Source organism: Tetrao urogallus, assembly GCF_951394365.1.
Source record: "Tetrao urogallus genome assembly, chromosome: 18".
Classification (NCBI taxonomy): Eukaryota; Metazoa; Chordata; class Aves; order Galliformes; family Phasianidae; genus Tetrao; species Tetrao urogallus.
Genome location: NC_136831.1, coordinates 550,955 through 619,432, shown reverse-complemented (window position 1 = coordinate 619,432; position 68,478 = coordinate 550,955). Strand labels below are relative to the sequence as shown.

The 68,478-nt window shown below is 55.7% G+C and overlaps 6 protein-coding genes across 6 annotated transcripts; 2 read left to right on the top strand and 4 right to left on the bottom strand.

The window, feature by feature from the left end:
• Positions 1-588: 588 nt before the first annotated feature.
• Positions 589-5,455, bottom strand: EPN3 (epsin 3; the record flags this gene model as incomplete). The annotated part of the gene is made up of 9 exons (XM_079544228.1): positions 589-950; positions 1,025-1,246; positions 1,463-1,573; positions 2,258-2,551; positions 2,760-2,844; positions 2,958-3,065; positions 3,353-3,436; positions 4,515-4,633; positions 4,885-5,455. 9 exons carry the CDS (start codon positions 5,453-5,455, stop codon positions 643-645), a joined length of 1,902 nt encoding a protein of 633 aa, XP_079400354.1. The 3' UTR covers positions 589-642.
• A 5,650-nt stretch (positions 5,456-11,105) lies between these two features.
• MYCBPAP (MYCBP associated protein) lies at positions 11,106-21,545 on the bottom strand (the record flags this gene model as incomplete). The annotated part of the gene is given in 23 exon segments (XM_079544246.1): positions 11,106-11,150; positions 11,153-11,212; positions 11,373-11,458; positions 11,461-11,500; positions 11,503-11,535; positions 11,697-11,876; positions 12,052-12,185; positions 12,688-12,803; positions 13,523-13,644; positions 14,394-14,669; positions 14,832-14,978; positions 15,412-15,599; positions 16,080-16,269; positions 16,580-16,691; positions 17,313-17,413; positions 17,978-18,093; positions 18,339-18,489; positions 19,219-19,334; positions 19,649-19,823; positions 20,250-20,353; positions 20,446-20,605; positions 21,240-21,349; positions 21,443-21,545. Coding segments are annotated over 23 exon segments (2,865 nt in total).
• A 485-nt stretch (positions 21,546-22,030) lies between these two features.
• RSAD1 (radical S-adenosyl methionine domain containing 1) lies at positions 22,031-24,156 on the bottom strand (the record flags this gene model as incomplete). The annotated part of the gene is made up of 9 exons (XM_079544356.1): positions 22,031-22,160; positions 22,223-22,326; positions 22,391-22,445; positions 22,515-22,662; positions 22,744-22,807; positions 22,879-23,244; positions 23,315-23,519; positions 23,599-23,732; positions 24,013-24,156. 9 exons carry the CDS (start codon positions 24,154-24,156, stop codon positions 22,031-22,033), a joined length of 1,350 nt encoding a protein of 449 aa, XP_079400482.1.
• Positions 24,157-26,753: 2,597 nt separating this feature from the next.
• On the bottom strand, positions 26,754-61,793 carry ACSF2 (acyl-CoA synthetase family member 2; the record flags this gene model as incomplete). The annotated part of the gene is made up of 17 exons (XM_079544245.1): positions 26,754-26,804; positions 26,881-26,949; positions 27,158-27,268; positions 28,561-28,702; positions 29,194-29,345; positions 29,456-29,563; positions 47,061-47,137; positions 48,211-48,302; positions 48,813-48,961; positions 50,001-50,096; positions 50,512-50,674; positions 51,297-51,415; positions 52,538-52,591; positions 53,566-53,694; positions 54,542-54,737; positions 60,712-60,868; positions 61,769-61,793. 17 exons carry the CDS (start codon positions 61,791-61,793, stop codon positions 26,754-26,756), a joined length of 1,890 nt encoding a protein of 629 aa, XP_079400371.1.
• On the top strand, positions 38,205-42,796 carry CHAD (chondroadherin; the record flags this gene model as incomplete). The annotated part of the gene is made up of 3 exons (XM_079544165.1): positions 38,205-39,049; positions 42,327-42,490; positions 42,655-42,796. Exons 1-3 carry the CDS (start codon positions 38,270-38,272, stop codon positions 42,794-42,796), a joined length of 1,086 nt encoding a protein of 361 aa, XP_079400291.1. The 5' UTR covers positions 38,205-38,269.
• A 1,492-nt stretch (positions 61,794-63,285) lies between the features above and the next one.
• Positions 63,286-67,127, top strand: LRRC59 (leucine rich repeat containing 59; the record flags this gene model as incomplete). Its single annotated transcript, XM_079544326.1, has 8 exons — positions 63,286-63,390; positions 63,708-63,767; positions 64,279-64,437; positions 64,560-64,655; positions 64,756-64,860; positions 65,493-65,565; positions 66,130-66,303; positions 66,883-67,127. 8 exons carry the CDS (start codon positions 63,286-63,288, stop codon positions 67,125-67,127), a joined length of 1,017 nt encoding a protein of 338 aa, XP_079400452.1.
• Positions 67,128-68,478: the final 1,351 nt, after the last annotated feature.

Sequence of the window (68,478 nt, the reverse complement as noted above, 5' to 3'; positions counted from 1 at the left end):
GCGGCAAGCGGTGTCCGTTCCGGTACTTTATTGCGGCGGTCAGCTCACGGTTCCCGAATGCCGGGGCGGCCGCGGCGGTTCCGGACGCGGAGTCACCCCGCGTGGAGCAGCGCTGCCGGCTGCACGCGCTGAAGCACGACGCAACGCCCGCCCCCCCGAGCAGCGCTGCCCGCGGTACCGAGCGCTGCTCCCGGTGCTCCCCGTAGGGCGGAGCGCCCGGCCCGGGCTCTGCGCGGGATCCGGGGGCACGGAGCACTGCGAAGGGCTCGCAGCCGGGGCTGACCCGGGCTGGAGAGCGGGGACACGGTGCCCAAGCGGAATAACATCCAGAGCGGGGAGAGCGCGAACCGGCCGAGAGCCGCGGGGAGAGGGCAGCACGTTAAGAGGAACGGGGCGTTTCCAGGGCAGAAGAGCGAAGAGGAGGCACCGTCCGTCCGCCCCGGGGCCTCCCCCCGCCCCGCCGAGCCGTTCCCGGCCGCGCACCGCGGCGCTGCGCGCAGAGCGGACAGTCCCGGAGCCCGCCGACGCTCCGGGCGCGGTTCCTGCGGGCGGCTCGCGCTGCTTGCCGTCCCCGGCGGTGGGAGCGGCGAGGGAACGGCCGGGAAGGAGCGAGAGCCCGCCCGCGGTGCCGGCCCGCAGCCCTCAGAGGAAGGGGTTGAGCCCTCCCTGGGGGGCCGGGGGGCCGCTCAGCGGCAGCAGAGGCTGCGGCAAAGCGCCGGGCAGCTCGGGGAACGGCCCGGCCCCCGCCTGCGGGAAGGCACTGGCAGAGGCGGGCAGGGCGGCGGGGACGCTGCTGAGCGGCAGCGGCAGAGACGCGCTGTAGGTCATGGCGTTGGCGGGCAGGGCGGCGGGCAGGCCGGGCACCGGGGAGCCGGTCCGCATCTGGTTGAGCGTGGGCTTGGGCTGCTCGGCCAGGCTGAAGGGGTTGGTGGGCGACGGCGTGCTGAGACCTGCGGGAAGATACGGGGGGCGTCAGGCGGCCGCCGCGCCCCGATCCCGCCCCGCGGCTCAGCCCGGCACCCACCCGACAGGAAGGGGTTGCGCGTCTTGGCGGCCTGCGGCGGTGCCACCAGCGAGTCCAGGTTGACCAGCGAGGAGGCGGCGGGGCCGAGGAAAGCCTCGGGGGTTTTACAGTCCTTCCGCTCCTTGCAGGATTCTGGCAGCGAGTCGGCCAGGTTCGCGAGGTCAAAGCTCTTGGCCGGGTCCTGCTTGGTGCCGGGGAACAGGTCGCCAAAAGGGTCCAGCTCTGCGGCGGGGGAGAGGGCTGTCAGTGGGCTGCCTGGGCGCCGACCGCAGGCAACCCCGACACCCCCCCGACTGCGGGGTGCACACGGGACAGCCTTTGGCCACACCGCAAGGAGCCATGCACAAATGTGGGAGCAGCTCCAGGCTGGCTGTGGAAGCAGGGACGGGGATGGAGGAACGTCACCCCCTGCCCACGCCGCCCCGTGTCTCCGCTTACCGGCGGGGCTGCTGGACTTCACCGAGGAGGGCGGCTGCGAATGCTCCATATCCGGCTGCTCAGCTGCCTCGGGTTGCTTTGCAAACAGGTCGAAAGCATCCCCCCCTGAAGCTGGGGGGAAGAGGTGAGACTCAAGGAGGGGAGCAAAGGCTGGGAGGCCTGCAGGGCTGCGGTCAGCGCACGCACCAGCCCAGAGACCAGGATGGGCCAGAGCGGGAGCCCGGCCTTGGGTGGAAAACACCCCCAGGCAGCACAGCCAGGAGGAAAAAAGCACGAGGTGATGGTTTGAAGACCAGCGCTTACATCCAGCTCTGGTTATGCTCTTGCCTCTTGGGACCAAAAGTCTGGGCAACTCCCCATGTGTTGTGGGCAGTGGACACAGGACTGCCACAAGGTGGGAGGAAGCAGCCAAGGAGGAAGTGAGAGCAGCACCAAGCTCAGAAACACAGATTTCTCCTATAAACAGCCCCCATCTGCAGCACCGCACCTGCAGACACCAACCGTCCTGTCGCGGGCTGTTTTATGAGGGGCAAAGCCAGTAGGTATCAACAGGGGAACATCACCCCACTGCAAGAGCACTCCTCTGGGAGGGCTTCATTAGCTGCCACGGTAATTACAACAGGCCTGACTAGCTTGCACTAGAACAAAAAGTTCCCTGAAGTCTTCAGCACGCCGAGGAGGTCCTGCAGGATGGCAGAGCTGGCTACAGGAGAAGGGGGGGCACCCGAGCTGTCAGGGACAGCCAGCACAATGCATGGTCCCTAGCAAAACCCCATCACCACCCAAGCTGCTTACCAGGGTTAGGGTTAGGCTCAGCCACAGCAGCCCAGGGGTCAGTGGCTGGCGTAGCGCCGGAGCCCTGGGCCGGTGGGGACGTGGCTGTCCAAGGGTCTGCAGGGGTGAAGCCAGACGAGGCGGCCACCTTCCCCCATGGATCAGCAGAGGCAGGGGGGAAATCCCAGGGCCCAGCAGCTGTTTGCTGGGATGTAGTGCCTGCCTGGGGCATGGGCTCCCCACTGCTGGATAGCACTGGCACCCAGGGGTCTGCTGTGCCAGTCCAGGCTGCTGGCTCTGCTTTGGGTTTCATATCTGAAAAGGGAAAACAAAGATAAGAGAATGCCGCGTATCAGGGATGCACTCGGACTGTGGATTCCCATCAGCACCACCACCCAGATGTACAAAGGACAGGGCAGGGGAGGGAGGAGAAGCCAAAGGTCATTGTGGAACATTTGGAATTGCACAGGGACAGAGGAGGGGAGAGGAGTGTGCTGCCACCCCAAGCTTCAGCAGCCCCCACCTGGCATATCCCATGGGTCAGCAGACGTGTGGCTGGAAGGAGCTGGTGCTGGCCCGAATATATCTGCCAGCTCCAGGATAGAGGACTGCAAACAGAAAGGGAATAAAGAAGTGAGGGGAGCCCAGGGCTGACCTGAGAGCCCAGCCCAGGGCCACAGCATCACTTAAGAGGCTGCATGTGCGGCCCCTGGTGCTTCACCTGGCTTTTCTTCATCTTATCCTCTTCCTGCTCTTCCTCCCCACCTTGGGCAGTCTCCTCCAAGGCTCTCTGCAGCAGGGAGTTCTCCCCTTGCCATGCCCTCACCTCCTGCGGGAGGGAACAAGGAACGGGGCCATGAGCCCCAGCAGTCCCGCAGCAAGAGCCTTCTCCAGGAGACAGACCCAGCGCAGGAGCTGCCACCGCATCCCCCAAAAGTCCCAGCGTCTGAGCAGAGGGCTCCACCAGGCTGAGCGCCAGGAGAGCGCACAGCGAGCGGCCCCACGGCAGGGAAAGCAAAGCGAGTGCGAGTGCTGCCAGCAGCGGGGCTGCTGCGCGAGGCAGAGAGAAGCCCAAGTGCGAGAGACGGAGCGCCCAGGGCTGCAGGGCACGGGTACCTTCTCATGCTCCTCTTTGCTCAGCGCGAGCGCTAGCTGCAATTGCCTTTCTTCATCTGTACTGGAAATTGGAGGAAGTGGCTTCTGCCAACAGAGGAAATCGGGTGAAATTTCAGCTGGACCTCAGTCTGCCGAGCGGCTCGGTGGTCGCCATCCTCACCGCCAGCACCCTGCGGCCCCTCGCCGCTGAGCCCAGCACTGGGAGCCCCAAAGGGCCCGGGCTCAGGGTCTGCCCCATACAGAAGCTCACAGCCAAGGCAGCTCTTGGGGGGGTTCATCCCCGTGCCACCGTGGCAGCCCTGATGCGGGGTGTCTGTGTGTGTGTGCGCGGCTGTACACGCGTGCAGGAATGTGCACAGCCCAGGTGGTCTCCAACAGGCAGTGCTTTCAAGAGCATGTTCCTACAGCACTCGTCACGGCAGAATGTGGAAGCTATAAATACTGCATTTCCAGGACAGAAATAGGGATACACACATGCTGTTCAGTCTCCACCAGGCAGGGGAAGCGGGCAGTGCTAAGTGCTGTGCCAGAAGTATGTCTCCTAGTCCGGCAGGTCTGAGGACACGGTGCTGTCTGCCCAAGGACACTGCCCACGTGTGGGGACGCCCGCTGGCAACCGCGTCCTTTGTGTGCCTGGCCGTCTCTGTGTGCTCCACACACACCGTGCCAGCCAGCGACAATCTCAGCCGGCGTGCAAATAATCTGTCCCCAAGGAAACGGGGCCGTGGAGCAGATAGGAGAGGGGACGGGCCTGGAGGAGGCACTGCAGTTGAGGCCACAGCTTGTTGGCTGCCCACATCCCTGCACAGCTCCTCCTGCTCAAAAGGAGCAGCCATGGGCAGAGGCAGATCGTCCTCTGCACAAATGGCCTCTGACAAAAGTGACAGAAATGAGTGTCAGGACCAGAAGCCCTCGGTGGAAGTCAGCCAGGTTTGGTGAATGAAGGAGGGCCCCCCCGCCATCCCAGGGTCCAGGAGAAGCGCACGTGCCTGTGTCTCATCCATGGTGCTGCCTCCACGCTGCTGTGACTGGGAGGCGGGCGCAGCGCGAGCAGCCCGATGCAGTTGCGGGTCAGTGCACAGGCGTCGGGCAGCCCCAAGCCACCCCTTCTCCATAATGGCCAAAGCCCTGGGTACAGGGCAGCCCCGCCGCACCGCCCTACCTTCTCAGCCTCCTCCCGACTCATTGCCAGGGCGAGCTGCAGCTGCAGCTCCTCCTCACCCGTTGTCTGGGGACGCGCTTGCTCCAGGTCAGAGGCGAACCGTGGGGATGAGGAAGATGCTAGGAGAGAAAAGAAGAACAGGTGAAGAAGTGGTGCTGGGACTCCGGGGAGATCAGCCACCTGTCAGCCTCCTCCCAACCCCATCCACATCTGCAGCTCCAGAGTGTGGTCTCCCAAAGGGACGTACCCCGCATAAATGCTTACAACCTCAAATGAGCCACGGGTTCAGGGCAGCTGAGCATCGCCTCCCAGAAAGAGGGAGCGCACCCGGCACAGCGTCCTCCCCACCGGCCCCCAGGGCAGGACTCACAGTTGAAGGAGGAGGGTGAGCCCCGCGTCCGGCCATAGTCGTCCCCGTAGGGCGATGCGCGGCGGCCGTAGGTGGACTGATGGCTGCCGCTGCCCATCCCCTCCAGAGCCATGCGCTCCTTCGTCTGCAGCGCGTGCGCCCGCTCCTGCTTCAGCCGCTCCTCGTCCTTCAGCAGCGCCATCACCTGCTTCACCTTCTCCCGGATGTTGATGCCCTGGTCCTTGCCGTCACGATCCACGTACTGGAAGTCCTTCAGCGTCTGGATGGTGTAAAGGTTCTCCCGGCACTGGTGGGTCACCTTCTCGGAGCCGGTTTTGATGAGGTAGTCCAGCAGGGTGAGGGCTTTGTACACGTGCCGCCAGTTCTTGCCACTGTCGTTCAGCCGTCGCCAGATCATCCCCATGACCTCGGCAAAGGCCACCGTGTTGAAGGTGAGGTCCGCGATCTCCGACATCAGGGAGCTGGGGGGTCCCCAGGGGTCATTGGAGGTGGCCTCTCGCACCTTGATCTCCGCCTCTGAATAGTTATGCACGATGTTCTTCACCTGCCGGCGCAGGGCCGAGGTGGTCATCTTTGCGTGGTGCCCAGGACCCGCTGACAGCGGGCGCGCACAGCAGGGATGGAACGGGTGCTCACAGCCTCACCAGTGCCTGCAGTGAGGAATGGAGACAGCTCAGCACCACCCCAGGCACCAGAGCCCCATCCCGTAGCACCTCGGGCACTTCTCAAGGTGGAACTGCCCATTGCCATGGTGTGAGCTGCTCTCACTCACCAGAAGCAGGCGGGATGCCGGATGGGAAAGAATCGTACAGAAAACCAATAGCTAGCAATGCAGAGCTGCCAAGAGATTTGGCTTCAGATTCAGCAACATTTGGATGAGCTTTTACCAGGCGCTTCTGCTGTGAGAAGCACCCACCTGAAAATGGCAGCTCCCTCCTCCAGCCCCTAGCTGCCTCCAGGCCTCAGCCCCACCAGCCCCAGCACACTGCCTGCAGCCCCGCTGTGGCTTCCAGGCTCCCAGTGCCACCAGAATGCACCACACAAAGACCAACCCCAGTGTGACTCCGAATCTGCCCTGACCTACTGGCACCTGCAGCTATTCGGGTCATTTCTCCCAGCAAACATGGATATTTTACTCCTGGGGAGGAACCACGGGGTCACTGAGTCAGAGCGCTATTCTCCAGCAATCAGCAGGTAACGCAAAGCCTTCTCAAAGCCCCAGATTGTGCCTGAGCCTCCCGTGCACCGGGGAGGCTGCTGCTGCAACGTGGTGGCAATGCTCCTGGCAACCCATGCCGGTATCACTATCAGCAGGGCCCCCAAAGGCAGCCTGTCCTGCAGGCTGTCACCGTGCAGCCCTGCCATGCCAGTACCAGGAGCTGCCCCATCCCTTCCTGCCTGTAAGTGCCCGTCCTTCATGGGCCACGCAGGGAGGTTGCAAAACCACACGGCTGCACTGCGCCTGTTCCTCATGACCCCATTACAGCTCCGTTCCCTGACCCCTCAGCCGCCAGCTGGGAAAGCGCCGCGATCCCCATCTGATCCCTGGGATCAGCAAAGCCGGCAGGCAGGGGCTGCTGTCACCGGGTGGAGCCCCGCACGCTCCCGCACCAGAACTCACCGGCAGTTCTGCGATAAGCCGGCGGGCCCGGGCCTATCTCGGCAGCACAGCGCACAGACAGCAGCGACCGGCAGCCGACAGCCGCCTCGGCTCCCAGCACCTCCCCGCACCGCAGCCCCGGCACGCGGCTCTCCCGGCTGCCGACACCGCGGAGCCGACGGGCAGAGCCCGCGAGCCTCGCAGCCGGTCCGGCACCTCCGGCACCGCAGCTCGGCCGTCCCCGTGAGTCACGCAGCCGGCTCTGCCGCTCGCGGCCGGCTGAAGTTTCTCACCCGACACTTCCCTGTCCCGATTCCCCTCCGCAGTGCTGCCGGCGCCGCGGCCTTTGGATCCGTCTCGCCTGGCACGGGAATGCTTTGGGATGAGGGCGGCGGTGCGGCAAAGTCCTCCAGGACTCTGACCCGCACCGTGCCTGCTGCCAGCACTCGGGGACAGATAAAGCCGCGCCGCCGGCCCAGCGAAGCCCGGTGCTGCGGAGCAGGACGTCCCTCCTGCCGCCAACAGCTCCCAGAGCCGGGCACGGCCCCAGCGCAGCGATACGGGACCGGGCTGGGAAGCCGGTCCAGGTGGACCTGCGCGGCCTTCCTGGGAATGCTGCGTGCGGAGAGATGGAGAAGGGGCTGGGATGGGGGGAGGAGCGCGGCCCGGGCTGAAGCGCTGCAGAGAAGAGAAGGTTTTGTCCGGCACAGCGTTCCCCAGAATATAAAGGCGGTGAAATAGAAGCTGTGCGGGAGATAAGGCGGCAGCCGTATGGAATTACTGCAGTGACCTTGAGCTCGGGGCTGCCCGGTGGGAGAAGGGCGGCGGGACGGGTCCTCATCGCTGCGTCCCGGTACGGGGACCGCGGAGGTGAAGCGGAGGTGGGGGAACGCGGCCGGGAGCGCGCAGGAAAGGGGAAAGAGGGAACCGAGGGGAGGACGGGGAAAAGGCAGAGCGGGAAGCGAGCCGGGGAGGCCGGGGAACATGGCAGGGAGGAAGGGAAGGCTCGCTTCATCTTTAATCAGGTGCGGGGCTGGGAGGAGCGGCGCACGAAATGGAGGGAGCGGCGAGGAGCGGCCCGGCCCCGAGCACCGGAACCCTTCGGGGACCGCAGCCGCCCCGGTGCCGGCGGGACTCGGGCAGCCGCGGGCCCTGCCCGGAGCAGCGGCACCGCACCGCCGGCCCTCCGCAACCCGCGGCGCTCCCGCGTCCAGAACCTTCCTCCGTCCGTCCGCCCTCCCTCCTCCCGCTTACCTACGCGGAGCGCGGCCCCGCCGATCCGCCGCCGATCCCCCGGTGCCGGTGGAAGCGCTGGAGGCGGCCGTTGCCCGCCCGCCGTCCGCCGCGCTCCGCCGACCCGCCGGGCTGGCTGGGCAGGTCCGGCCGCGCGCCTTAACCCCTTCGGGGCCGCCCGAGCCCCGGCACGGCCCCCCCGGCCCCGGGCAGCCGCGCTCAGCCCCCCCGGTGCGCTGCGGGCCGCGGGGATGCGGCGCCGAGCCCCAACCCGCCGCATGCGGGAGGCGGGGATGCTGGAATGCTCCGTCACTGCCCCCCATGGCAGACAGCCAGGCGCTGCTCGCTGCAAGCTTTTTTTTTTTTTTTTTTTTTTTTTTTTTTTGCTTTTTTTTTTTTCCTCCCATTATTTTTAGACAGAAAGCAGCCATCAGCCATCAGCCATCAGCCATCCCCGCGCTCGGATGTGCTCTGAACGATGCTGCCCGTCCTCCCCCCACCCCGCCCAGCAATGCAGCTCCCTCGCTGGTACCCGAGGCTGCCGCGGCGATCCGAGTTCATTGCAATGTCTGCCCGGGTCTAAATTTGGAGCAGATTCTTCCCCTGCCCCGAGCAGCTCCCGCAGCCCGGCTGGGGGCAGAGGAGGCATCGGATGACATTATAAAATAAGTCTCTCGATCATTTTGGTGCCACCCCCGCTCCCCCGGCCTCTGCCTTCCATTTTAATCAGCGACAGGCTTTCTAACATTATGGATATATATAATCTTTTTAATAGCGCTGGCATTTTCCATAATAGAAAGCTTTCCTGGGTGCTGAGGCATTCTGGAGGTCTGCCTTCCTCGCGCCGCACAGCCGAGATGCAGCTCTGGGCTGAGGCCGCTGCTTTGGGTCACGCAGGGAGGAAAGCAGAGCCACGCACCGCACATCTGGCAGCTGAACCTCCCACGGGGTTTGGCCGCACGAGCTGAACGCACACCGAGCATCACAGCCCTGCCAGCACCCAAACCCTCCTCCAGGTCAGCCCGGCCAAGTCAGTCCCAGCAGACAGGCCCAGCTTGCAGCCCTCCAGGCGCTGTGCCGGCACAGGGTTTGCTGGGTGGGCTGCAGCCCGGCTGTAGGCAGCGGTGAGCCCTGGGCAGGCGGGCTGCTCTGCAGCTGCAGCCTCTGGGTTTCCCAGAACCCTTTCCCAGTCCCTCTCACAGTTACGGCGTCTCCTGGCCCCACACGTGCGTGGTTTTCGGTTGGCAGCTCACAGGGCAGGAAGGTCGCTCACCTCAGCGAGGCAGCAAACAGTAGCAATGATTAACAGACACAAACAGTGTGGGCTGAGCCCGGTGTTGGGCCTGGCACTGCAGGGGACTGCCCCCCCTTTCTGTCCAAAGGCAGACAGGAGGCTCAGCAGGCTGTAAACAGGGGTACGTGTTTCTAAGAGTGCCCTTTGGAAACCAGCTCTGATTTCACCCCGTATCCAGGCACAGAACTTGCACAAAGCAGTGCAAAAGGCAAGAAGGGAGCTGCTGCATGCTGCCCTCTGCCCGGCCCTCCCCTGCCCCGCTGTGTGTCGGCTCTGGGAAAGTCCTGGTGCGGCCGCAGGAGCACCAGCACCACTCATTGCATGTCTGTTCTTCTCCTTTGCAGAAATGTCAGGGCAGCAGCCCTGTGCCACCTGGCTTCTCCCGTGGAAGGGAAAGAGAGAACGGCACGTGATGTTCTGCCCTGCTATGGGATCCAAAGGAAACTCCCCTCTGTTTATTGACAAGCTTTGCGGTGAGCAGAGGTGGAGGTGAGCCTGGTTTCTCCAGGCTGGACTGGAGCTGCAGGTCCTTGGGATGGGCTTTCCCATCTTTTGGGGTGAGACCACCCAACACAAGCACTGTGAGGCGACCACGCCATCCTGTTACGTGCAGTCTCTCTCCTGCCTTGAGAACAGATGGCTGGAGCTGTGTGAGCTGGGCACACTTGCAGGCTGATAAGGATCTCCAGGAAGGCAGGAGCTATTGTCAGAGCCTGTGCGACACACCCCAACTTCGGGCCTTTTCCCCCTCTCATTCTCAAACTGTTGCTGAAATCCTCACTGCAGTAATGCTGAGCACAGACATTCCCTCTGTGGTTCAGTGCCCACTAAGCCAGAAGGGGTTCCTCCTTTCCACAGAAGCCAAAGTGCTTCTGCCCCTGTAAGGTCTCAGAACACGAAGGGCTGCACGCAGCAGCCAGGCTGCATTCAACACAGCGCTGCCAGGAACAGAGGGGAAGAACAGCAGATCCCCCCGAGATGCGAGTTACAAGGAGAAACAAAAAGCAAACACCTCAGCACAGGGAAGAGTTCTGCACTACGTGAGGCTCTGAGACACATGGCAGCATGGTTCTCCAAGTAAACCAGCAGGTGCCCGAGGCACACAAGCCTGGAGTAACCGCACAGCGATGTGCAGAATCTGGAACAGTCATGCTTAGCATGGATACGCATCTGCTGTCTAAGAACCTCAAAGGTATCATGAACCTAAATTAATGATCTGCTCTGATGTCATTTCTTCACGGAGCCAAAGCCTCCCTGGGGAATGCCGCCTGGCTGCTCCAGCAGGAAGATGGCCCTGCAGTGGCACGTGGCCATGGGACACCCACAGCTCCGCCTCGGAAACCTGCACAGCCCCGCTGTGCTTCCAGGGAACGCTCCAGCCCAGCTGTGATGCACAAGGAAGCCCGGTCAGAAGGAGGTGACAGGCTCATGTGGGCTGGCAGAGGCAGGAAGGGTGGCTCCAGCACAGAGCCAGCCCTGCTGTCTGTAGCTGGAGCACAGATTTCCTCATTTCTATTCAAGAGTAATGAGTCTCGGAGTAAGAATTAACTCTGAATTGGGCACGGATACATTAAGTGCATGGCAAGAGATAGCAAGATCAGCATACGAAATAGGCACGTGTGCAAGGAAAGGTGAGGTGGAAATGTGCACTCTCACAGAGATGCTGACAGCCCAAAGCTCCTGCTGTCAGGGAGACCTGCGAGGAGACTGGATGAGCAGCCAGGAACACGATCAGAAATAAGAGGGACTTCCCTAAGTCCTGGTACTTGGGCCCACGAGTAACATGGGACAGCCTCTGCTCGCTTGTTAGACAGCACAGATTGAAACACAGAGAATAACACAACTCTTCAGCTGACTGGCATCTTTAAGTTTGCCTTCCCCAGCAGGAACACCAGCATTTTCTTGATGCTATGGTTTCTGAGGCTACAACGCTCCCTGACCACTTGCAGAACCAACAGATGATTTCATGGCAGGCTCACATCACAGCATGTCAGGAAAGAGGCACTCCAGCATTTGTGACCGCTTCATCCCTTCAGAAAGAACAACATCCACCTGTCTTGTGCAAGCATGGCCATTTATTTACTAAGTCTATTTCTACTTACAAAAGGCTTCACTCTCCCGCTTCAAAGCGCTGTGTTTTGTTCTAGCTCTTCAAATAAAGAAGCCATCTTGCTCACCATGGATTCCAGCAGCGCATAAACCTGCAGCAGAAGTTAACGGAAGATGCATGCAATGAAAATGAGCAATGAAATCCTGATGACCAGATGGACAGAGCAGAGATGGTTTCCAACACAGGAGTGCAGCAGTGTATGGGCACGGACACAGGCACAGAGAAGCAGCTGCCTACTTCCAGTAATAGCTTTCCTGGCTATGAAGTGTGTTTAACATTGTCTGAGATACAATTAACGCTGCTGCTCCCTCAAGAGTCCCTAAGTGTGCAAAAGGCATCCAGACAGAAATCCCGCGCGTGGCGATGCGGTGGCCGCTTTTATGTTAATGGGTTCCAGCCTGGAATCAAGGCCATCTGGCTTCACGTCACATTTACCTTGCCACAGAATTACAGACACACAGCTGTCAGTTCTTTAGTTGAACGGAACGCTTCAGCTCTCCAGCTGCAGCCCAGGGTCGGTTTATGAGCAAAGAACAGAAAGCAGAAGGGAAGGTACAAACTTTGGCCAGACTCACTTGGACATAAAGTTTCTCCTGGTACAGCCCCCAAACAACGGGGTCCGTCTGCTCCCGAGGAGCTGTGACAGTGCCTGCAGCTGCAGCTCCTGTGGGCTGTGCCATCTCTTTTTCGGACGAGCTGGAAGATTTCAGCTTCTTCTTCTCTTTTACTTTCGACTTTCTGCTGTTTGGGCGTTCCTATTCAAGGGACGGGGGGAAAAAAGCAGTGGCACAGATCAGAACACCTTTCAGACACCTTTCAGCACGTGTCACAGGTTGGAGATCAGCTCCAACTCGGGCACACAGCCTCACAGGGTACCACGCTGTCTTCAGAACACGATGCTCTGTTTTCCACAGGCATCCCAACACAAACCTCCTTCTCTTTTCCAGCAGCCTTCGTTGTTCTTCTTTTGTCTTCTTTATCCTTACCACCAACTGATGTTTTCTCTTCTCTTCTCCTGGTTAATTTGCTGTCTTCTCCTCCTTCTATAGGCTGCTTTACTTCCCCTAGGAAAGAACTGACTCCAGTTACCTAAAAGCAACACTTACATCCAGAAAGACACCCCCAATGCACTCAGGGAATGTAAACATAGTATTTCTGCAATGTATTTTCCTCTTGTTATTGATCTGAGCTACGCTGCACTGAAAAACTCCTCCTGCTTGGAGGAGTACTTTGTTTAAATAAGAAACAAACAGATCTCAAACATTCATCAGAACAAAGTCTATAAAGCAGCTGAAAATGAGATAATTTTTCGGTCTCGTCAGTGCAACAATCAGCACTAAAAGGCAGTGAAATTAAAATACTTACTTGCGGTATTTTCTCTGTGTGCATTTTTTACCAGCCAAGCTCACAACACAATTCTTATCTCACACTCTGCTGTTTTCTCTGGTGCATTTTCTTATAAAAGCTTTGGGGAGAAACTGATGAAGCTGCCATTCCAGTTGAAATTCAGGAAGTTTTTCGGGGATGCCAACAGTCCCCTCCTGCTGTGCTGAAGCCACCACTCACCTCTTCCCTCTGGAAGAACATCCACATCGGCGTCCCTCTCAGGCAACCCAAGCTGGGACCTCAGCTTCAGGGAGTGACCCACCAGCGCATCCACTGCTTCACGCCACAGCTGGAGACTGAGAAGAGCACCAGAAACAGAAGGGAGACAGCACAGCAGGTGGGCATTTTGGGGTGGAAAGGGCCGCTGTGTCCTACCCTACGGCCAGGCCTGAAGGCACCTTGCAGCCAGGAGCTGCCCTGTGCAACTGCACCAACGGTGCCCAACGTTGAGAAACCCACACAGAGGGAAACGATGTTCCTTTCCTTGGCTTAGACCTCCTGAGGTCTCAATGGCTTGCAAATCTCACACGGACCCATAAATACTACTGTGAAATTAGGCCTCCTGCTCCTCAACACAACATGTGGTAAATCCACCCTGATCCACACTCTGTTCAGGAGGAATCTGCCTCCTTCTGATCTAGAAGCAGCTGTTAATATGGCACAGTCTGCATGACAGCACAGAATGGAGAAGCTGTGTGAGGGAGAATAAAGTTATTTGGTAAAAGGGTACAGAACATTACCCCAAAATTTCATAAATATATCCTAGAATAATCTCACCAGAAATAACCCCGCATACTCCCCAAAATTGCATGAATATTCTAAACTTATCTCCAGAAAGAAAAGGCATTTGGATTAGATAGCTGCTACAATTAGCCTGTAAGAAAGCAGGGCACAAAAAAAGACTTCTCGATTTCGCATAATTACATGCACTCTGAATCACAACACTGCAACAGAGCTTGCTATGCTGCTGATCACTCAAGACATCTGCAAGCTCTATCCTGCGGAGGCAACGCACCACGTTTGATACAGAAGGTCTGACTGAGTTGGTCTCTGCTCAGCACAAAGCTCCAGCACTGCCTTGTTGAGCTGGGACAGCGCTGCTTCTCGCTGCTCCTCCTGGGGGATGGACTTCAGAACCTGAGGTGAGAGAAAACGCAGCTTCTCAGTGCTCCTTCCCAGCCCTCTGCACCCCAGGCTCACCACAGCACGCTGCAGCTCCCTTCCTGGAAGCCAGTCTGAAACCAATTGGCACCAGGAATTCCACACCCAGGCACAGCCTGAGATTTGTTCAAGGCGCAGGGGTGAGCCGTGCTGCCCCGAGCTCCCGCTTACATCCACCCGCAGTACATCCCTCTGCAACTGGGGCACAGGACTGCACCAGGTCAGAAGGCCTCCTGACAGCAGAACAGCAGCTGACAGGTTTCCAAGAGAGCAGCGCGGAAAAACGGCTGACAGAACCCCAGCCACTCCTGCTTCAATCTGGGGAGGTCTGTATTCTCTGCACAGGCTGTGTGACGGCCCCTCACTGCTCTGGTGAACAGGACTCCCCACAGAGAAGAGCCCTCCGGGAAGCCACAGGGGGCTGTGGGGTTGGCCTGCCTCCCCGTTCAGCTCCGGGATGACAGAAAGCTAATTGGGCAAGAGCTTAAAATATCTCCCACATTGTCTGGTTCTGTTTCCTTCTGCACCCAGCGGCCCTCTCGGTCTCTCTGGGGGATTTCTTTACAAGAGCACCGAGGGTGCGGTCAGCAGCGCTTCTCTGTGACACACACCATAAATCAGCCCTAACTCGGAGACGGCTGGAAGCAGAGCCCTGGGTGGGCTCACATGGGGCATCCAGGCTGCAAGGGAAACGGAACCACGCTGGAGGGAAGCGCAGCGACCACCTGCTGCAGGTCCTCGAGTGAGAAGTTCCACGACGGGGGGCCGGGTTCCTGCTGCCCCACATTTGCCACTCGACTCGGAGTCGCTTCAAGCGCGGGCTTCCAGCCTGAGCCCTCTGCAGCGCTCCTCCGCGCAGGGAGAGCCTCGGGGACGCCGTGCTCGGCCTCCGCCTCCTCCGCCGGCTCTGCAGGCACCTCCTCCCCGAGGGCAGGCGGAGCAGCCACGCGCTGTCTCCATAGGCCGTGCAGCTGCTCTACCTCTCGATGCCGGTAATGCAACTGCGATAACAAAGAAAAGGTAAATAGCAAAATGAGTTCGCCCGTCCTCCACAGACTGTTACAGCTGCTGCGGCAGGCAGCGGGAGCCTCCCGAGTGCACAGCCCCACTGCCTTCCCTTCCCTGCTACGGCAGCTGTGCAGCCGCTGAACCACACACCTCACCTTGGGATTCTTCCTGTGGAATAACTCCTCCTCTGTGATGCACAGACCCACGGGAGGTGGGGGGCGCTCCGGGGTCCGAATTCGGACCAGAAGGTCCTTCAGAGTCTCTTCTACAACAGCTGCACCCTCCCGAGCAGCCAGGTCAGCCTGCAGCACAGTTGACACCCACACTGACTACGTGTGTTAAGCAGGATTACAAGGACAAAGATAACAGCAAACCCCGCTCAACTAAGCAGGGCAATTTTCAATTATTATCTAACATCATTCTGTGTGATACCCAACGCTATTCCCACTAACTAATGGAGTTCACTACAAATAGAAAATTCATTTTTAAAAGCGCCGCTGCATGCAGTTTAGCTGCACAACCACATCTTTATTATCACGACGACAATGCGCTGCAGGATTCTTCCATTTTATTTAGCAAACCTGCTTAAGTAGGTACAGATGTTCAGAAAATAATACCTCACCCTCAGCCTTAATTGCATAGCAATAAAAACGCCCCGTCCTCCACTCCTTTCCTCGTCCTCTATTTGCATGTTAAGTTCAAAGCTCACATTTACTCAGTTACACGCCTGGTTACCTCCAGTTCTCCTCTGAGGTCAGCCAATGTATCCTCACACACAGCAATTCCCCAAAGGGTCACCTGCAGCAGAGCTCCTCCTAATAGCAGAGGATGTGTCCTGAACTCCCAGGACTCACTGAAAACACCTGCTCTCTCAGACTTGAAAAGAAAAAAAAACTTCCTGGTTTCTCCAGGCAGAATTACACCTGAAATGAGAGAAAATGCATCGCTCTGTAAGAAACCACCTGGTTCACCTGGCCCTTTTCCAACCCCCAGTGAGCGTCCTCAGCTCTCCAGGAGGCTCCCTTTGGCCTTGCTGGCTATCACACCCCATCCAACTGTTTTCAATTCCAGATGTACTCCAGCCACTGTGTTACTGAGCTGGTGTTGCTCCTGCTGCACGCTTCCTTGACAGCGAACTCAGCACCCTCTGGTCGATGATGCCCCGTTTGCTATCAGAAGTGTTTCACTTCTCAGTATTCTACCCATTTACATTCAGAGCAGGAGCAACCTTCTTTCCTTACAGTCCCACGGAAGGGATCTGCCCCACACTCCCAGTTTGCTGTGAGTCAGCCTGCTGAGAACCACCCAGGGCTCGCTCTGCTGTGAGTCACAGCATCGCAGATAACTGGCTGTTTGCTCCATGCTCTGTGCACAAAGGTCTCAGCGACCAGCAGTTCTCATACCTGGTCTGGCATCAAAGTAAAAACGCCGCATGCTCATCCTCGCGGTTTCTCTGGAAGGGATCTGCTGGAGGAGCCTCCTCCACTCATAGCAGACAGCAGCTGTGCCATCACTGCTCACTGTTAGGAAGCTCTCGGCTTTCTCACCAACCACAGCCTCAAAAGTGAGCCTGGCAGCAATGCCAACTTCATGCTGAAAGGAAGAAGCGAAGGACAAAGGTAACGATTCCTCCGCACCACAAACAAGGGGCTGAGCCTTGACTGGAGAGCTGTTAAGGCAGGTCCAAAGAACGGCCATTATACAAAGGGCTTCTGGGAGTCTGAGCTCCATACCACAAAGCAATCATTCCTGTTTCTAGAACTTTCAGGAGCAGACATGGGGACACTGCTATGTTCAGAACAAATCCCCCATTCTCCATCCTGAGCGTGACACCCATTGTACAGCCCTGACTTGGGAACTCAAGCAAGCTCAGTCCAACTAAACAATAAGAACACACAATTACCCTGCAAGAAGCGATGCAGTTGATCCAACGTGCCGGCTGGCCACAGAAGTCTAAAGATGGACCCAGCACTGCTTCTGAAACCACACTGCCATGGTCCTTTAAGGAGTCGCTGCTAAAAAAATGACAGTGTTTCTGTGGAGTGAAACTCATTTTCAGAGGTGGGAGAACCTGCGGTGATTTGTGAAACCCCATAAGAAATAATCCCCAAAAATGCTTTTCTGCACAGCTCTCTTTTTACAGAGCTCTGCAGCTGTGGTTAACAAACTCCAGCTAGGGACCTGTCACCATCAGAGAAGACAGGACAATAAAGAGAAGCCTAAGGAAGGCCGAGGGTATGTGAGTGAAGCAGGAGAAAAGCTCCCAAGGTGCCTGTACAGATGAACAGGGCAGGGAAAAAAGGCAGATTAACGATGGAAGGCTGCAATCCTTATAGACAACCTTATGGAGATCATTCCAAGCAGCGCCCACCCTGAGTGCTGAGAGCTCTGGAGCCACACAGAGAAGATGGCAGGAAAGGCCTCAAAATACTGTTCTGATTCTTGCTCCCTGGTCATTAGGCCCCCAGGGAGAAAGGAACCACCCGATCCCCACATCTGGCGACTTTAATATCAGAACATTTTTACTGAGTGCTTTGGAGACTCCTCTCTGCTCTGGATGAGAACAGCTCAGGAGACGCCTACAGACTGATGGTGTGCACCCCAAATTCTTACTACTACCATCAGATGAAACTTACGAGGTCTCAGAATCTTCAAAAGCAGTGGAACATGGAAGAGACTGCGCTGAGACAGACGTGAACGGCCGCCCTTTGCCGATCACCTCCAGGCCATCCAGATCCTGCACACACAGAGCAGTGACCAACTCTTACCTTCCCTTCCCTTTTTGTATGGAAAATAAGCCAAATTCCAGACAAACGCAGCAAGCGAATCAGGTAAAGTTCAGCTATCTCGCTCCTGCAACAGCTTCTAGACCTATCAAAAAACGTGTGAGAGAGTAAGGAATTACTCTGAGCCTCTGCACAGCCCCAGGATGGGCTAACTGCCTTCAGAGCTTGGACACAAACCTTCCACAGGGGCAGCTGTCTTCCTTTTGCTGTAAGGCACAAAACAGAAGTCCTACCAGTATTTGGTCTTTTTGTTGCCAAGGCCTTAGTAGCTGTAAGCTGCTGCTCAGCTGCTCTGAAGCCCCTAGGGCAGCCCATGAGTCACAGAGAGGCCAAGCATCTCCTTCATGGCTGCCGCCCTTTGGGAACGCAGGAACCTCCAAGACAAGAACTGCAGAGCTAAGCCTTATAGGGTTCCTAATGCCTCTCCAGATTCAGTCTTTAGCTATGTTGTGTTACCCGACAGCACTTTACAAGAGGTGAGGGACGTAAAGAATATCCTCACTCCTGAGACTTACTAGCTTATAAAAATCCAGCTCCTCTAGGATAGATTTTAGCTCCTGCCGTCGCTGTTTCAGGAAAAGACTCTTGTCCCAGGTCAGACGGAAAGGGATCCTCTGTGGAGGCTTCACGCCTGTGCGAACACCCACAAGAGCTCACCATCTACTCACCCTCTTGCCTCCTTATTTCACTCAGCCCTGCACACAGGAGCATCCCTGCACCCAGGCTGCGCCACAGCACTTACAGCAACGCAGCGCTCGTGCAGCAGCCTGCACCACCCCTGTGCTCACTGCAGCCCAACCAAAGGCCACTGGGAAGCAGCCTCTGTACTGCTGGGAGCGACTGCCTCGTCCCGCCGCTCCCTCCGCACTTCCTTACCCGTTTCCATCTGAACAGTGTGGGGCTTCCCCACATGAGTGACTGGCTGTGGGCAGCCCCGTTCTCTCCGTGTCAGTGTCACCGTCAGGCCGCTCAGCTCATCCCCGATGCGCTCAGGCTGGCTCCAGAATTCGCTTCCTGCTCGGTAGCCCTGTGGGGAAACCAGGCTCCAACCAACACCCTTGGAGACGTGCAGCTGCTTGCTATTTGCACAGGGACTGGCAGCTGAAAAGAAGGTGGTATCTCACTCTGCCTGTGTGGGTATTTTAGAAGACTATAAATAATCGCTTTCTGCAGGGTAAGCCAAATTTCTACAGGCTGTTGTCAAAGACAAAAGATGACTTTCTTCTACCTGGCGCTACATGCAAGTTGAATGATATTTATGTATCACATAAATGCAGGTCCTTCGATCTTCCTCTTACAGCACCTTATAGCGAGTGCTACAACACTTTACAGTGCTATGAAAAGCAACAAAAACACAACAAAAAAACTCCAAAGGATACTGTCATAACTGTCCTCACTTACCTGTACCCCTCTCTCCTCTAAACTCCCTAAAACTCGAGCTATCAGATCTTTTTGCCCTTGGAACAACATGTGTGGCACATCCCCAGTGCCACGCACGCGGCCAACCCAATTTCAGCAGCTTGTAAGGAGGAGCCACGCAGCCACTGCTTTCCCCTGCGTAGCCCAGGCAGCACAGATCATGTTTTCGTTTTGAGAATCGCTGAGAGCTCTGCTCACAGTAGGTTGAAGGACTCAGCTGGAAGGGCTTTGACAACTACCTGAAGACAGCTCTGCGCAGGTATTATTCGCGGCAGCAGTGCCTAAGCTCTTTCACAAGAACAGAGCAATTAGGATGCAAAGGAAGTGGGGCTCTCACCTTTCCAGGAAACAGGGCAGGGAGACTACGGTCAATGAGGTCACGTTCCTCCTGGATTTGCCTGTAATCCTCCGAGATGCTCATCAGCAGCTCATTCTCTGGCCTCTGAAGAATTTCTATAAAGGAATATGAAAGGCACTGCGCTTCTCCTGCCCTTTACTAAAAGTCCTTTACTAAAAATCCTTTACTATTTTCAATGTGCAATCCCCTCATACCATCCTCATCAAATCCACTGTGCTTCCCGCAGCCAGAATCAGCAGCTCACCCTGCAGGGACACCCACAGCATGGGGAGCCCCGACAACACTGAGGTGGGAGGCAGCAGCAGCAGGACTAACCCTGGTTGGCTCCGGCCTTTGCTGTGTGTTGTGGAGCCATCAAACAGCCCCAGGTGCACACAGAATCTCAAAAAAGGGTCTCAAATCCTCTCACCTCCCAGATACCTCTCCTGCTTCTTCCTGATTGCCATGTTATGGTGCCAGTTCTGCAGAGCTTTATGTTCTGATGCTGGGGTTTGATGAAATTTTCTCTTTGTTTCTCCTCCACGTTTCTCTTTTAAAACTGCTGCAGCAACGTGCTGATGAGGAACCTGAATGGAATCTGCTATCTGAAAAGGAACGAAACAGTAGAATTGACCTCACAATGCATGCACTGCCACCACAACAAAAAATGGAAGATGAGAGGAGAAGGGAATCCTTCAGACTGCAGTACCTTTACTTGATCAGAGAGGTACAAAGATGGGGCACCAAGCACACACTCAAAACAATGGATTTAGCCAAGTAACTGAACTCAAGCAATGATGTTACTGCAGCCCCAGCTCCTCCCACGGTAGCCTGATGCCATCAGCATCAGTGTTCCCTCACAGAGCCTCCACCTGCACACAGGACCTCAAAACCTGCTGGTGCAGTTTCTCTGGAGGCAAACCCTCCCCCACAGAGCACAATGACAAGGAACGCCACACCTCAAGCCTGCTGAAATAAATCACATCACATCACATCACATCCCCCTCTAGAAAAGCAATTTTATAATCGACCTGAGCATTTCCTCTGGCCAAGGCTTCCATCTTCAACTCCTGGAGACTTCCCAAAACATGATGAGGAAGAATTTCTTCACAGCCTTCACCGAACAGTGCCGGTCCTGCAACAAAAACACCAGACCCCAGGGCAGGTCACTAAATCTAGGCCTGCCACAACCAAAAATCAAAGGTAAACTCTGAAGCTTAGCCCTACCAGAGAAACACAGCGGCTCCCTGGCTGTCCTCGGGAAAGCCGGCCGTGCTACCAGGAGGCGCGGGGCTGCTTTGGCCTCTCTGGGTTGGTATTTCCGAACCAGGAATTTCCTCCTGACTGGAATCCTCCCAGCATCGTGGGGCAGGCGTGGAGCGTGGAGCTGCAGGAAAGAAACAATCACAGCACAATCAGCTACAAACTGACTTTCCTTTGTTCCTTCTGACCCATCTGGTACACGCAGGGAAGTCCTATCAGCACACACCGCTTCTCATCACATGCTGCACAGAGCCACAAACCGTCCGGGTTGGAAGAGCCCTCTACGGCCATCCACCCCACAGCCCTCACTGCCACATCCCAGCGATGCTCAGCACCCCGGGTCTCACCGTGCCACCGCATCTGGGAGAAGGAACTGTTCCCACTGCCCGATCCGAACCTGGCAGGCGCAGCCCGAGGCCGCCGCTCTCTGCCTTATCTGACTGCGGAGACACCCGCTCAGTTCCCACCCCGCTCCTCTGGACTCCACGTTAGAACACGGGCAGGGACAGGAGTTCCCGATCGTTTCCCGTGTCGGTGGATGCCAGACGCTGCCCCGTCCAGCCCATCGGGAGCAGAGGCGGCTGACGAGAGCCGAGCCGCGGGACGGTGGCGGGCCGGGAACCGACGGACAGCGGGGGCAGGAGGAGCTCGGGCTGAGCTCAGACAGCAGGTGGGTGCTCAACGGCGGGGCCGGGAGCTCTGAGCACCGGGAGACCCGTGCAGGGAAGGCAGCTTTTTGCGCCGGGACAAACACGCACTTTTTCCAGGTCCTCCAGCCGAACGGCGAGCGCTCGGACATCGCCGCTCCGCAGCGGGCACAGCGCGGGCCGCGGCTCTGCGGGGAGCGCCGGGCTCCGCTCCTTTGGCTCTGAAACGCACAAGGACGGAGCGCCTCAGCACCGGGAGCCGCACCGCACCGGGATGCGGCCCCGGGTTCACAGGAGGGGAGCGGGTCGCGCACCCGACGGAGATGGGGACGGGGACGGGGACGCGGCCCGGCCCTTCCCGCGGCCCTCCCGCCTCCGCAGCGCGCGGCCCGCCGGCATCCCTCGGCCCGGCGCCATGGCAACGCGGCGGCACCACCGAGAGGCGCGCCTAGAGCGGCCCGCGCCGCCGCCGCTCTATGGTGCCGCCACGTGAGCCGTGCGCACGCGCCGAGCGGAAGCGCACCGAGCCGCGAGCGCCGCCTGCCGGACCCGCCCGGCGCTCCGTCGCACACAGAGTCACGCAGATCATCCCGTCCAGCCGCTGGACTTACTGACAGACAGACAGACAGCAGAGGCTTTGTGGACGGTTACATCGTTGTAGCCTTCATTGCTATTTTATGCCCTACGTGTTCAACGAGGCAAGTTGCTCTGTGACCCTCGGCTCGCTTTTGGTGTCTGTCCGAACCCGATGAGGTGGTGCTGAGATTATCTGACTCTTCAGCAGCTACGACGGCAACATCCGGCACCCGGGCCGCGCCGCGCGCTCCGCCGTTCCCTCGGCCCCACAATCGGCGTTTCACGGCGTTTATTGCCCGCAGCCGCAACGAGGCCGCAGCGAGGCCTCAGCGCGATCCCCGTCCCCCGCCGTCCTCCTCCTCCTCCACCGCGTTCCAGCGGCGCCGCAGTTGGCACAGCAGCGCGGGCAGCAGCGAGTCCAGCAGGGGCAGCCCGGCGGGCGTGCAGCGCAGCGCCCTGTAAAGGCAGCGCCTGAGCACCGCCCCGCACCGAGCCCGCACCGCCGTCCCGGTACTCACCGCCCGTTCAGCCGCAACCAGCCCCGCTCCTGCAGCTCTCTCGCCTCCCCCGACGCCCCGAACGCGGCCTCCAGGCTCAGGCGGGGGGAGAAGAGCCCCCAGCGCTGCGAGGGATCGGCGGTCAGCGGCGGCTCCTCGGCGCGGTGCCCGCGGCCGGCAGGCGCTCACCTGTTTCGTGACGCCCTCGTCCGTGCGCAGCCCCAGCGCCAGCACCTCCTGCAGCCTGCGGACGCGGAGGTTACGGGGCGGCGGGAGGCGCGGAGGGCGCTCCTCCGTCCCGTCCCGTACTCACAGCTCCAGCGGGCTCAGCGCCGCCCGCCGCCGGGTGCCGTGCCCGCAGCTCCGCACCTCCCGCATCCACGTGTCAGGGTGCGGCGTCTGCACGCGTGCCTCGCGCAGGCGGCCGCCCTCTCCCCACGGCACGAAGCGGCCGTGCGCCCCTGCGACGGCACAGAGAGCAGAGAGGATGCGGCGCACACGCGGCCCGGCGCACGGTCGCCGCCGCCAACCCCAGGGCTTACCTGGCCCCACACCCACGTACTGCTCGGCCCGCCAGTAGGAGAGGTTGTGGGTGCTGCGGGCGCCCTGCAGGACAGCGGTGCGGTGGGTGAGGAGGGGCTGCGCCGGTGGCGGGGGCTCGAGGCGGGGGCGCTCACCTTCCTGGCAAAATTGGAGACCTCGTACTGGTGGAAGCCGGCGGCCGCCAGCGTGGCGCGGGCGCTCAGGTACAAATCGGCCAGCAGCTCCTCGGGGGGCTCAGGCAGGATCCCCCGCCGCACCTGGGCCTCCAGCGCCGTGCCCCGCTCCAGAGTCAGCTGGTACAGGGCCAAGTGGTCGTCACACAGCCCCAGCGCCGCCTCCAGGCCGCGTGCCCAGGCCTCGCGGCTCTGCCCCGGCAGCCCAAAGATGAGGTCGAGGGAGACGCGGCCAGGAAAGAGCTTCCGTGCCGCCTCCGCCGCCGCCCGCGCCTCCGCCGCCGTGTGCTCCCGGCCCAGCAGCCGCAGCTCAGCGTCGTCCAGGGACTGCGGATGGAGCACGGTGGCAGCGGAGCTGCGTGGGAACAGAGGGCTGGGATGGGGCGGCCGCTCTCACCTGGACGCCCAGGGACAGGCGGTTGACGCCGGCCGCCCTGAAGCCAGCGAGGCGCGCGGGGTCAGCGGAGCCGGGGTTGGCCTCCAGCGTCACCTCGGCTCCAGCAGGGAGATGAGCGACCTCCGCAGCCGCCTCCAGCACGGCGGCGATGGTGTGCGGGGCGGCCAGGCTGGGGGTGCCCCCACCGAAGAAGACGGAGGTGACGCTGCAGGGAAGGCAGGGGAGAGGCTGCAGGCGGCCGCTGAAGGGCCCCGTACCTCCCGGGCCCCAAGGCGGGCACCCACCTCTGCACATGGCCGAGGCGCAGCAGGGTTTGCGTCTCCCGCACCAGACAGGCACGCACGGCCGCCTCGTCCACAGCCGGCACCACGTACTTGTTGAAGCTACAGTAGGAGCAGTGCTTGCGGCAGTAGGGCCACTGCGGGCACAAGGTGTCTGTGGGGCACGCGGCTGTCCCACCGCAGGGGCACGGCCCCGCACACAGCATCGACCCCCAGTGCCCACCGCCCGCACCCCTGGCTGCTGCCCTCTGCACGCACAGAGCCTTCCGCGCCCCGACGTGCGTGTGGCAGCGGCACCCCGCGAGCACCAGCAGCACCAGCCCGCAGCTGCCACAAGCGGGAGCCCCTCCGTGGCCGAGCCCCGCTCCCCACGCATAAGCGCCCCGTACGCGCCCACCCCCGCGTCCCCACGCTCACGTGCACGTAGAGAGCCGCTGTCACGGGCCCCGCCGGTTCAGGGCCGGGCTCGGAGGGCTTCGAGGCCGATCTCGGTCCCGCAGCGCAGCCCGTCCCGCGTGGCCGCACCGCCCCGAGCGCCGCACGGAGGCCCCGCACCGCCATCGCCCCGCGCAGCCGCACCGCCCCCTGTTCCGCCCCGGGCGCGGGGTTCCGTTTTCCGGAGACCTCCTCGTCTTATCTGAATCGAGCGCGCAGCTGCCGCGCGTTAATAACGGTAGCCTTTAATTAATTTCACGCTCGTATGGCGTCTGGCGCGCGGCTCTGCGCTGCCGGGGAACGTCCGGTTCGGGTGAGAGCGGAAAACCTCCGCCCGGAGGCGATGCGGCCCCAGCCCTGGAGGAGCCCCGGAGCCCCGGGCTGGTAGTGCTCCGCCCGCGGCGGGGACGGGAACCGCGTGGCCTTTACGGCCCCCTCCGACCCCACCGCTCCACGATCGCACGGTGTTCCCGAGGACCCGTCCGAGCCACGCTGCGCCCAGCGGGGCTCTGCCGAGAGGAGCTCCGGGCGGTGGGGAAATGGGCTCGGGGCTGTTGTGCGCCCCGCTTCGCGCTCCCCCCGCAGGCGCTGTTCGGGGGCATTCCGCCGGGACGGCGCTGACATCACCGCGTGCGGCCCCAAATCTCCCCCACGGCTGCGGGAGGAGGCGGAACCGCCGCGTTCCTCCGCTCGTGGTTGTGCAAAGGCGGCGCTGACGGCCGAACGCGTCTCGTTTTCTTAATTTGCACTATTAATAGAAGTGGAGAAGTGAAACATGGCTGTGACAAAGGGAGGGGAAAGCCGGCACCGCAGATTCCTGCTTTCGGGCCGACGTCACCCGGTCCTCGTGGGTCACAGCGGGGAGTTTCCCAGCTGGCAGCGAGGGCTATAAGACACTGGTAGGGATGGGCTGCGGCCGCACAGATCGCATATGGGCACATCGACCGACGCGATGTGGAGAGCTCTGCTGTGCATCCACGCTGTCCTGGTGAGTGCTTGTGGAGCAGGGCTGCGGGAGGCGGCGAGCAGCGACCTCAAAGCCATGAGATGGGAAAGCTCTGGGGCTGGGATTTGGGTGGGTGCTGAGCCCAAGGTGAGCAGTGCGTGGCCTGCAGCTCGTGTATGCAGATGGTGCTGGGCCAGGGACAGGGCTGATGGGGTCTGCGTCCCTCTGTGTGACTGTAACCTGTGCCTGGGGCTTCTCTCTGCAGTCTGTGACCCCACACAAGGCAGGATTGATTTCATCTTCGTCTCATAGCAGCCGACCCCAGGGATTCCACACCCAGGTGAGTACATGGGGTGCTCCTGGGCAGCTGGGTCTGTACAGAGGTTGTAGGGGCCAAGCAGGAAGGAGAGAAACTCTTCCCAGTTCAATCCAGCCTGTCCTGCACCTGGGTTAATGCTGTGGGAAGCAAAGGAAGGATGTGAATCCTTTCTCAGACACGATGCACAGAGATCTGCTGCATCTCCAAGGTCATTGCTGCCACTGCTGCAGTCCGGGTCGTGGTTCCTCCTCGAGGAAGGAGGGTTACAAGGATCCTAACACCGCATTACAGCTGTGCACATCAGACTCACCTCAGGGCAGCGGGTGGAACGCAGCCCGCAGGCGGCGTGGGGAAGGTGGAGGCACTGAGCGGAGCTGCACTGTGTGGAAAGCTCTACGACAGCACTGCGGGCACAGATCTGCAAGGTAGGATGCTGACACGGTCTGTTCTTTCAGGAAGCGCCTACGAACAATGGTCATCTCATTGAGGTCTGCTTCCATGGGTAGAGCCCACAGCCCAGCTGGGAGAGCCAGAACAGCGACTTTGCTGACACTTCCTCGCTCCCCCTTTGCACCACCGCTCCTCAGCGGCTCCAGGAGACAGAAAGAGGTTGGTGAGAGTTGGCTGCAATGTCATCTGCAGCCCAGCTGGTGTGGGACACTCGACGGGAGGGGGAAGGAGCTCTGCTCTTCAGCTTCTCGTCGTGGTGTTTCATGGTTGGGAGGCACCAAACTCCCGTAAAAACGCTGTCCCTGTTTGCTCTGCTTTGCACTTCTCACGGGACAGAAAGTTTGGTATTTCTGTACACTGCTTACTGTCTGTCTTATGCAAAGCAACAAAAATAAACACCATTAAGTCTGTGTTGGAGAATTTTATTTGCTGGTCAGAAGGCCCCTGGGAGGCCTGGGAACAGGGCTGGTATTTCCAGCCAGCTGTGGGGAGCCACTTCTGACGGAAAGCCTTTCTGCCTAAAGCCTCTGCCCTTCATCTCAAGTCTATCAGTGCTCACTTCACTGGGTGATTTATACGCCCTATGAATCCCAACAGCACCCAAGCAGAGAAGGCATTAACCAGGTGAGGCTGCTGTGACTTCAAATATCAGTAGAAATAGGAACAGTATGTTACCAGCATCTGTTCAGGCCCAGAAAGCCCTCTGAAATGGCTGAAGCCAAGTTGCTCAAGGAGAAACAAGACTTTGCAACCTTCGTGAAGTCTTAGAGTAACAGGACACAGTTCCAGAAGTAAGCATCTTTTCCTCACAACGCAGTATTTCTTCTGGCAAAGAAACAAAGCTAGCTGCAAAAAAAGGCTCTCTGTTCTATAAGCATGAAAGTGCCATCAGTCCAAGGGCAGGGAGAGAAGCCCTCCACTGCTTGTCACAAGGCACAGGTGAAAAGGAGACGTAAGGCTGGATGCAGCGAGTCCAATTTATCCCTTGTTTTATTCTCCTTCCTGAGCTCAGAGCTGAAGGTGCTTCTCCATCTGCTCTCTCAACTTGTATTTCTGAATCTGAAACGAAGCAGAGGTGCAGAGGCTCAGACAGCACGGCAGGGCACGGCGTCCCTCGTCCCACAGCCCCTCTTACCTTGCCTGAGACAGTGAGTGGGTACTGACTCACAAACACGATGTAGCGCGGGATCTTGAAATGGGAGATCTGGGAAGAGAAAGCCACAGCTCCACAACCTGCCAGGAGCAGCGGCGCAGCACAGCTGCCTGTAGCATCCACAGCTAAACCGGGGCTGCGGGGACCAGGGGAGCTGCACCGCTGCATTTGCAGCCCTCCAGCTGCTGCTGGTCATGGTGGCCAGGCAGGACACTGGAGCGGGGCACACTGGAGCGGGGCACACAGGAGCGGAACGCACCTTCCCTTTGCAGAAAGCTTTAATGTCATCGGCTGCGCAGCTCTGCCCAGCTCTCAGTCGGATGCAAGCACAGATCTCTTCCCCCATCAGCGAATCCTTCACTCCAACCACCTGGAGGGGACAGAAGGACGTGTGAGCCTGGAGACGTCCCCCCAGCAGCTCGCTGTGCCTGCAGGGTGTCGCAGCCCTGACCCCCGCAGGATGCTCGGGGTGGAGTTGTGCACTGGGTGCCACAAACAGCCTGCCAGAGCTTCCTGTGAGTCACCAAACCCTCCTGGAAGGACTTCTGCCGTCTGTTGGAGGAAATGTGGCACAGCAGGATGGGCACCCGACGTCAGCGCCTTCCTCTGGTTCTGCAGTCACTGAGGTCAGGGCTGAGTCAGGGCAGCCGGGCCTCTGTGAGAACGGAGGGGAGCTGACATCTCATTTTGTGCCTCTGTTTCCCCAGCTGTAAATACGGGGCAATAGGTTTCATGACCAACAGACTTGGGAAATTGCTTCAGTTGCTTTGTGTTCTCAAGATGAAACAGCAGGAGAGGGATGAAATAGAACTAATGGATTCTTTGGAACCCTTATAAAGGCAGAGCTTAGTTCACCACTGCCTGTGACGCCACGAGATCAGATCACTCCAGGGGGGCCTCCCAAGCCTGATCTCTGAAGTTGTCTCACGCCATTTCACACGAGTCCTCCTGCCATCCCTGCCTTGCCCAGTGCCTCAGAACCCGAGATGTGTCGACCCTTGAGTCCGGAGCAGTGACACACAGCCCTAAGAACTGCATAGACAAGGCTGGTTTGCATCCCATCTGCAGCAGGCTGTGCCAAGGAGACGTTCCAGCCTAGCACAAGCACAACACTTACTGAACAATTGGTTTATTTATGGGGAAACTTGTCTGGCACAAAACATGGAGGAAAACAATCCCAGCAGACTGGGAGCAGCTGCTCAATGCTGCACATCATTTCTGTCTTGTGAGCAGATAAAACTAAGTCTAACTCCTCATCTCCAGGGATTTGCTGGAGGAGTCTTTTTTGATTTAGGAGTGCAGTAGTTAATTATCAGTAAGAGCTGTCCTTGCAGACTGCTTTCCAAGTCAGAATTTCAGGGAGCATTATGAAAGTGGACAGGCAGTTTAAAAACTGAAGAATGAGTCACTGCTTTGCAGATGTGAAACTGTTGCACAAAGATTTTGTCTGAACTTGTGTGCCCGCAACGCTGAAAAGAAAAACCCAGAAGCTCTGCCCACCCCATTCCTGCCCCCACCAGCTGCAGAACGATGCTGCACTAAAGAAGCTGAAAAAGGGGGAGGACAGCCAGGGGCCAGCTGCAGGCCCAAGCCTCCTGGTGTACAGGTTCTTCATCTCCATAAACCGCCGCTGTTCAGCCAGCCCCGTTCCCTCCTGCTCACCTGGACCTCCTCAATCTTGGGGTGGGTGTGGAGAAACTGCTCAATTTCTGCTGGATAGATGTTCTCTCCTCCCCGAATAATCATGTCCTTGCAGCGGCCTATAATTCTGCAGTAGCCGTGCTCATCCAGGGTCGCGATGTCCCTGCAATGACACCGCAGCCCAAGTGCTGCCCCAGCTGGGTGGAACAGCACCTGGTTCACCCATCAACCTGGAGCCAAGATCAGACTGCCTGGAAGGTCACGGTGAGCTGCCACTAAAACACACGGAAGAAACTCCTGCAGAGATCAGAGAGTTTCTGCTATAGGCAGACACTGTCATGGCAGCATCTACGATCGTCAGGGCTCGGGGGAAGGAGACTCCTGCTGTCCCTGTCCTTGTCTCTGCTGCGTGCCTGCAGCGCTCTGCCTCTTGGAGGAAGCACAGTCACACCAAGGAAATATCTCCAACTCCAGGAGCAGCTTGCTGAGAGCTGTTTTGGAGTTTCATGGAGAGGAACCGACAGATCAGAAGGCTAACTCTGGCCAGTTTTCCCTACTTTGGAAAGCATAGCTAAACCATTCATGTACACATACGTCCCCGTGCAGCGTCCCCATCCAGGAGGGACATGGGAGCAGGCTGCTTTCCAGACTCACCCAGTCTTGTACCAGTTATCATCAGAGATCACTTCACGCGTTTTGGCAGAGTCATTCCAGTACCCCAGCATGACACAGTAGCCACGGACCTGAAGCTCCCCAGGAATGTTCAGAGGCACAGGCTTCCCTGTTTCTGGATCCTCAATTTTTGCCTACAGTGGAAGAGAAGCAGAGCCTTTGGGGAGCCGAGCCAAACGTTATGGCATGCAGCAACTCCAGGAGCAGAGAAGACCTGGAGCAAGTGGGGAGGATTCATGTTCACCTCCGTGTGGGGCAAGATGGATCCCACCGTCTCGGCCCTTCTGGTGAAGCAGTCAGTGGGGAATCCCATGAAGGTGACAGGGCTGTTTTCTGTGGTCCCATAGGCAACCTGCAATCACAAAAGCAGCAACGTGCCTCAAGAGGAAGAGAGCACAGCTCCAGCCTTGGGAAAGATGAAGTGAGTGATGGCCACAAGGAGATGGGGCGGGAGGAGGATGTTATCAGCAGCCATTCCAGCCACAAGCAAGCGCTGTGCTCTCCTGGCTCTCCAGTCGCTCCTGCCAGAGAGACTCCAGGAGCACAAGGGCTACAAAAGCTCTCACTGAGACCGTAGCCTCACCATTGCCCTGCTCCAGACCTCTGCTGCCCAAGGCAATTTGTCTGTCATTTACTTTTGACAAACCAGCTGCTTTTCCTGGAGGACCCCAGGGCCCGCTCTCCTCTTTTTTAACCCCCGTGTGCCTTCCCAAGCCCTGCCCTGTTTATTCCTTGCCACCTCTGCCACATGCTGAACTTGCCTGCATGCCCTTGCAGCCATCCACGCAAGGTGCTGAGTTCACCTTCCATCTTCTACAGCTTAGGGCAAAGAAAAAATCACTTGGATAAAACCCTGGAGCCAGCAGTGGGAAACCACGTGCCCCGCTGCGTGGCTGTTTGCTCCAGATCCTTTTGTGCAGACATCAGCTCCCATAACCCTCCTAAAGACATCACGAGGCTGCACAGCGCTCAGCGCAGCTGCACTTACAGACCAAAAGCCTCACAGCAGGACAAAAGCTGCTTGCTGCTAACCCTCCCTCAGCACTAATCCCACCGGCGGGCTCTGAGTCACCTCAGCTGAAGGTCAGTTCTCCGGAGGAAAATTCCAGCTCATTGTGCCCGGTGTGGTGCTGGAGAACTCGTCGGGAGCCAGGAAGGAAGCGCTCAGGGCAGTTCTGACCCACAGCTGACAGCACCACACTGCAACTGCTGCTCGGTCTCCAGCTGCTGTAAGCACTGTGCCACCAGTGGGACATGCTGGAGCCCTTCTCCACTCTCTGAGCCACTTAGAACGTCGCCCATCATCCCCAGAAGGTGTTTTGTTGGGAAAGCACAGCTAGGGAAGGGCCAAGGCAGAAAACATCTGCACCCTCCTCCACCACAGCCTCAAAGTCTGATCCATGAGCAGCTCTGATCCACAGAGCTTCAACGTGTTCCTTCTCTTTAGGGCTGCACTGCTGCTGCAAGGGCACACTGACACCACTGGAGTTCTGCACGGACCTCACCAGGCTCCAGGCACTGTGCTCAAAGCTGATCAGGGACTCAACAAAGGTCCGTGGCAAGGCATCCAAGCAAGCTATGTGTGCATCCCCAGCAGGCCCCACATGATAGTGGTGGGAGAGCTTGGCACTCTGCGACTCCGAGCTGCCAAAGCAGCTCACATTGGGTGCAGTTTGCCGTCACATCTGATGTGCTCACTTGACTGCGGCGGGTCAGCATGAAACCCGAGCTGCAGATTTGCGGGAGCCTCTTTGCCAGGAATCTGGAGATCATCTCCAGGATGCCACGGGAACCATCTGGTGCAAACTGCGACTGTAACGAGGCTTCTCCTACCAGACATAATGACAGCCTAGCAGTCAGGGAGGAAACCTGCAGAGCTGAATGCTCAGAAAGGATTTCTCTTCCACCCACTAATACGGGTCCTGTGGCTGGATCAAATGATTGACGAGACATAAATCCAAAATCTTAAACACTTATTAAAAATCCACACGCCTTTGTTTTTCTGCTTTGCTGGATGGATTGGAGCGTCAGGCCCGGGATCCCGGCCAAGCCCTGAGTCAACCCTTTCTGCCGCTCCCCATCGCTCCCCGGGTTTAACTGGAGGCAGCAGCACGCAGCCCCTCGCAGGACACGGCTGCAGCTCCGGCTGCCTGGCGGCTCAGCACAGCTGTGTGCCCCGAGCTGCGCCTCAGCTGCGCCGCGTCCCCATGATGCTCTCACACCTCAGCAGCAGAGGTGGCACGGCTGGTGCTGCCGGGAGCCCCGTGCCCAAGCAGACCCAAGGAAACCCGTGCTTCCCGAGCCGGCCCAAGGGCAGCGCAGCTCAGGGCGCCCAGCTCCAGCCCCTGTCCTGCCTTTCCCTGCGGCGGTGCTCTGTACTTCTGTTACTTCTGTTTTTTCCTCTCTTCAGACACCGTCTCTCTCTGAGTGGTTTCCCTCATCTGCACAGCCTGGGTCTCGGCAGAGCTGTGCTGTCCTCCCCTCACCCGACGCGTGGCATTTCCTCCCAGGGCTCCTCTGCTCAACTCCGGCACGAGATGAAACCACACTTCCACAAAACCGATTTTAAGTTCAGAGATATCCACGAAGATTCATAGCTCTCAAGGCCCAGCGGGACACTTAGGCTCATCCAGCCTTGTCATTCTGTACATTTCAGTCCAGAAAACCTCACCCAATAATTTCTGCATCAGATCCATAATTTCCACTGGAGCTATATCTAGTGTCAAAGCAAAGCTTTAAAGGTGGCAGGGAGCCCAGCTCGGACGCTCGGCTCTGAGAGGAGCTATGAAAGTACAGAACATAATCGACTTTAAAGCCTTCTTTCACTGTGAGGGCTGCGATGACCCCCAGCGCCCAGCAGCCCTGCCTTCAGCAGCGACAAGGACAGCTTCAGGACCAGCGGCTGCCGAGCTCGGTGCTACTGACAAGAGACTCATTCTTTGTGAATCAAAGTCTGTCTAAACTGGGAATAAAAAGAACATCTTAACAGACCTGTGTTTTTTAAAGCACATTTCAAAAACATTTCCTGCTGGCGCTGTTTGAACAGCGGCCACTGCGGAATCGGCAAAACAGGCTGAGGAAGGCAGAGTCTAAAAATTAAAAGTAAAAACAATCGGAGTCCAGTCTCCTCAGTAAACATTTGGGAAGCAGGCTGATCTGGTGGGCACAGCAGGGGCACTGAGGACCCTGGGTTTTTCCCAACCACGCCGCCTGCGCACCGCATCACTTGGAGCGAGGCTCGTCAGCTCCGTGCTCCTCGGTCTCCCTGAGCACCCGGCGGCAATAAGAACAGCCCTTGCCTCCCGCCCAGCTCTGAAAGGCTGCAGGGAGCAGGCTGACGGCAGCGCTGGGGCTACTGGGGGGACGTGGAGGGGAAGGCCGGGGCTGAGGAGGGCCTCGCCGAGCTTCACGCTGCCCATCAGCACCATCCGGTTGTGCCACGCTGGAGAACGATGCCAGGGCTGGAACTAAAATGTACAGAAACGGCTTCGCTGAAGACAATAATGGCCTCAGAAAAGAGAAGCAAATTGACCGTGAAATAATAGGGATTTTCAGACTTCAAAGAGGCATAATGAACACCAGAAAGCAGCCTGACGACCCAAGAGATGCGCTGAGGGACTCTGAGCAGCTCTTTGAGCCCTGCCCACTGTCACACACACGATGGATCTCGTTACCCCAAAGCCACGCTGATGTTTTGTCTCACATTTCCCCACCAAAGCCCATTCCTTAGCAGCCAGATGCAAATTGTTCTTCGCCGAGCAACTATCTTTCCTCATGCAGTTGCTCACCATCACCATCCCCGAGTTCTGCCATCCTCTGGGCCACGTGTCTCATTGCTTTAGAGCTGTCCCATGACCACAAGTTGTATTGGAATATTCCTGAACCTCCAGGTCAACTTTGCCGCTGCAAAAACAGCTCCTGATCCCGTCCAGCCTGTGTCACACGAGATTTCATTTCCTACCACAGCAACAGTACCATCTTTGTGTCAAAACGCCAGGACACAAACAAGCAGGTTTTACAGGACAAACCTCCAAGGGTGGCCCCCATTGGCATTCCTCCCCACACGAAGAGCTGCCAAATATTCCCAGTTTGGATGGGGCTTTAAAAGATCCCAAAAATATCAGGTGCCCAAAGCACTGGCTTTGTGTTGTTGCACGCAATGGCTTCGCCTCAGGAGGAGACCAATGCAAAAAGGGTAACCCAGCTTGCCTGGGCCAGAAGGCGGCCACTGAAAAATGGCCCTGGCCATCAAACAGCCACTGCTGCACGAGCTGCTCCTCACCAGCTGGGTTAAACCTGCTTCTCTTCTTTCCAGGCTGATATGAAATCTCAGAGCTTGCAAATATTTCCCTGGCCCAGCCAGCATTTCAGAAACACTGCCCAGTGGCAACCAGCAAAGGCGGGTGCAGTTAGTTGGTGTTCTACCGACAGCTTGATAAAAGGCCTTTGCTGCAGAATTAATTTCACCCCTCGTGCTGGGCTGCCGATGCATTTAGGAAAAGTGGAACTATAAGGAAAAGGTGAGAGGGAACACAGAGAGACAGAGGCCCTGCAAAGGAGGAAAAACACTGGGTGGGGAGAATCCAAATGCTCAAAGCTGTGAGAGAAGGAAACTGTCCAAAATGCTAGGTGCAGAGCAACAGCCACGCAGACCTGGGGAGCTCAGTCTCCACTGGGGACGTGGCTGGCAGTCTGGGATCTCATTGCTTTCATTCCATATACAAAGTCATCATTTTAAATGTTCTCACAGCATGCTCCCACAGCTTTGCAGCTTTAAAGCCACCTGCTTGCCAGCTCATTGAGCCTCCCGGGGGCTTCAGGCTTGCAGGGTGCACACGGCATGGCTGGGGCAGTGGTGAGGGCAGGGTGAGTTACATGGAAGAAGCCAAGAGCATCGTGCAGCAGTCACTGGGATCAGAGAGAAGGGAAGGGTGGATGGGAGAGGGAGGAGTGGGTGGACATCAACTGGAGCCAAACTGGCAACGTATCAATGGGTGGAGGCCACGCTACAGTGGAAGAAAACCATCAGATGGAAGGAGGTGCACCCACCACCACCTCATCCAGCTCTACAAACAGGCCAGGTCCTCGTCCTCAGCAAAAAGCATCCTTCGAGCACATAAAATAAAAGCAATAAGATGGGTCTGAACTCATCTCAAATACCACTGCTGCTGATGGGTTACTTGCACATTGCTGAAAGCCAGGATTTCTCTGGGACTGCGTGGAGATGGAGCACCTGCACCCCATCTGCTGCCCGTCCCCCTGGCTCTTCAAACACTGCTCCATGCCAGGGAATGTCGCAGAGCATCACCTGCACCCTCTGCCACCAGCACCCAGTGCCAGGGAGAGACAGAAGCTCAGCTGTAAATGGGGGACAGCCAAAGTCCCCAGGCACCTCCCCAGGCTGTCTGAGCGCCCTTTTCCAGCCAGAAGGGGAGCCTGGAGCCCGAGAGGGCAACTGTTGATCTGCACTGATGTACAAAACTAGATCTGGATCCCCTTCAAAGCTGCAGTCAGGCTTTAGGAAGCAACAGAATATTTTCACATGGAGTAGTGTACGTGTAGCAATTTCAGTACACCAGAATTGTTAATACTAACAAAAATAAAGATTACACATGGAAAAGACCATCTCCAATGTTGTATCAAAACAGTTCTGACCTGCAACACCAAAGCAACACCCCAAATCTATATTTATACAGTTTCAAAACCTGTATTTATTTGCTCTGCCCACATCGCCTCCAAGAAGGAGAGGAGGGGAGGCCAAGGGCTCCCATTACCAGGCACGGGAATGTTTGCTAACTGTTAATCAATTAAGAAAGAGAGGAGGCAGAAGAATCCCAGCTCCTCTGCCCCGTCCCAGCAGCGCAGGTCCCTGGGGAGCTGTGGGTCTGGGGCTGGATGCTCCCAGCCCTGCGGCATCCTGCCCTGCAGCAGGAGCACCGACACTGCTGCCATTGTCAGCGCTGGACTCCAAGCCACCCGCGAGCCACGAGCAGAGCCTGGCTGAGCTTTTGAGGATCACTGTACGATCGCCGGCCAGCCTGAGTCACCCCTGGGCTACAAAGCCCAGTGTGGGCAGGCCAGAGGCTGTCAGCAAGCAGCTCTAAACTCAAGCAGCTCAAAACTCGAGCAGCACGGAGCCCAGAGGCCCCTCCGGCCGCCAGGCCAGGTGCCAGGCGCAGCAGATGCCAGTCGGCTCCCACCACAGGAATGCGCTCACCGAGGCCTGGAAATCAAAACCATTAGGGGAAAGAACTTCCTTTTATTCCACATCTGTGCCTGCAGAAATGGAGCCGAGAAGCAGACGCCTTTTCCCTGGCAGCCCTGCCCCGCTGCCGCCCCGCAGCAGGACCCGTCGGAACACAGCATCCACCAAAGCTCTGCGGCACCAGCAAGGCTGGCAGGAGCCCTCGCTGCGTTTCCCCACCCTGCACCGGCACAGCGTGGGGGCAGCTGCATTGTGGCACCTTCACAAGGACAGTACAGGTCTTACCCAAGCTTGGGCCTGACCTCTCTGGCCATAGCACCCTTATCTGTGCCGGGAGAAATTCCCTGGCCCCAAAAACCCACAGTCTCAGCCAGTGAACAGAGAATAAAGTGAAATTTGTTCTCAGAGGAAAAAAGAATAGAGGATGGCTTGAGGTTTGTACAGCCTAACCTCTGCAAGGGGTCTCGTTCCAGAGACACACGGGTGGGATGTAGTCATGGACAGAGTTTGCAAAGACCTCGCATCTTTTAGGGCCAGTCCGACTCAGGCTAGCAGAGATTTCTGCATAAATGGTACAGTGATGGCCAGTATTTCTTTTGGGAGAAGATGGGAAAACCAAGTACCAAACATTAGCTGCAGTCAGGAGGGAAGCACAGATACACCACCAGCGCCAGCATCCAACAGAAGCCGGCTGACTTTTAAAGCACACCTTCAGCTGCTCCTGCTCAGCAGAGCTGGTGCTCAACTTTCAGGAACTGCTGAACAAATGGGGTCAGGTTAAGACTAAGGCAGTTGAATCCGTTCAGAGAAGAATCAGTCAGTGGAAAGAAGACGATGATGTTTTAGAGGGTTTTTTGGTTTTTTTTTCCTTTTCCACTCTCATGCAGGTCTGAGGGTTCCTCTGTGCACCCCGTTTTTCCTGACTCGCAGATTCTGACAGAAGTGATGCTCCAGTGACCACAGCGCGTGCTTTGTGCCCAGTCGTTGCAGCGACACAAACAAAAGCACCTCTCACCTTTATTTCCAGCATGAGCCCGGCGGTCCCACAGCAGGGCATCTCTGGGGAGGCAGGAGGAATGGCTTCATGCTGAAGCGGTGGTGAGGCCCCAGCTGCTCTACAGCAGGGCGTTGCACGTCAACACAAACAAACATTGGAAGAGTGACATGGCCTGGTTTGCACTGAGGTCCCACATGACATCACCGTGTAGCCAATCCCACCTGCCTCACAGGCTCATCAGAACCTACATTCACACCCCAGAAGCCCCCTCTCTCCCCCCAGATAAGTCATGCACTGAAAACGCCATTTAAACTGACAGCTGCTGCTCCGAGCTGAGGCTGCCAGGCCGTTTGCATAACACTGGAGCATGCTCAGTGGCGCTGGCTAATTCCTCACTGCAACAATGGAAAAACCCAGAAATCTCTGTGAATAAGCCAGTCTGTGTCCTAAGTCAGCCCTTGGATTTCCTCCCTTTCTTGAGACTGTCTCGCCTCTGCAAAAGCTCCACTGGGGCTCTGTATCCAGCTTCAGCAGCAGAAATCTCAACAAGCTCACAGTTATGTGCTCGGCTCTCCGCTGTTTGCTACAGCCAGGAACTGGCTGGAAATCAGTTCAAAATGTTCCACATCCAAACCCCACCCCGCAACTCCTGGATCTCTCCCTTCTCACTCCCCTCAGCAGGCACTGGGGCTTTTAACTGCTTTGCTTTATCTGCAAGGAACATCCTGTCCATGTCACAACTCCCTGCAACTGCTGCTGCAAGACATGCACCAGCGCAGCCCCGCTCCTGCTCCAGCAGTCACTTCCTTGCTCTGCAGCTTCACCACCTCCTTTCCAGTGCCCATGGCTTTCCCTGTCCAGCTTCACCCCAAGAGCCTCAGGCATTGCCATCCACCTCACCTAAGCCAGGCGTGCAGTAAGAACCACCACCAAGCACATCTTCTCTTAGTATCACACCTCACCACTTCCCTGCAGTCTCTGCCATTGCTCCATCCCCCAAAGGAAGGCAATGATCTCTGCTCCTCTTTGCCACGTGCTGAGAATTCCCTTCACACGTAGATCTCCTGACCATGACCAGCCCTGGATCCTCCACCTCCATAGAAAGATGCAGCAGAAATCACCAACCCCTTCGCTCCCCTTTCTTGGCCAATTCCTAGGTGCCATCTAGATCTGAAGGTCTTCAACTAAAATTCTGCACTGCAAAAGCAATTACAGTGCTGACCATCAGCATGACACCACAGCTCTCACACCTCCTCCAGTCCCTTCTCAAGCAAACTCCTTTGAAATCAACAAGATCCTCCAGAGCCTTTCCTCTGCCACAGCAGGAAAAAATGCATCTCCCCACAACAGCCCAGGCCAACATGCAGCCCAGGAGCTGGCTGAAAGCTTTAGTGCAAGCTGGTTTGAAGGGCAGCAGTGCTCCTTGCTGTGCCATCCTAAGGCTTCCATTCAAGCAAAATAGGTTGCTTTTCACTGGTAAACCTGGGCCCTGCATGGCTCAGCAGGGATCAGAGATTTCTCACGGAGCAGGCTTGCATTTGTTCCTCTTGACCATTTGCCCCCCTGCTGCAGAGAGGAAAACTACCTCTGCGCAGGCACTTCTGCAGTGGAGCCCGGCAGGACAGAGGACATTCCTCTGCCTGGTGCCAAGGGGTTAAGCTCACAGTAAGTTCCCAAAGCCACTTGCTTCCAACTGGCTGCTGCCTGCGGTTTGTGGGAAGGGATTTTGCTTTTTAATAACATTATAAATAGGGCTGTGTTCAGCATGCTGCAAACCCAGTTACTCTCTCTCTCTTACCCATCTCCCTCCTCCTCCCGCTTCTTCTCTTCCCACCACACCGATTCCAGACCTGACCATGAATCGGTCAGGCTGCCTCCTCAGTGTCCTCAGCCTCCTGGCCTGCCTCATCTCTGTGGTGCAAGCGTGTCCCCCGAGCTGCCACTGCCACGGCGGGGACCTGCAGCACGTCATCTGTGACAATGCTGGGTTGAAGAAGATCCCCAAGGTGCCTGAGCAAACACGGCTTCTCAACCTGCAGAAGAACAATTTCCCTGTCCTGCCGACCAATGGCTTCCGGGACATGAAAAAGCTGGTGTCCCTCCATCTCCAGAGCTCACGGATCAAGGAGATCTCAGCCGGAGCCTTCAGAGGGCTCAAGAACCTGGTCTACCTCTACCTCACCGACAACCAGATCAGTGTCATAAAGCCGGGAGCCTTTGATGACCTCTCTGAGCTCACCTACCTGTACCTGGACCAGAATAAGATCCCAGACTTATCCAAAGGGATCCTTTCCCCTCTTGTCAATCTCTTCATCCTGCACCTAGGCAGCAATAAAATCCGGGAGCTGAAAGCGGGGGTCTTCAGTGGCGCTAAAGACCTGCGCTGGCTCTTCCTCTCTGACAACTCCCTCACCAACCTCCTGCCCGGGGCCCTGGAGGACGTTGAAAATCTCGCTGTCCTCCACCTGGACAAGAACCAGCTGAGCAGCTATCCTGTGAGCGCAATGAGCAAGCTGAGAGTGCTGGAGGAGCTGAAGCTTTCCCACAACCCAATCGAGGTGATTCCAGACAACGCTTTCCAGTCCTTTGGGCGTTACATGCAGACTCTCCACCTGGACAACATGAAACTGAAAAAGGTCAGTCCTTTCTCTTTGCCTTTCCTCTGTGTATGAGGGCTCAATTCTCTTCTCCCTCGCAAAGCTGCCAATTCTTTGCCCCTCCTGCAGTTTGCAGAGAGGGGGGATCCAGGCCGGCGTGAAGAGAGGCACCTGCCAGCTGCAGGAAAACCATACGTAGCCCAAGCAAGGGATGAGAGCTGTGCTCCAGCCTGTTGGTGGGCTGCTTTATGCAAAGCCAAGTTATCTGGGGCTGGTCAAGCTCACTGGAAAGGCAGTGCTCCAGAGCTGGAGGTCACACCAGTTACTGAGAAAGTATTTGGGGTGGTCCAGGACAGTCAGCAACCTTCCATCATCCCAGACACGAGGCATCTGCCCTGTACACAAGGGATCGAAGAGCTGAACTGCTCTGTCTCCTTTGTTCAGCTTGAGTGCCTGTTGCTGTCTGGAAGGGGGAGATTCCAAGGATCAAAAGCAGTTTTTCACTCATGCCTTGCAGACAGGCAGACATGTGAACCTTCACCTTCACCTCTCCACCGTGCCTTCAAACTTTACACATTATAAAGAAAGGTTTGTTTATTGATGCTCTCTCAAAAGCAAATCTTGCAGCATCTTACAAAGGGGGTCTGTTCCCGCCAGAGTGGAGAAGGAATATTCATACGTCCTGGAAAAGCAACCTCCTTCTTTTCCTGTGAGAAAGCATCCATAGGCAGAAGCATCGTACTCAGGGAATAACTCACATTAGGACCTCTGAAATGCCAGGTAGAAGCGCGAGAACACAAACTAGCACAGTGCAAGAAGAGCAGCACCCTATGGCAGCCTGACATCCGAGATGCACCTACATGGCTGGAAGGGGGGGCATCTTCTGCAGGGAAGGACAGCTCTCCCTGGCACAGCGCATTGCCAGGAGTGCCAGTATCTGGTGTAGGGAATTGCTTTGGCAGGGGGTTGGACGCGATGGTCTCTGGAGGTCCCTTCCAACCCCTACGATTCTGTGATTCTGTGAAGCCCAAAACCAAAGTGCATCCAGGTAAGGCAGGACAGCAAAGCAGAGCAACACCCACTATGTGCAGGAAGACGTGAAGAAACATGGAATTTCTTAGTAACAAAAAGCAATTCAAATGGTATCACCTATCTGTACAAGAACAAAGCTGTTAAAGCTACCAGAAACAGACCACACCAGAGTTTCCACAGGGAATAAAGAAAATTCAGAAGCTGGAGTCACAGCGTGCCCAGGTGCAGACTGACACTAGCCAAAGCAGTTTGACAGCACCCAGTCAGCATTTAATCCCTCGTCTACTCTCAGATCCAATGTCTCCAGGACGGGGGTAACTAAATGCAACACTTAAATCAACGTACTGACCTCTCTAGGGAAGCATTCGACACGTGGTCGCATCACTTCCACAGACCCAGTTTTTGGTTGCATGATTCCCATCACGCACAAATCTAAAGCTCCAATGTAGGTGTCATACCAGCTGTAGGCTCCAAGTCTTGTGCTGAGGAAATGTGATGCTCCAGAGAATTCAGTGTTCTTGATTCCAACAAAGGAGCATCTAGATACGTGAAGTTTTAGTTTTCTAGCCTATGAGCCAAGTTCAGAGTTGTCTCTCCAAAACCTCAGCATGCCCCATTCCGAAGCAGCCCGCATGCACCTGGTCACAGAAGCCACACAGCCTGGGAAATCCCTACCAAATACTTTAAATGCTGCTGACATCTTAACAGCAGCTCTTCCTTCTCCATAAAATCACCGTCCCTAGCTTTTTCTTGTATGTCTGCAAAGCTTTCAAGATGTTCAAGTGCAAAACTGTTCACATGAAGCTGTCACAGCAGAGATGGTGCCGAGTGGAACAAGGAGAGCCCTCAGGCTTCTTTGCACCACAGAATTCCCTTTCCCCAACCACTTGCAAGCCATATCACATGGGCCAGGACACACTGCATGAATCAACAGAAAATAAGGTAGTGCAGAACCTGCAAGCTTTGCACACATCCTCTCTTCATTGGAAAAGAAATTACAGCAGTAATTCTCAATTTAAACAAAAGGAAATTCACCAGTTTCTTCACAAAGGCACGCTGTGGCAGGAAGCACAGCAGCTGTTCCCAGCAGATGCTGCCTCTACTCGTGGGCTGGGAGAGGAACGAGAGCTGAGAGCCAGCGTTCCTCTGTCCAAACCAGAACACGGCCAGGGCAGTCAGGAACGGCGAGCAATTCTGCTATCAGCACAGCACTGAGATCAGCTCCCAGAGCCAGCACTGCGGCCGCCCAACAGCTACAGTACTCGGGGAGTTTCTTAGCGAAGCTCTAAATTTATCTGGTGTTGCTTAATTTGGAAGACTGCAGAAGTTCACAGCTTCAAATAGCGCGTTTCCCTCTGTCAGCTCTCTCAGCTTGGAGCGCCTGGTCGCAGCGCAGCGGTCCCAGCAGCGTGACGGCGTGTGAGCTCTGCACAAAGGGAAGCCCCGGTGCTGACCCGCAGCGCCTCCTGGCAGACCTGCTGAATCTCTTCTCAGCAGTTTTGAGAAAATTTCCCCATTTTGAGGAAGGGGGAGGAATGGTTTGTCACAGCCACGAGGAGCTCTGTCAATTGCCCTGTCCCTAACGCAGCATCTCCCAGGTGTTGACAGGTTTGCTTTCAAAAAGAAACTTTCCAATCTGAGTAACTATTGGCTGAGAAAAAACGGAGATGAACCTGAAGGAAAAGATCGAGGAGGGCTGTGAAGCAGGGTCCACAGCCACGCAAAGCTTCAGCTCTCCCTGAAAGCCTGCCCGTCAATCAGGAACAGACAGGTCTCGCAGCACACCTTGCAAACAGCCCCCTGGAAATGAGAAAAACCAGAGGAGGCCGAGGGGCTGGAAACCTGCCTCTGTTTCTATAGCGCTCTGATCCAAGTGTAACTTTCCACCCGGAGCCGGCGGGCACTGCCAAAGCCCACAGGCCTTCCAGCCACAAACACTGCCTCCTTCAGCCGCCCCACGGCAGGGAAGGCAGCAGCCCTGGGCGGGTGTCCAGCCTGGGAAGGGATAGTAAGAAAATAGCTTCATTAAGAACAGGGATGTATGGCTCAAAACAGAAAGAGGGCCGCCCGCTTTGGCTTTACTTAGGAACGTAGCTTCAAACGGAGCCCCACGTGGAGCTGGGCTGCAGCTCTCCTCAGGCAGCAGACTGCCAGCAGCTCCCACCAGGGCTCCCCATTCCTCACACATGCTGCCTCCACGCTCGTGGAACGCTCAAGCTTTGAACCCAGCACAGCATCTCCCCTTCCCTAACTGGTGTTGCTCAGCACAAACCTCTGTGTTCAGTTTGCAGACAACGCGTTCGCCGGCGTCACCGTTCTGAAGGCCGCACACCTGGAGAACAACCGGCTGACGCAGCTGCCCCGCAACTTCCCCTTTGACAAGATGGAGACCCTGACGCTCTCCAGGAACGCCTGGCACTGCAACTGCCAGCTGGCACATCTGCGCAAGTACGCGGCCACGCACGCCTTCCTTCCCCTCATCGCCTGCGGTCTCCTCGGGGCCCCCCGGCTCACGTGGGGCAGGAGGAGGTGGCAGAAGGCAACGCTCGGCCCGCCGGCTCCGTGCGCGGCCGCAGCTGAGCCTCCTGTAAGCTCCTGTGTTCTCCCCCCAGGTGGCTGAAAGCCAATCGCACCCGCACGGAGGACACGTGCTCCACGCCGGCGCAGTACCGGGGGCAGTCCATCAGGGACACCCCTGCCCTCCGCACCTGCAAGCTGCCCACCAAGAGGTCCAGGAAGGGAAGCCGCCATTAAGCACGTAAGAGGGTCGCAGAACCAATTCCTAGCGGTAGATTGTAGTCACTGCTTGCACAGACCTACAGCACGCCCCAGTGCACAATGCCACAGGGCTGCTGGCTCAGAGGTCGCTAACGAGGAGGTTGAGCTGACATCCCATCAGAGCTGCTCGCCCTCGCTGGCCGTGCTGGACTCCACAGGCTCGCGGAGCAGAGATGCTGCCCGGAGCAGTAGGGATGGAGTCAGCCCCTGAAACAAACACAGACCTAACGACAGGCCTGGGACAGCAAGGAAGGGTGAAACATGTAATTCAGTGTCAAATCAAGGGCGGCTTTAGCCCACTGCCAGCCTGGGGTGGAATAACACAGACTTTACTTTTCTAATCGACTGGAGATGCTCCTCCTTGCGTCCCAGTGAAGGCTCTCCCAGGTCTGGTTTGAAAACCAGGGCAAGACACAGCTAAGGAGTCTGGCCCCAGGCCACCCAGCCCATACCTTCCATATGAAAATAGATGTCTTCCATAGGGAGCAGTTCCCAGAGCAGCACCTGCCTTTCAATAACTGCCATTCCCATCCGAGACACTCAGGTATTTAGAAAAACAAGGGCTGGTGCCTCCAAATGAATGTCCCAGAACAGGAAGGATCTTTGCAAAAATATTCTTTGCATAAAGCGCTCTGGGCCAGAGGGTGACTCAGGAGACAGGGCCGGCTCTCCCTTGAGCAATGGGCTTACTGACATCTACCAGTCCAAACACCAACTGTGAACAGCGTCACACAAACACCTCCAACAGCTGGGAACTACTGAGTGTTCTAAATTCAGAGCAAAGAGTAGCGAGGAAGCCACAGCTGTCCTCAGCTCAGCCCAAGTGTTTTGCTTTTCCTCATCCCAGGACTGGATCTGGAGTGTGTACGGGTTTGGATCAACCTGAAAATGTGTAAGCTTTCGGGAAAGGGACCTTTGTTTATTTGCTAAGTAAAGCACAGTGACCCTGCGATGCGCTGTGCCCTTTGCTAAGGGAAAGGACTCCAAGTCCAAGGCCCACTTAGGCCATTTGGCCCCTGTTCCCTAAGGAGATGCACAACAGGATGGAGAAGATAAATTTATGCCTGAAGTGTCAGGGATTATGCCAGCAGCTCTGAGCCTTCCTAAAGTGATAATTTATCTTGCAGTGCCAGAGACGTTATGGATTAGAGATGGAAATACCAGTCATTCCATACAGGGTGGATAAAGTTCTGAGCAGAGACGGAAAAACTTTGGTTTCTAAACCACAATACTTAAATACTTCACCTTCTTCTCTCCCTGCCTGAACTCGGTTTCGGCTCACTCCTCTAGGAAAACAGTAAGAAAACCATGACAATAATAGCTGGTTTTCCTTTTGCACCTTTGGCCCAGCTCACTCTCAAAAATTTATAAACGTTAATGAAATAAAAACCAATTTACCCCAGTCTTGCAGAAGACAAAGCTCAGTACCTTCAGGTGTAAGAGCCACAGTGCAAGCACACAAATCCGTTCCAACACAACTGTAGGGGATACAAAGCTCCCGAGTTCACTGCGCAGCTCTCGAGAGGCGGGCAGCTTTCCCAGATCGCAGCTCTCAGGCTTTCAGAGGCACGGTGGCTCTCTCACTGTCCAGGAGCCACGTGTCAGATGAAAGGCTGTCTGGCAGTTCCTAAAAGTCCGCCTGCTCTGCAGCTTCACCGCTCTTCACCCCTCCAGCTGCTCTTCTCTCCCCGCCGCGGGTTTCTTCCCTTACAAAGGAAGCGCCCACCGGCCTCGAACACTTCAGGTGAAACTGGAGACACACAGCAAGTTGGCATCAGAGGCTGCAGATGCGACTGATGCATCTCCTCCATCGTGGGAACTGGTGGTGGCTTCTTGAGTTCTAGTGCTTCTATTTCAATTGTAGGCTTCACTCACACACGGTGTAAAAAAAAAAAAAAACAACAAAAAACAAATGCACAAAAGCTCCAAGTTTAATGATGCGCTTAAAGATGCCCCTAAAGGTGGGATTTTCCTTTCTTCTTCCCAGCAGGACCCGGTACGGCCTGTCCTGGTGACCGGTCACCCCAATCATCAGAAAACTACTGACCTCCGAGTCCTCCCTTAAGCTTCTCCTATCTGTCAGGAAACATAGCTGATATATCTGAACACCTCCAGCCTCCTCCGAATCCCCGCTTCTCTGCTGATTGCAGGATGGAATCCACCTTTTCGCTCTTTTCCAACATCTATATACTTTAAAAGAGGCATTTTAAAAAATAAACGATGCATGACCATACTGAGAGCTAACCTAGATCCTGCCGGTAAAGCACAGTCATCTTTCCCAGAGGCGACGGAACCCACGTCCCAGATCAAGCAGTTTGCCTCTGTCCCTCCCCTTCCAATAGGAAGCAATAGGAAGGCAGAAGCGTTCTTCCCCAGCTGCTTGACCAGGAAGATTGGTCTCAACCCGTGCGGTCCTCTTTCTTCCCCCGGAGGGGATCCCTGCAGGCCAGGGCCGAGGATGGCAGGTGCAGCAGTGCCCAGGAACCGGCGGCCCTGAGGCAGAGCTGCCCTTGGCTCCCAAAGGCAGCGACTTCCCTAAGCCAGACAGAAACCCTTGAGTGAAGCGGTGCTGGGAAAGCCCGGAGCTGAAGCGAGCTGAAGACTGGATTCCCTCCCACTCTGAGGGTCTACCAAGATGTACGCATGCCCAGGAGGAGGAGGCGTGCAGCACGCTGCCCTGCTCAGCACCCCTCCTCACCCTGCTCACAGGATCCAGCAGGACACCAGGATGACTGTGGTTTATTGTCATGGCTGTTACAACGCCACGGTTGCATCTTAACTGTGTTTTTTAATCCTAAAGAGTTATATAAATGTATGTAAAAAAATATTTATTCCTCTGTAACTGAGTGTAAATGACCCTCAAGAGGATGAAAACTCCTCTGTCTCCTATATAGAAATCAAATTGTATATTTTCTTATGTACATCTTCTGTATAAAGCTCTCGCTGCAAAGATGAACTCAACAAGTCTCCCGGTGTCTGTCCGAGGGCTGGGGATGGGAGATAACACGAGATTGGTGGTACAAACATAGACTTAATCCTCTTTATCCTGTGGGCAGGATGCCTGCTTGTGAGGGGAGGGGCTTATCATCCCTTTTTCTACAAAGCAGGAACGCATATAACGAGTCCCAGGCAGCTGTGGTCATGTCTGGAAATATTCCGTAAAGTTAAACTCAGGCCCACTATAAAAATAGGCATCCGTCACCTACTGGAGTCCAGGGAATGGCATCAAGGCTGCCTGTGGTGTTCATGAAGGACTTCGTATCCAGGAAAAAGCTCTGGCCGCTTCTCAGACGGCTCAGGACAGATGCCCTGGACTCTCCCAGTCCTTTCCAGAGCATGCAGTCATCCCTATAAATGTCCCAGTCCTGGCAAGGTCTGGGTCTGCCAATAATAACAGCCTAACCTGACTCATGTGCTCCTCCATCACAACAGTGCACTTCCTCAGCGTTTGCAAGCAATGCGGCACCGAGGTGAAATTCGTTTCTGTTAAAGTAAAACAAAAAGGCTCTTTTTTGGCTCATTCCCTCGCAGGCACAAACCACCCCGATGCAATGCTGCACAGTACCTGAGAAAGAGTGAAATCGGACTCAAACACAAAGTGGGGGCACGGGCGACACACCGCACGCCTTCAGACCCACCAGTGAAACATCACCCAGGCCCCAGCGCCCCACGGGCCGATGGCCCCCCACAGGGGGTGCGTGGAAATGCGACGGCGCAGAAGAACAGGTGCTGCAGCACAGGCTGTGGGTCTGACAGAGCAACGCTTGGTGCCACGCATGGACTGAACCGCTCCCACGCTCAGACTCTCGGGCACACAGCACGCGTGGGATTTTGTATCTGCGCGCCGTCCAGGGCGGAGGAAGAAACCTCCCAGCAGAGCGAGCAATGCAACCCCCACACCCAAACGAACCACAAACTCCTCTCCCAAAGTCATTCGTCCTTGCAGCACGTGCAGAGACGGAAGGGTTTACAAAATCTGAAACACGCCAACGGAAGTTCGGCCTCTGGTACTCCATGAAGTGTCTCTCACCAGGCTGCCTGCCCAGGCGCCCCAGAGGACAGCAGGCACAATTCCCCCCTCCCAGCCCCACTGCGCGGCCTCTCCCCAGCCCGGCCTCACACCACGTTCCACTACCTGACCGCAGCAGCTCTGGCGCGGCTGCTGCCCAGAGGTGCCCCATCTCGTGTTTTGGCCACAACAAAGAGCTCTTGCAGCTTTTGCACAGCAGCCACAACTCACCACAATCTCTGGCATGTGCATCTTTGTTGAAATCACCTTCACGATCTCGGGGGGAACAGGGGAACCTGCAACGATTCCTGCAAGAGAAAGGAGAAGATGGCTGTCTCAGAAACTGCGTGTTTATTCATAGCAGCAGTCCCTCAGAAGGTTCTGCACACTCAGACTGAAATGCTGGCGAGACCTTTGGGATACACTGGTTCTTGTCAAAATACTTTCTATTTGTACGTATACAGAAGCAAAGGCTGCAGCAAAACCAGTTTGCCTGAATGAATTAAGGGTTGGCAGAGCTCACTTGTTAGGAAAATAAACTCTGTAGCACATTCTTAGTCCAAGCTACGGTTCCAGAAAAGGAAAGACTGAGAGCAGAAAGAGGCACAGATTTTGCAGAACAAACACGCCCATAGATCACCACCACCAGAAAAACAAGAACCTTTCCTCCTGCTATGGACCACCTCTCTGGGGAGGACAGGTCGCATCCCCACCTGTTCAGATGTGCCCTAGGATGGATGACAGCGAGAAAGCAAAGTAATGCGTAGGCTTTGCTGCACGACAAGACAAGACAAGACAAGGATCATTTTTCACATAACAGAGCTGATAAATCTGCTTAGGTGTTTATTTGCGCCCCAGCACCGTCTCCTCTCTGCTGCCATTGCCTCAGAAGGGCAGATGGCCTCCCTCCTTCAGCTGTTGTGCTGAGGCCGTCTGAGATAAGAGAGAATCCTTCAGCACGTGTTAGAAGTTGTCATACGAGTGTCTTTTAAAAACAGGCAGGAAAGTTTGGGCAGAGAAACGACGAACAGCTCTGACAGACGCACCGGCTCAGAGCACAGAGCGTCTGCTGCCACCCCGTGGTGGCTCGCGATGAGAAAAGCCGAGCACCATCCGGCTTCCCAGCTTACCACGGCGGCGGCCCGTGGCAGATAAGTCCCCCCTTGGATTGCTTTAGGATGAAAGAAGAGCCCTAAATATACGTAGCTCTGGAAGGAAATCCCAAGGAAACAAAATGCAGCACCAAATAGACGGCTCACACAACACAGCATTTCCCTGCAGAGCAGCCTTTTGCACACAGAGCTGAACACAACCTCCCAGCAGGGAAGCAGAGACCATTTCACCGGGCTTTTCCCTTTTCTGCCTGAGTTGCCAGACTTACCTCCCCGCAGAGTCGAAAGGTCGTAGGAGTCAAAGTCCGGCTGGGAGAGCATGTCTATGAACATGGTTGGCGTGCCGAATAAGAAGGAGCATCTTCAGAAGGGGGAGAAAAGGCAAAGCTGCAGAGTTGGAGCCCAATGCCCCACTCTGTCACACTCAGGGCACATCACGTGTGCCCCACACAGCGCACAGACACAGATGCACACATTAAATGTACGCCTGTGCACGTGTACATACACACAGCTGTAACTGCTTTGTTTCCAACGAGTTACACGCGAAGCACAACCTGGAAATGCTACCAGGGATGGATGCTGAGGGACCGATGGGGGCTACGTGTAAAACACGCCGGCAGCAACAAACCAGGATGTGGTTCTGCACAATCCCTGCAGTGACCCAACATGCCCTTATGCTCGGGGGGCAAAAATGTGCGGCAAGCTCCCAAGTAGAGCAGTGCCTTCTGAAGAGCCTTTGTAAGAACAGAGCAGCAAAGCTGCCGCTGTGCAGTGGGCAGGAAGCACGAGCAGCAGCCCGGCAGGGGAGGCAGGGCAGAAAGCTCCGCCGCAGGGCGCCGGGCTCCCGGAGGGAGAACTCGCCGACTCTCACTTCTCTTGAGACACCGCCTCCAGCGTCGCCTTCCCCTCGAAGCTGGGGGCTGAGAAGATGCAGGAGGAGCCGTGCAGCGCCGACACCATGCAGCCTCCCACCGACGCCAGGCAGTGGTAGAGGGGCGCGGGGATGCAGACGCGGTGGTCCTGGGTGCAGAGGCAGGCGGTGAGCGGCAGGGCGCGTCCCGGAGCCCAGCTCCTCGGAGCCCCGGCAGAACTCTGCCGATTCCTCTGGAACTGGCCCGAATTCTGGAATTCACCTTTCTTCCCATCAGATTAAAAGCTACGCTTAATTAGTTTGGGACATCTTTCCTATCGAGATTTCATTCTGGATTCTTGCAATGCCTTTTCCTTGCTGCACTTCCTAGGCTGGTATTGCTGTTACATTATAATATACCCGACCAGAGAACGGCAGTGCTGCTTCAGACATGCAGAATTATGCAGGACTTGGTGCATGCTATTAATTTTGTTTTTAAGATCAAGAAAGGCTCTGATTGAAAAAATCTTTTTTTAAAATTATATATAAATATATTTTTAATCAAAGCCATACTGTGAGAAATAGCCACTGCAGAACTTCAAAAGAAAAGATTTGCCTTTCATTATTCCTTAGAGGAACTAAAAACAGAAAACATCAACAAGATCTTATACTGGAAAGAGTAACGGGAGCGTAAACATGGCACGAAATGAAGTCATGTAAACATGGCACAAAATGAAGTCATGTAAAAGAAATTAAAACCTCACTCAGTAGAATCCAAAGCTAACATCTAGAGCTCTGCAATTGTTCGAAATAAGTATTCACCAAGATGAGAAGCAATTCATTTCACCATTTTCCCCCTACAGAAACACTTTTTAGAAAAAATAAAACAACAAAAGCTTCTCATGAATCTAAAATGCAATTTCAGTGAAACTCCACGTGGGAAAAGCGAGGGCCGTGCTTCCATCTGCAGGCACAGGGAAGGCCGAGCAAAGCCTGAGCCGCCAGGCAGAACAGAGCCCTCAGAGCCCCACGTCCCACCCCAGCACGGCAGCTCTGTGCAGCCAGCATCCTGCAGCGTCCTGCACAGCAGCACGCCCTGCCCTGCGCCCTGCCCTGCGCCCTGCCCTGCACAGCAAGCAGCAGCTCCCTGCACATTCAGTCTCAGCGGCACCGAGAGCACAGCCCAAGCCTGCTCCCTGCAGGACCCACCTGCTCTGTGATCCCCAGCCTCACCCCGATCAGGTTGGCATTGTTCACAATGTTTCTGTGAGACAGCGTGGCTCCTTTGGGGCTCCCTGTTGTCCCCTGAAAGGCAAAGAGCGTTCTGCAATGAGGTCACCTCTGCAGAGGGCACGCGTTCTTTGAGGCAAGCTCCCAGGCACAAATCCTCACACTCCATCTCTTCATTCCCCTCCCTGAGAGATGGGATTTTTTACTTTTTTCCCTTTATCAGCACTCGGTCCCAAACCAGGCAGAAAAAATGGCTCAGCTACAGCTGGAAAATTCACATGGCAACTCCTGACAAAGGGCTGAGCAGCAAGAAGTAGAAAGAGGAAACCCTAGAAGACTTCCTGTGTTCTGCAGCAGAGGAGGAAAAAGGCAGAACCAGGGCTTGGTCAAAGAGAACATTAGGCAAAGGAAGCTCAGCATCCAACAGAGTCTTCTCTGCATCCCCTCTGAGGAACCCAAGCACAACCTTGGAGCAAACAGCAGCACCTACTGAAGTGAACTGGATGTTGACCGGTTCGTTGCAGGACAGGGTCTGCTGCAAGGCTCTTAACTGCTTCATATGGCTGCTGTCCCCAGCCTGCATCACTTCGTCCATGTGAAAGGTACCGGGCAGCTTGGAGTCCAACATAATGACAGTAGATAGGTCAGGTAGCCTGGTAGAAGGAAACGTGCCATCAAGAATGGAGCAAGGAGCAAACTGTCCAAAGAGCTGTATGGAGGCCAGGATAAACCTCCTGCACAGGCTAACCTGTCTGCTTTGGATAAGACTCCGTTCCTGTAACACAGGAACAAGAAGCATTTAGAGCAGCTCACGCAGGGTACATACACCAAAGGAATTTTACTCCAAATCTGCAATCAGTGTTATAAGGAAGAATCGTGTGTAGGACGTTCCACCTCTCAGGACTCTGTGTTTCTACAGAGAGCCCTTCTATTGCTGGCAGCGATGGCTGAAGCCCCAGCAGGCAAAGACCAAACCGCTGCTCCAAGGTGTTGTCCATCACCGGTCTGGGATCTCAGCAGTGCTCGGTGGAATGCCAGAAGGCCTGAGGCAGCACCTGCAGGGCAGTGCTGGGGAAGAGGCTCAGTGGTTGTGGTGTCTCCCAGCACAGCTCCATTAAGTGGCTGCAAAGTGCCCTCATCAGTACCTGAAGTCCTCAATAAGGAGATCTCTGAACTGACCCTTCCTCCACTACAGCGTGTTGCCTGCAGCTGAGATGACACAGGGCAGGACACAGCTGCTAGGTCAGTGAAACCTGCCAGGTGTTCCTAACTCACCTTTTGCTCTTTATTCCCCCTGGACTGGAGTTTTCCACTTCAGGACATGACTGCTTTAGAATATCATAGTACTTCTGCGATTTAAAATGAGCAGGGAAGACCAGTGCCTTGCAGCCAACCTGTGAAGGGAGACAGAAAGTGATCAGATCTCACACTGGGGTGATGCTCGGGCCACGGAGAAGAGCAGAGCCTACAACACAGTGACCCCACGTGGCATAGGTCCTCCAGTGGCTGTGCATGGGATGTTCTCCATGCTGCTCTGTTCAGGCACACGATCCTGACTCTCCAGATTAAATCTGAAGCTTTTTATAGACCTCCCTAGTAAGAGCCATCGTATACAAGGTTAAAGAGTCACTGAAGGGCACGTAAAAGGTCTCTGCAAAGTGAAAATGCAGCAGGACACTCTCATGGCCGGGGGTTCGGTTCTTGCTGGGCAAGAAAGCAGAGCTGCAGCTGTGGTTCCCCACTCTCAGAGGATCACTGTTCTTCACTGCAGTGTGAAGGTAAAGGACTGATGTTTCAGGTCAGGAGTCCCAGTGTTAACAAAAAGCCCAGCCCAAAAGAATCCCCTTCAGAGCTCTGGGCTTATGCTGGAGAAAATCAGAGCAGAATCTAACACAAAAATACAGAAAGGGAAACAAAATCCAGGTCTCCTTGGGAAAAAAAGGATAGGAGTGCCATCTCAGGAGAGAGATGCAGAACGAAAGTCACGAACAGAGCCAGGAAATGAAGCGTTCCCAACCCCACCAGGTGCAGCACGTCGCCTGTCCCAGTGGAGGCAGGAGCTGGCACATTCGCTTTGGGTTTACGTTGCCACCTGGTGAGAGCACCAAGACTGGAGGGGAAGTGCTTCACTGCAGGGCATTTAGTTTTAATATCTGGAGACAGCAGCAATGCTGGCAGTATTGCCATAAGAGGATTAAATGAAGGATGAAATGGGAACTCAAACTACAGCCCAGCAACCCAATTCCAGACTGCTGATGCAAGAAAAATAAATCTCATTTAGCAGCAAGAAATCCCCCACTTCTTTCCAGACAATGCAAAAACCTGCATGGTGGCCTTGCTCCCACATGGCCATCACCAGCCCTGTTCTCTGGCCAGCTCTCCTTGCCTCTTCCTAATACACCTACGTGTTTAACAGTTCCCCTCTCTGTACCATCCCCTGCTATTCCCTCTAACAAACTGCTTTTATGACTTCTCATAACAAATCAAGAGGAATTAACAGTGAGTGCCATACAAACCTTCCTGACCACAAACTCCAGCTCACGGGCCTGATAGGCTGGATTCACAGATACCTGAAGAAGGAGGAACAAGAAGGGTAATCAGAGTAACCTTACCCCAGAAACCGTCTTCCCTAATGCATACTCCACCAAGAAAGTTCTCCCAGAGACAGGTGACAGCCGAAGCCCCTCCTGTCTGAGATGCAGACCTAAGAGCTCACCACAAGGAACTCACGTTCCTAGAAAAGCTATCTGAACCCTGTGTTTGCATGAAAGAAAAGGGAAAGGATTCATGAGTCAGTCACAGCAGCTTTAGGAATAAAAACAGTCCTCCTTTCTCCCTGGCAGGCATTAAATCCAAGCCACAGGTACTCAAAACTCAAGGGAACCCTGGCATTCTGAACAGACAACCAGCAAAATATCAGCATTTCCCTGTACGGCTCTCAACAGAGGCTGCACTGAGCACAGAAGCGGAGCCGACCCTCAGGGTCATCCTGAGCTGTGCTCACACATCCTTACTGCTCCTTAGCAGACACTGGGATGAACAGTGCTGAAAAAAAATATCCTAGATGTGTTACAGCCCTTACACAGAGCACTGCATAAACAGGACACACTTTGGTTAACGTAGCAGATCACACCAGCAGTGAAAATTGAGGGGAATTTCAGGGGAATGCAGCTTGGGCTGGGTTTCTGAATGAGCATTTGTATCTCGAAGCCATATAGACACGGTTAGGAGGGATCTCAGTAACTGGCAGCTATTTGGGATAACCACATGTCCCATAAGAACCAACCTAGGGGCAATCTTGTTTGTATCCATCGCTTTCCTGCAGGCCGTTCCCTTCTACTCCTTCCTCACAGCCCCGCCGTCTGCCTCCCTGCACGGCAGAAGATGCGGGCGCTGCTCAGATCTTGCTAAAACTGATTTGTTAGCAGCTCACCATGCTGGGAACGAGCAAGGAGAGAGTCAGACTGCAGACCTCATCTCCACCATATGCTACTGCTGTGTCCACCTCCTTTCCCAACGCACTGATACAAACCCCAGCACTTACCAGGATGATTCCTGCCTGGGCTGTTGCAAACTGCATGAGAACCCACTCATATTTATTGGGACCCCACATTCCTAGCCTGTCTCCCTTCTTCAGGCCAAGAGCAAGAAGTCCAGCTGCTGCTTGGTCTACCTGTAAAATGCAAGACAAGCACCTGAGGATCATAAACATTATGTGGCAGTGGATATCTTTCCACAGAGTGGAAGCCCAGGTGGGCTGTTCACGTGGTGGTACTGCTTTGGAGTAGCTTTCCTCATCCTCATCGTCTTCATTTCCTCTTTTAGGACAAGCTCATTTCCTTACTAAGCAAGATGACTTCCATTTCCATTGCTTCTTGAATATAGGGGTGACAGATACTGGCCTGGGTGGCCCAGTGGTTTGGCAGTGGTGCCTGCTGTGGGGCTGGATCAGCTGCAGAGCCTGGTGGAGGAGGTGAATCAGATCCAAAGGCCTCCTCCTCTGGAAGGTGCTGATAGGTGCAGATCAGACCTCAGCACGGTGCGGTGAGCAGCAGATCTCTGGCTTGGCCAGGATCAGGGCATATGTTTGTCAAACGTTCTATCAGGTTTTTAGGATTCTGCACTTGCTCAGGGTTGAAGTTCAAAACCACTCGAGGTAACAAAGTTGAAAGTCAGACCAGCATGACCAACACAAGAGCTAATGCCTGCTCCAGGTGTGGAAACATCATGACTCAGCCCACAGAAATTATTGCCACCTGATGTATTAAGTATGAAAGTTCGTTTTGGAATATAAAGTAATCATTTCATGTATGCTGTCTTCTCCCTTTGATCTGTAAGGACAAAGGCAGCACACACCAGTGGATGTTCGCTCTGGCAGTGCTGTCACTGCAGGTTCAGAGAGGCACACAGCACAACCCTCGCTCCTGAGCTAACCAATGAAACCGGGCTGGATTTCCCCATTAACACCAGCTGCTGTCCCAGTGGATCGGCTCGGGCTGTGATGTGAATCAGACACTCACCTCCCCTTTGAACTGAGCAAACGTTTTCCGAACTCCGTCTCGGTGGAAAACGAAGGCGTCACGGTGGGGAAACCGCTCCGCTGCCTCATCCAGGCATTGGCCCACGGTTTTGTTGATCAGAGGAATGTCTAAGGTCCCCTGGACATAGCTGTCGGTCACCCTATGGGATGCAGAAAGTGTCCTCGTGTGCAGGACACTGCGAAGGAAAAGAAGCTGTGAGACAGACGCCAGCAGGTTTTCTCTGCTCTCACAAACCCAGCTGCGCTTCAGGAGCTGTGCTACATTATCCCAGCACTGAGCTGGTCGCCTCCCAGATGACCCAGTTGACTTCCTAGTGCTGTAAGGGAAGACACAAAGAATTCCTAAGCCACCAGGTTCAGCTCAGGGCTCTGGTTACAAAAAAAGTGTCTTTGTAATATAAGCAGTCATTACTTGCTCCCAGTCTGGAAAAGTCACCCATCTGCCTGCAGTACCAGCGGTGCCTATCTGAGAGTTACAAGCCTTGCCCGCTAATCTCTGGATCACCTTTGAATCTCTGCCGTGCTATTCCAGCCTTGGTTGTCAGCCCCGAGCTCCACCCAGACTGAGGACTACAAAACAGTGAACTGAATCCAATGGAAGTGGTTTTTTCCTTCCCAAGGCCCAGTGGCTCACTCCCATAAGGTGCAAGCAGCGCATCCCACTGAAGCCAGCAGAGCTTTAGCTCTGCATCAGCTCAAACAGCAGTCAGCTATCACAGCATCACAGCATCACCCAACCCAGAACAAAGGGCCATCCCCAGCACATCCCATGCTCAGACCAAGCAGAGCACCTCACCCAAACCACACCTGCAGAAGAGTTAAGACCGGTGCACTCGTGACATGCCACAGAAATATGAGGAAGGTGGTTTGATGCCAGGCCTGATAGATGAACATCAGAGCTGGTACTGTCCTCCTTCCATTTCAAAAGAACAGACAGCACCCTGAAAGATGTTAGGCAACATCCTAGGACACAAACATGCTTGCCCTCAGTTATCTCCACATGTCAGGGCCACTGTGAGATATTTCCCTCTTCCACAAACAGAGATGAGAAACTGAATTGTGAGCTCCAGCAAGGCCTAAGTGCACTAAAGGGAATCACAGGCAGCCACTTCGGTGCCGAAGATCAGAAGGACCTCCAAAAGCAGTGGGAAGCAGCTGCCCCACCTGCAGATGCCCACGTCAGCTGGCAGTGCAAGCACAGCACAGGGCCGAAACCAAAACCACTCACCCACAGGGCAGGAGGCCCCAGCAGCCCAGGGAACGCGCTGCCCGGTGCCTGCTGTGCTGCTCTCATCCATCTGGCATGAGAACCACTCCAAACATTTCTAAATATCTGGAGAGATTGTGGATTTGGCAGATTATTGAGAGATCGTAACATTAAAAAGTGCAAATGAGGCGGAAGGGAAACAGTGGAAACGTTTTGCAGGGATGTTCATTGTAATGGCTTCCTTCTGCTGGGAAGAGGAGATGGCTGAGAAAGTTAAACAAAACTCAGTCTGCGTCATTTTAACCTGTTCTAAAAAGATCTGCGGAGAACAAGGCAATCTTGTCTCACAGAATAAAAACTGCTTAGAAGAGATCAAAGGAGTTGAGCTTTAACCGAGAGCCGCGAGCAGAGCAATGATCTGTGTGTGCAGCACTAAGTGGGCTGCGCAGCCTTTACTGCCTCCGGGAGCAAAACCACAGAGTTTGCAGTCCTGGAGATGGCAGCAATAAAACCAGGAGCTACCAGAGCAGCGAGGGGAGGGGGCTGCAGGGCCTGCAAAGCGGGCTGCCAGGGGAGAGGATACACAACAAACAGACATCAGCACGAAGGACAACCTGGGAGGCGTTTCAGCAGAGAAGGGCCTTGGCAGAAATGGTGGGACACAGTACTTGAGGAGCACAGAAATGATACTGGAGGCCCAACTGGAGAGGAAACGGGAAGTAGCAAGAAGCTGTGGGCAGAGCATTAGTGAAAAGCATTTCAAAATCGCTAAGGCTTTCCCCGATGGTCAGCTGCTTCGCTCAGCAGAAAAGCGGCAGCTTCCTCTGAAATCACAGCTGTCAAGGATCCAAGCACTGCTGTTCTCCTCCCTCCCTCCTGCTCAGTGCCTCTCTCTGCCCAGCAGCTGCCTGCCAGGCAGGATGCAGCCCCACCAGCTCTCCCACCTCCTGGTTCCTCTCTCCTCACTTCTCACTTCTTTCCTCCACTCCTGTCCTGGGATATTCCTAGGACGGACAGGGTTAAGCAGCACTTGCAGGATGCGTGGCTCTGAAGCGCTGCCCTTTGTTCACAGATGTGGGGCAGAGGAAAAAAAAAAACAACAGATGACCCTGAAATCAAATTTTACCCATTAATTACGGGATCAACGCTCTGCAAAGCCTTTGTGCTAATTGCTGAGAACCTGCTTTCCTGCCCGTGAGGAACAACATCAGCACGGCGTTACTTCCTCTGCAAGACGGGGCTCTGCCCCCTGCCTGGCACAAGTCGAGCCGCTGCCTTTGGGAGCAGAGCAGCACAGCCCGACCCTCTTCCCTCACTCCTCGCCAGCAACGGCAGCTCCGCTCGGGTCAGGCTTTCCCTTCTCACAGCTCTGCCCAGCAGCGCACACCGCGGCTGCAGGGGCTGCCCCAGGAGGAGGCAGGAGGATGTAACCGAACGAGCAGTAAGGAGAATTAGCTTTTGTTTCAAAGCTCCTGGGGTGGACACGTATAAAGACCAGGAGATGAAAGGAAGCTCCACAGAAGAAAAGCCTTTGATAAGAGCTGAAAAAGCTCTCCCTAATCCACAGAAGAGTGCTTTTAGGGGGGCAATAAAAAGCACGGCAGCTCCTGCCATTCTGAGCCATCGTCACGTTGCTGCAGGGCAGCTTTAGGAAAGCCCCTCCCGTACCTCACGCTGCCACAGCAGGAAGCCACAAACTGTTCGCAGCGATCAGTGGAGGCCGCCGCACTCACATCTCTGCAGCCAAATCACCTCCAGTTCCAGTGGAAGCAGAGCCCATCTCTATGGTGACGCCCCACATTTCCCCACCGGCTGCACGGGGAACAGGCGCCGCTCGGCGCTGAGCTCCCTCGGACGGCCAGGCAAAGCGACCCGGGGTCAGCGAGCAGAGCCACCTCTTGTGCAACAGCACTTTCACCTCGTGCACCCCGGCTCACCGGAGCCCAGCAGGCGCTGTGCTGCGCTGGGGGCAGCAGAAGGCTTTCATCGACCGCGCTCCTCTGGGGACTCGACCCAAGGGAAGCGTTACAACTGGTCAAAAAACACATTTGGTCTCGCGTGTTCCCCCAGCACGGGGCTGACAAAACAAGAAGCAGAAAGAAGGAAGGGAACGTTCAATTGAAATCCAGACCCTGCAGCCGATGGAGTCTGATCGTTATGCTTTCTGCAGTCTCCTTTGACGTCCTCTGAGCTGCTCGCACAGCCCTGCACCGCTGCCAGCAAAGGGGCGACACAGCAGACAGAGCAGAACCTCAGCTCACACCCCCAGTTCCTCCCCGGCTGAGGGGGCAAAGGGTCTCACAGGGGCAGAGCCCCATGGCCCAAGCACGAGGGTTTGTTTTCAATCTGAGAACACTGAAAGTTCCTCACGTGGTCCCCAGAAATTCTCCCGTGCAGAAAGGCTCTGGGCCTGATCCCCACTCCTTAACACACAAAGCCCGAGCAAAACGACAGCTCCTCCTTCCTCGAGTTTTCACAGCTCCATCTCCCTCCGTCCCAAACGTGGGGATGAAAGAATGTCAAAGAACTGCAAAGTATTTCTTTACAGAACTCCGCGCTCTGAAGTGCTTCAGTGGCGATGCCCTCGCAGTGTGGAAGCACACACAGCTGCCTCCCAAAGCCCCACCCTGCACCAAAAACACCTGCAGCCTTGAAATCCGGGTCTGAAACAGCTCACACTCGTAGCCCAGAATCACCAACTGGTCTCAAAATGCTTCTCTTCAGAAACACCAAGGGAGCAAAACTCACAGCTTTCATCTGGTTTGAGCTCCTCGAATTCAAATCTGATCTCTGGAAATGCTTTGGCACTCCTGGACCACTTATTTCTTGGCCATAGCAAAAAGCAAAAGGTGTGGGCCAAAGTAAAACAGCACTCTGGAAGCACAGGGAGCCTAGAACAGAAGGAACAAGGCAGATGCATCACGTGGAAGGATCAGCAGCACCATGCTGACAGCAGCCTGCCTCCTCCTGCCCAGAGCCAACAGCCAGCAGGAGCGTGATTGCAAAGAGCATTCGAAGAGAAAGAATGTTTAAACAGAATGGGTCCGAGGGATTTATGCATTTTCTTTAGTGTTTGCTCTAGAAGACAAATAATTCACCCTCCGCCTCCTCCTGTGGCACAGCTGGAGGTAAAACAAATCAGGATTATTTGATCTGGTGGCAGCTCTCCTTTCCCTGCCTCAGCTGGCAGAAGGCAAACTAAACTCCTGTGGGGTTTCACCAATAAACTTTGAGAGCACACGTCTTCTTTTAGCAATGCATTCCAGCAGCAAAGCAGCCAGCAGTGCCTGCAAACGAGCCAGCCTCACCACCAGGCTGCTCCTGCATGGCAGCGACCTCAGCCTGGGGCGTGGGGGAAAGAGCTTCCTCCTCGTCTCACGTGGATGCAAGGTCGGCAGATGGATCGCAGCCAGCCCATAAAGCGCCCATCAAAGCTTATAAAGCAGCCTCAATCAACCCCAGGAGCTGTGTGTGATTAACCTGACCAAAGTTTTACAGCTGCTGACACAAGATAACCGGTTTCATTTTTCATCTCTTTTTCCATCTCTGCAGAAATTACCCTGAGAAGGAAGGTGTGACCCCTGATGCCCTGCAGTGACAGAGCTGCCCTGCAGCAGTGTGGGCTGCTGGCTGACTGCTGCTGCTCCCCGTCCTCACGGGCTCAGAACTGATCCCAGCTACGGAGCTCAGATTTGGGGAAGCTCAAGGACTCCACATCCAGCTTCTCATTCATGGAAATCCATTACGGTCACCTCCCCAAAGCAACAAGTTTGGGGTCTTTTATGTAAAACAACTGCAAGGAAAGAGTGGTGAGCTGGCACTGCTCTGCACCCTCTTTACCTCCTTGCTCTTCAACACAACCCTGCTGGCTGCGGAGTTAATCACCTTTTGATTACTTTTTGTTTGTTTACTTTAGTTAGAGCAATGGTGATCTGCAGAGTTTTCCTGGAGCCCTCAGGTTTCAATTCCAGCAGACTGGCAGTGGTGTCCCGTGTGCCTTTCCCTCTGCACTCGTTCTGCCCAAAGGATAAGCACTGTGCAATTAGGAGCAGAACTTAATAAGTTTTCACGTTACTAGAAGGAGTTTATTCCTATAAATAGGCTTTGTGAGTCACTGTTCCGCCACCCAGCTTCACATGGAATGCTGGGCTGCGTCCAAAATGCAATAAACGTTCTGTGTCGCTTCCCTCCCGATCCTGTTTCTTAAGAGCAGATGTTGAGATGGTTGTCTCCCCATCAGAGCCCAGCTGAAAAGCATTACCTGCACCCCGAGTGTGAACCCTGCCGAGCTACTTCCCGGAAGTCACCCGGGTAGGATTAGTGTCCGAATTTCAGCTAATTCTTCCAAGCATTTCTCAAAGCCAATTGCTTTCCCGTTTTTCGCAGGAGTTTGCTCCAAAAGGCAGCTCGAACAAAAGCGAGAACCGGCCAGCTGCAGAGCTCCTCGGAGCCGCGGACCTGCCGGCCCCGCGCTGCTGCAGACCCAGCAGCCTCTGCACGGCCGTAAGAACAACAGTGGCACAGGGACACCGACGGGCACGGCCCGCGAGCCGGAGCGCCGGGCGGGGAGGAGGAAGAAGCTCGTCTGTACGTTGCACGTTACAGCAGTCGGATGGAGCCGCTGCACAAAGAAAGTTCAGCCCCGGGCGCACGCGTTCCTCCGCTGTCCCTCCTCTGGGGGAGGTCGCCTGTCTGCTGCTGCCGCTGCTTCAGGGGGGTACCGGGGAGCCAAAGTACGGCGACGCACCTCCAGCACCCCCGAGCCGAACCCGGCCCCTCTGCACCGCAGCCACCGCCTGGCTCACCACCCCCATCCCTCTGCCCCCTTCAGCCCTGCACAGCTGCCCTCTTGCCCCAACAACACGCTGCCCCGCGGTGCCCCGTCCCCTCGATCCCCCGTCACTTTGCTCCCGGCCCCTGCAGCCCCCCGGTCCCGTCCGTACCGCGCGCTCAGGCGGAGCAGCCCTCGGCGGGGCAGAGCTGCGAGCAGTGCGGCGGTGGCCATGAGTGCGGCGACGGCAGAACCGGGGGGGCCGGGCCGCCTTCCCGCTCCGCTCCGTACGCAGCTCCGGCGGGGGCGGTGCGCGGCCCGGCCCGGCCCTCCTCAGCCCCGGCTTGGCCTCACCCGGCCCCGGGGAGGGCTGGGCAGGGCTTGGCCGGCCTCGCCCCGCAACGGCCCGGCCCTGGAGGGAGGACGGGCTGTGGAAGCCGGGAGCTCTGCTAACCGCCACCCGCTCTGCCGTGTGGAGCGCGGTCGCAAAGCATCTTCTGCGCGTGGGGGCCCCGCTGGAGCAGCGGGCGGGATGCCGCGCGTCCCAGGGCACGGCCTCGGCTTCCCGGGATCCCCCCTTTGCTTCCCGGCCACGGCACGCTGCTGACGGCACTGAGCCCCGTCTCCCTGCTCGCTTCTCTTCCCAGTTCCCAGCTCCCTGCCCTGCAGCTCCGTCCCTCCGCTCTGTCCCAGCGGCCGCTTTTTGCCTCACCCCAAGCGCTTCGCCGCAGCCGCCCCGAAACCCTCACGCAAACCCCGAGCCTTGGCTGACACGAAATTTGGTACGAGGGCTGAAATTGACTCTGCCAAGGCAACCGGCGCTGCTTGCCTGTTTTTCTGCATCCGTCAGAGCACTGTGAATCACTAATTAATTTCTAGCCTTATCCATTTAATGAATTATCGCAGTTACCACTTCGCTAACGGCTTTCAGCACTCTGGCTGTCTGTACCCCGTCACATCAAACAGAGCAGCGAGGAGCGGCAGAGCCGGGCATGCCGAGGGCAGAGGCAGCGCCCAGAGGAGCCCCGCAGTGCACAGCGGCACTGACTGGTGCAGAAGGGCTGACACGTGTGGCATTCCTTGTGGCAAATGATTGACAGACTCTCCGGGCACTGTTGGAGGCTGGGGTATAAATTTGGTGCCAGAGGGCAACCCGTGTCTCAAACATCACACAGACATTAACCACCGGGGTGGGCTGAGAGTGGCCTGATTCTCACTCAGCCACTGACCTGCAGGACAATCGCTGGCAGTCATTTTGCAACCCCACTTCTGGTCTTCCCTCCGCCCAGGCGGACGCCAGAGATCAGCAATGGGAGATGCTCCAAGGCTCGCTCACCGTGTCGAGTGCAACAGAGCTTATGAACAAGGGCATCAATACTGGCTGCAGTGAATCTTAGGTATCAGAGCCACAAAATATGCTCGTAACACAACCACGTAATGAAATGCTGCCCGCAACCAAATCTCGTGTTTGGGAAGGTTGGCTTCAGAAGTAGATGTTGGATTTCTCTCAGTGTGCATTGCTCGTGAAGCACAAGGAGCTTGTTTGGTGGCAGTAGTGGTGCTGCTTTATTTGGTTGGAGGAAGGAAAACCTTGCCTTTGAAATGTGAAAAACTGGTGAGCAGGTAGGTGAGTTTGTGCATTTCCATAGGTGATGTAAGGCTGTATGGCGCTCATGGCCAGGAGTCACTGCTGCAGCAAAGCACAGCGCAATTATCTGTATCTGTACTGCAGGAGCATCAGCGTGTGCTCAGTGTCATATAACACAGAGAAAAAAAAATCAATGTCTTTGATACAAAAAAAAAAAAAAAAAAAAAAAGTCAGCCCTCCTCTCCTCTCCTCTCCTCTCCTCTCCTCTCCTCTCCTCTCCTCTCCTCTCCTCTCCTCTCCTCTCCTCTCCTCTCCTCTCCTCTCCTCTCCTCGGCACAGATTTGCCCTTCATTGCCCTCTGAACCTCGCTGCAAAAAGCACGAGCTTTGCACAACCGGACCTCGCTTTTCTCCAAAGAGGGCTCTGCCATTTCAGCTCACCATTGGGAGGCACAATAGCCTGCTTTACCAAATTCCTGTAACCTCCTGGATGAAAGCACGCCAACCTTAGGTACCTTCCATGGTATTTTCTAGGATGCAAATCCTTGTTTACCATGCCTTTGCTCAGAACCTCCAATAACCTCCATTACATCTAAGGTAAGCAGATCCCCCGTGCTGGAAGAGGCTCAGTGGCACTGCACCGAGCAGCCAAGGTGCTCCCCGGGCACAGCTGTGCCGCAGCAGCACTCACAGACGCCTCTGTAAGCGCCCGTAGGTCACAATGCGTGGAGGGGCTTGGAAACTCAAGGCTCGTTCTCACCACAATGCCGTTACTGGGGAGCACTAATTCGGCTCTGCCTCAGGAAAAACTCTTCCTCGGACTTTTCCGGCCGTGGGTCGATCGGGACAGGAGAGCACTTTGCTGGTGGAGCTTCCGGACCAGAAGAGAAGTTGCAGAATTTCTCCTCGCAGAGAGGAACGCCTCGGTCCAAGTGCAGCTCCCAAGAGACACTCCGGGCTCCGAGCGCGGCGGCGGCGGCACGGCTCTGTGCGATGCGGCCGGCCAAGGCAGGAGGCGCGGATCGCTGCGCGCTGCCGCTCGCAGGGCCGGCAGCGCCGCTCCGGGCCGCCAGGGGGCGCTGCGCGACACCGCGGTGCGGACGTGGACGCGGAAGTGGCTGGCGGGGCGGCGGGGCGGCGCGGGGTCCGCGGAGCGGCCATGGCGCGGGGCGGCGGCAAGGCGGGCAGCCTGAAGGACAAGCTGGATGGCAACGAGCTGGACCTGAGCCTGTGCGGCCTGAGCGAGGTGCCGGTCAGGGAGCTGGTGAGCGTCCGAGCGAGCGGGGCCGGCCGGGAGCAGCGGGCCGATGCCGGCTTCGGGGCAGCAGCGCGGTGAGCCGGCGTGCGGGGACGGAGCCGGGCGGCGGAGCGTCACGACCCGTTCGGCGGAGCGGCGCTGCCCGGCCGCGCGAACGGCCCCGGGTTCGCTCCTTAGAGCGAGATCCCGGCTGCGGCCCCGTCAAGATACGACGTAGCTTCGCGGAAACAATACAAAATATCGCGGAGACGATACAGAAGTAGCGCCTTCGCGGAGGTTTCCGCACTGTACCCGTGTGTTCATTCGGGACTGCTTTCTTTCAGGCTGCGCTTCCAAAAGCAACCGTGCTGGATTTGTCCTGTAACAGCCTGGTTTCCTTGCCGGTAAGATGCACGACAGCCTTTGAGAGGATGAAGCAGAGCTGGTAGGAAATATCGGGAAGAGACCCCTGGTGCTCCAACAGCCGCCGGCTCAGCCGGAGGTCGGAAGGAGCTCTGGGCTCTTTGCTCCTGCGGCGGCTGAAGGCGCCGCTGGCAGCGCAGGGCGGGTCGGTGCAGGCAGCGCTGCGGGTCAGAGCGCAGCTGTCAGAAAAGGGTTGCGCCGAGCAGAGTGCAGAACCTCCTGCCGAAGGATCCCGGGCTGAATACCGAGCAGGCTCAGCAGCCGCAGCAGTTCAGCTGTCTCAGTTGTTCTGCACACCGCCTCCGGTTCGTCTGCCCCACCGTTACCTACCTCACTTTTCTGAGGCAAAGGAGGCGGGGGGATTCTCCTCCACCAGTTCCGTGGGAAGCTGGGGATTTGTGGCTTGTATCAGGTGCAGACTCGGCACAGCCCCTGCCGAGGACCTTCAGTAAGGTGCTGAAATGCTTTTCCTGCTTTTCGGTTGTGTTTTAGTCAGATTTCTGCAGTTTGACACACCTGGTGAAACTGGATTTGAGTAAAAATCGGCTCCAGCAGCTGCCCGTGGACTTTGGGCGCCTGGTCAGCCTGCAGCACCTGGACCTCCTCAACAACCGTTTGGTCACCCTGCCCGTCAGCTTCGCGCAGCTCAAGGTAAAGCCGGCGGCCGGGCGGTTACATAAAGCCTTGGGACGCAGCCCAGGGTCTTGTGATCCTTCTCAAGTTGATTTCTCTGGTGCAGCATCTATCCTGACGATACTCCTTCCAAAATTCAGCTGTCTCTGCGCTGCGGCCCAGAGGAAATTCTCTCACGCCTATTGAGAACGCTGAGCTCCCCACTTGTCTTCCTATTTCATTCTTGGGAAAACCAAGCAGCTCTTTGCTTCAGCTTTGAATTTCTTAAATAACCACAAGTCTGTCGTGATGTTTGTGGCCGTCTGACAGCCCCCCCTTCACCACCCCTTCCTGCAGAACCTGAAGTGGCTGGATCTGAAGGACAATCCCCTGGATCCTGTTCTAGCTAAGGTAGCTGGAGACTGCCTGGATGAGAAGCAGTGCAAGCAGGCTGCAGTCAGGGTAAGGAACCTGCTGCTGTTTTATTCTTGTTTCTTATCTTTTTGGTGATGTTTTTTTCCTCTCTTTACTTAGTAAGCTCTAAAGTTTCTTCAAGCAGTTCTCTGCACTGATTTTACTGCTTCCATGGTTAGAGAAAAAACATGGGGAGTCCCACTCTCAGTAGAACTGAGGACTAAATGCTGCTTTGCTAAGGGATAGAAGGCACAGACAAATAACTTGTGCATAGACTTTGTTATACTCCAGGGTATAAAAATCTTCATGGAACTACTATGGGAACTACTATAGGGTCATGTAAATAGTTGCTGCTGGGATTCATGGAGCAAAAAGTTACAATATGCACTTCTGTTACTGCCTTGCCATGCTGCTGTGAAATAGTTCAGGCTGATGAAACAAGCTGTTCTGTGATCCTCTGTAGCTGCTAGCACCGCTTTTCCATGTAATTTTAGAGCAGAGACCTCTGCTTCTTAACTGCAAAGAGTGGTGTAGCAAGAGTTCTCTCCAAGTCGTACCTGGAGGGCTCAGGTCAGCAGTCAGATCCACCTGACTGCCTTCGCACCCACTGCAGCCATTTGTGAGCTAACCTGCCCCGAGCCTTCTGCAGCCATCTCACCTTGTTCTCTTGGACCTTGAAGGTACTGCAGCACATGAAAGCGATCCAGTCTGAGCAGGATCGAGAAAGGCAACGGAAGCTCCAGGCAGAGCGAGGTAAGCACAGTCCTCACACTGCTGAATGCTGCCCACAGTAAGGATTGCCAGCAGGCAAATATTTGTAACTATTGGAGTTCTGAGCAGGGTAGAATGGCTGGAAGGAGAAAGATACCCTGGGACACAGTGCTAGTTCCTGCCTTCTTGACAGAATCATAGGACAGCTTAGGTTGGAAGATACCTTAAGAATCACCTGGTTTCAACCCCGCTGCCTTGGGCAGAGACGCCTCCAACTGGACCTGGTTGCTCAAAGCCCCGTTCAGCTTGGTCTTGCACCCTTCCAGGGAGCAGAATGAAGGATAAATAAAAGAAAGAAAAAACCCACCACCAGAACAAACCACTACAGCACAGGACAGTTATTTGATTTCAGTGTCAGAGAATAGCTAAGGTTGGAACAGGTATCTGGGGGTCATCTGGTGCAACTCCCGCCTCAAGCAGGGGCATTGAGAGCAGCTCGCCCAGGACTGTGTCCAGGGGTTCCAACTAGGAACAGATAAGCAGGCAGTAAGGAAGAAGCCAACGACAATCCTTTATGTAAATGGAAAACTTGCTATTAATCCCCAGAAATGGAAAAGAAGCGCGAGGCAGAACAGCGAGCCAGGGAGGCTCAGGAGAGGGAACTGAGGAAGCGAGAGAAGGCAGAAGAAAAGGAACGCAGGAGACGGGAATACGATGCTCAGAGAGCTGCAAAACAGGAGGTGGAAAAGAAAACTAAAAAGGAAACTGCGCAGACCCGAAGTAAGTGGTACCCACAGTGAGCTCAGGTAAAGTGCATTCTAATGTGTGCCTTGTGGAAAAGAGTGAACAGGAGCACTGCCTCAGAACTGCGTCACGCTTAACCTGCACTGTAGATTTGATAGTGCCAGATCTGCATTTATGCAGCCTAGGTGCTGAGAGACCAGGAGTGGGGGAAGCAGCACAGCAGGAGAGCTTACAGAAGCCTTACAGGCAGGCAGCTGTAGGCAAGTAAAACAGTGATTTAACATCCAGGTTCCTGATGAACTGCTGAGCTACAAGTTTCGTAAAGTGCTCTGAGTGCTCCTAAAAACTTCTCCATTCATTTAATCTTACTGTACTGAACTATAGGTTTAAAAACAGATCTTGTGCAACACACAGATGCTCTGCTCCTTTTTCACTTCTGCCCACGGAAGTGAATCTCATGCTCTTCTCCTAAAGTGACCGTAGTTAAATGAGGAGAGTTCTTTGAGAAAACAGGAGCACAGCACAGGCTGAAAAGCGCATTACCTGAGCACGGGGCAGACGGGTAAGGATGCCTGAATAATTCCTCCCGTTGTCTTGCAAACGTTGTTCTTGCAGAGCCTGCCTCCAGTTCTCGCGCCCCTCCCCCAGCGCGGCACAAGCACTCGTGGTCGCGGTCGGTGCTGAGGGCGCTGCTGCTGCTGCTGCTCTGCATCCTCGGCACTGTGGCTGTCTGCAGACTGACGGAGCTACAACACCAACCGCTGTGCGTCAGCGTGAGCGCTCTCTACGAAGATGTAGTTGCTGCCGTGCAGAGCCACAAAACCCTGCAAAACGTGCTGCAGCAGAACTCGCAGCAGTGATTGTCCTGGATGGGCGCTTTGTCAGCATCTCCTTTCACCATCCACGCAGCCGGAATTCCTATGGAATTGTGTTCTGATGAAACGCTTTTTACCGTCAGCGTTGATTTGCTGGTCCTCTCCACGCACAGTAGTTACTGTCGGACCATCGCTGCTGCGCACTTCTGTCGGCCGGCCGCTGCCATCACCTGCCTGCATTAACTTAACGCTCCTTGCCTCGAGGGACCCACAGCTAGCTCCTAAGACACAGACAGATGTCACTTCATAGGAGTGGGGAAAAAGGCAGCTTTCAGTTATCAGGTAGTTGTCGCTCTGTAATGCAGGTGTAAGATTTTTTTAATACGTATCCAGTTCTTGCTCTCGTTTCTGTTAGTGCTAAAATTGATGACGTGGCTGTATGGGAATAACATAGGTAGGCCTGCTCCAGGACCAATGACGTGTGGAATGGCTGTGCATCTGTGTGTGTTGGAGTGAAGGAGCTGATGTACTATTGAAAGAAACTGAAAATTTTCAATACAACATTTTTCGCATCAATGTGTCTGAAGTGTTTGTGTTGTCACCTCAGGACAGAGCTGTGTTACACGCCCTAGAGCAGCAACGCCCCTTTCTGACCGCACACAGCGATCACTCGTTGCAGGCAGCTAGGAGCAGCAAAGGAGCTACAGCTCAAGAAGGGCTTCTTGCCAGCCTGCAGTCTTGTCAGAAAACGTGAGTGCAGGGGGAGGTGACACAGACAGGAGCTGCTGCGGCTGGCTGCAGCACGTGGCGCTGGGTGGCACTGCTGCAGCAGCACAAAGCCTGGCCCAGACTTCACCATGGGACCTGCAAAGGCTGGGAGTTTGGCACAGTGCTAAAGAAGACTCGGCTGTGTAAAGGCAGAGTAGTTCAAATAATCTCCACACCGAGGAAAACCAAAAAAGCGTGTCATATCCCTACAGGGTTTGTGATTGTAAAAGAAAGCGAAGTGTAAATGTAATGATGCAGCACAGCTTTCAGAATAGCCATGCTACAGCCTCCACAGAGACACAGCTTTGTTAGGCACCTGATGTGCTCCCTCTTTTGCAGTACTGGAACGATTGCATCATTGCACTGACACGAGGAATGGCAACTCCTCTGTTCCACTGTTACTGTGCTGCTACAAAGAAGTCAGTTATGCCATTTCATGTGACCAAGGTCATAAGTGAAACAGAAGCTTTCACCTTCCCATAGCTTTATGATACACCTGTAGTTCTCTCATTACCTTTCAGAAGAAATCAACAGCATGGATTCAAAATAAAAGGACAGAGCAGCTTCCCATCCCTCTGACACAGCAGTATATTGCACGTTTTCTACACTTCCTCAAAACAGCTTTAGG